The sequence below is a fragment of the Haliaeetus leucocephalus genome, unplaced genomic scaffold (genome assembly GCF_000737465.1).
Source record: "Haliaeetus leucocephalus isolate CR32 unplaced genomic scaffold, Haliaeetus_leucocephalus-4.0 Scaffold849, whole genome shotgun sequence".
Classification (NCBI taxonomy): domain Eukaryota; kingdom Metazoa; phylum Chordata; class Aves; order Accipitriformes; family Accipitridae; genus Haliaeetus; species Haliaeetus leucocephalus.
In genome coordinates, this window is record NW_010973285.1 from 3549399 (window position 1) to 3621487 (window position 72089).

The 72089-nt window shown below is 37.6% G+C and overlaps 1 protein-coding gene across 1 annotated transcript; it reads right to left on the minus strand.

The window, feature by feature from the left end:
* Nucleotides 1-1192: 1192 nt before the first annotated feature.
* On the minus strand, nucleotides 1193-26057 carry POC5 (POC5 centriolar protein). The gene is made up of 12 exons (XM_010582836.1): nucleotides 25974-26057; nucleotides 22944-22985; nucleotides 20870-21017; nucleotides 14392-14588; nucleotides 13838-14014; nucleotides 11002-11106; nucleotides 9523-9702; nucleotides 8469-8631; nucleotides 4973-5091; nucleotides 4088-4201; nucleotides 3018-3194; nucleotides 1193-1359 (listed from the first exon to the last, which is right to left on the minus strand). Exons 1-12 carry the CDS (start codon nucleotides 26055-26057, stop codon nucleotides 1210-1212), a joined length of 1656 nt encoding a protein of 551 aa, XP_010581138.1. The 3' UTR covers nucleotides 1193-1209.
* Nucleotides 26058-72089: the final 46032 nt, after the last annotated feature.

Consider the following 72089-nt stretch of genomic DNA (forward strand, 5'->3'; position numbering starts at 1 on the left):
AAGTCTTGCTAGGATTATAGTGTTCCTATCTGAAGAGGGTTTTTCTCTTGTTTAATTAGTAGTAGGATTAGCATAAGTCTTTCTTCTTCAGCATTTGATTTATGTAGTGAAAATACACAAAAATGTTATGTCTAAAACCTTGTGTGGCTGCAGAATTTTCTTCCATGGCACAACCTTGCATACATATTCAAAAAGAACATTTGATATTTAATGCTTAACACATCTAGCAATTATTTACCTATTTCTTGTTCATGTCTGGAATTAATATTTAGTAGTGTCTTGCTGAACATGTTGAAAGGTTTTCTCATTATTGAATATATTTCATAACTGAAAAATTATGTAAAATGTTTACCTTTGTAGTCTTCTGTATAACAAAATAGCAATAGTTTTCTCATGTAATGGAAGAATTGAACTGCCTTGTCTGTCTATATGTAGCTAGCATTATTTTGTACTGAATCTTACTGTATGTACTAAAAAGATGACGATCTGTATCTTAGCCTGAAGTCTTACACCTAACTGCCCTCTTGCGTGTAGCCTGTTTTGATACGGCTGCAGAGCACCATAAAAATATGAATAACAGACTGGTAAATCCCCAGGTTTTGCAATCAGGGATCTAAGATAACAAATTCTTAGATACTGACAGGTATGCATCAAGTTCTGCAACGTTAGCTTGGAAAATGAGAATGTTTAACAATTTGATGGACTCGGTACCTCACCTGGCCCTAGTCTCACCCTGGGTGTGAAAGACACCACCCCGTAATTCTTCATATAAGTATGCTGTTGTAGGATATAATTAAAATGCATGTCAACTACACTTGGTTGCCTAAGCAACTAAAAGCATATATAACAAAAATTAAATTTAATTTTCAGTTTAAAGTAGATGTTAGTAACATTGGGACTAAGCAGATTCAGACAAAAATCACATTCTATCCTTTATTTAAAAGTGTGCAAAAGATTCCTTAAATAAAAAGTGTTTATCTTAATAAAATAAGTTCTCAAATAATTTGAAGGTAGAACAACATTTCAGGTTCTTTTTTTCCCCTCCAGATGTTTAGTATAAAAGCATTTTTACTTAAAAAAAAATCTGGTTTAGAAAAGGGTAAAAACATGATACATACTTTAGGCCTTACTACATCAAATCTAAAAAGACTGGGAAGAGGTTTATATTGTACCTTGATAAAAACCCCCTCTGGTGAGAAAGATATTCACTCAGTCAACAACTTTTATTGACTGAACACTGGCATGAGTTTGGCCCTGAAGCATTCGCCCAGCTTGTCCTGCAGGTCTCACAGTAGTAGAACCAGAAGAATGGAGCACAGTTCGAGGATATTTAGCAGCAGTGGCTTGGGATATGGTTTGCTGAAAAGTAATCAGATACATCAAAACACTTAATGGTAGAAAAAAATTCCCATTAAAATAGCTGTAAGTGAGCTGTAGTTTAAACAGAAAGATTTGCAATCCAGCAAACTGAAATACACTTCTCAAAAAAAAAAAAAAAGTACTTTAACAGAATGAGTAATTTTTTTCCTTCCTTATCTGTAGTATACTTTTCAGAACATAAAGTGCTAAACTTCCAGTTAGCTAGATACCCTAAGATTTTATCACCTCAATTTTATTTGAAGGTTAGTTTGTTTGGTTTTTTTACCAAATTGTTCAGAATTTTTCCCCTGTAGTGCTAATTTAATCATGCCAACTTTCCTTTTGAAGTTCAGTATTTGCTATGAGGAAGTCTCTGAAAGGTCTCTCGTCTCTGAAAGAAAAGGTTTGCATTTATTTAACAACAATGAATTTTCTCCCCCCAAACTAGCCACCTTACTGCAATAAACAGTAGTCATTCTGCTTTTAATCAAGGTAAAGTCTCTCCCTTGTCAGATTAATTAAAGAGAAATACTTCAGTTTGATAGACTTCCACTTAGGCATTTATTTGCAGAAAGAATACATGTAATATATCTCTGGGACTATCACATTTATTACATTTTTAGAAGTCAGGTTTTGGTACAGTAGTTCAGGTACTTGTCACAAAATCTGAATCCAGAAATTGTTGAAAGAAGTCTCACACTAAACCTCTAACACCCTAAGGACATACAATTTAAATATTAATTTCTGCTTAGGAGCCCAAATTGTCAAAAGCTATGTGCAGCCTGCCACAGGGCTCTGATTCACCACACAAAATGACTGAAAGCAGAACATCCCTCACACAGACAGTTACCAGTAACTCCAGCTCACATTAAGGGACCTGATGTAGCTCTGCTTGTTCTAGCAATATCACTGAAGAGAAACTGGACTTTCGGATAGCACAGAGAAAATTCAGATCCTACTTTACATGTTAAGATATATTTAAAAAAAATCTTCAACTGTTTCATACACTTCCAGTTAAAACAATTTTTTGCTCAGATTGGTCTCAGAGTGTAGTGATTGCCTAGGCTGTTTAGGCCACTGTTTACAGCCTTCTTGTATGTTGCTTTCATACGCTATTAATGCACTTATTTCAGTGTTTTCTTCAGGATAGATGGGGGAGTAGGACTCAAAATACAACAAGCAGCAGGCTTAACAAATTTGATTGCCTCTGGACAGGGGTTTTACTTTTTTCCCCAATAATTTGCTACACTCAGCCTGTCAGGCTAATCTATATCTCTACCACCTCTGCTATCTACCACTACCACCTCTACCACTCTTCCTGCTATACACCATGAAGCTTATCCTTAAACTGTGGTTCAGCTGACCACTTCTGCGAAGTGGAAGACTCATGGAAGAGCTGTCCAAGAAAGAGACAGCCATGACTAAGATACCTGTGAAATAATTACTACAGAAACAAGACAAATAGATTTAAGTGGTAGTACTTACTTCGTCTCCTCACCAGTACCTTCTACCCAGCCCAAAGACAGTACTGTTTGTTACTCTACACAGGTCTCAAGTCTTAGCCTTGTCTAATACCTTTTCACGATAGCCATTTTTCTTTAAACTACTACCAGATGTGTTGTAATAAGAATACTGTTAAAAGCACAATTCTGACTTACCTGAGTGACTGGATGATGTTTTTCAACAATGATTGAACTCATGGGTGGAGCAACTCCCATCACTGCTAAACTACCATAAATTCTGTCTTTTTGTCCCATATCAGCTCGGCCCATGATTCGAGCAGTGATTGTTCTTCCTGCTTTCTGTTGAGCAGATGTTATTACTTTTGCCACGGGCTACAAATAAATTAAGTATTAGCTGGTAAAAAATTCTAAACATAATATTTACAGTGCTCTAGTATGTCTGCTTAGTTTTATCAGCCATGTGCCTAAACGGAACATGGGATGTTGCAGGTAATCCAGTTATGTTATATGGGACTGAATTTGGTCCACCTAGTAGCAACCTGTTTTGTTATATCTTTTTGCACTCTTAAGTATGAGACAGCATTTCGAGCAAATGACTTCTATCCTGAGGGGACTAAGGCTAATTTGGCAAAAATGAAGCAGCATGGATAGTTTAGCTTTGCTTGCTGGCTGCATACTTGAGTGACAGCTACAGGCACTTCCATCACCCTGGAAAGTCTTTCTAGCAGTGACATAGCAGATACAAAAAAAGCTTCCATGCAGTAAAATGCTGCATCTTTCTCTGACAGCTGGTAGCAAACTGTATCATATGGGAGAAAGAAAGGAGAGCAATACAGAAGACAGTGAAGAAAAGTAAAAAGGACAGTTTAGCAACAAATACAGAAGGGGGAATGAGAAAGACATTTCAAACAACAGGATGCTAAAGCAAAGCATATTCTTTCCATAACAGAATGGTATCATGTGAAACACCAGTTGTTCCTGTTGTGCTATACGTAAGCGTATGTGCACTCTTCTATTCTTCATTTTGCCACATTTCCCCCTGTCCCCTCCAAAAATAATTTAAAATTGCTTCTAACGTAAATGGGTTTCTGTAACGTTAATAAGCATTTGCAAGCTAGTGTCTTCACTCAGCTATGTAACATCTATGGCAGTTTCCTCAACTACATACTTGTGTTGCTCTGAAAAATGCGGAAATAACAATACCCAAACTGATATTTGTTATAATTATGCCTTAAAAAATAAAAAAGTTAATTTTAACACGTTACCAGTTTTTGAGTTGACGCCACACCAGATCCTGCAGCTGTGCTAGTGACGATTACTGGAGAATCAGAATCTAGCCTGGTCTGAGAAGTGCTTGCATGACCCAGGTGGGCAGAAAACTGAATGAAACCAGAGTTTACAGAGAATGAGTATAACTTTCTAGAAAATATAGTTTTACTCTTCAGATAGTCAGTTTTTTCACTATTCTAATTACACTTCTAAATTTAACTTCTTTGCAGATATTTTATCTCTAGTTTTACTGGTTTATGGCTAATTTAAAAATACTCATCTAAAAATTGTAGAAAGAGTGTGAATAACATTTGGTACTATTAGAATGAAAAATCAGGAGAGGGGCATACACATCTTCTCACAGTGGCAACGTCTTCAAGATGAATCCAGGCAGGTCCACAATGTCCAAGCTACTGGATAATGATCTGGCTAAGCTGACATGACAGGACAATAAGCTGAGTTCCCTCTGTGTCTATATATGTTACACTTTTTTAAAAGAAGCTTCAAGTCAAGCCAGATTTTCTTCTTTTCAGATTATATTAAGCTCAGGTTTTTTGAAAAACACTCATTAACAGCTTTTTTTCCAGAAAGAATCTTATAGAGCAACTTCTGCTTATTATAGTGACCTTATCTTCATTAGTTTAACACATTTTCACTAAAATAAAAAACAGAGCTTAATGGAAGTACAGCAAGTCACAGCAGCTGTGCCCCAGTCACTTACACCATGCAGTCTGAGCATAACCATAGCTTGCTTTCTACACTTAGACTGTCTTCAAATTCCTTCAATTCATGAGCTATGGCATTTGTTTTTAAAAACCTCCAACCAAAGAAGTTCATTGTTGTCAGCAGCAAATGCAGTTCTGTTCCAGCTACACACTTACCATGTCTTCCAGCTGAAGAGTAGTTGCTGGTGGAGGTGGTGGTGAGGGTGGATTATATTGTGAAGGAGGTAGCCTTCCTGCAACAGTGGTACCATTATCATTTCTCCTGCTTCCTATATCTATTATTGGAAACATAAAGTAATGGGATCAGCACATAATCTAGCAAACCCTAAGGGGAAAAGAAAGAGATAAATGACAGTAAAAATTGACTATTATTTTGAGATTTCTGTATAATATAATTAAAAGGATCAGCCTGTTTCTTTATAGGTGTGTGTATATATACATATCTGTACAAACATTCCTGTATTTGATGCTTCTTTTCAGATGCTTCAAAATAATATTTTTTGAGGGGCTTGTTTCTGTGTTATGCCTCAACATCTCTGTGGCACTTGTCACATACTTGTAGGGCAAAGAACTGAGGTTCTCTGTACTGCTGGCCAATACTAAATCCAGTGTGCCAAAGCTGCTCTTATGCTAAGGGCCAAAATCCAGTTCAGGTAGAGAGCAGCAAAACACAGAAAGGCCATCCTGGACTTCTGCGAGGCCATAAGATCTTTAAGGGGAGTCACTGTCAAGTAAAATAAAATGTTATTTTAACTTTCCTGAGAACATACTGCAACTTCAAGGAGCCATAGATCACGCTCAGCAGCATCTCATGTCCATGTACAATGGCTGGACACTGGCCACATCCTGGCTGGAGGGCTGGGACGATCTGTGGGTGCTCTATAGCCCTCATCTCTCCCCACCAGCTGGGTAAGCCTGAGCTTGCGGAAAATCCATCCAGGATTCTTTTGTTTTGAATTGCAGACATCCTGAGGAGACTGTGAGATGTTATGAAGCTTGATGAGGACCACACTGACCACCAGAAATTAAGCATCAGATCTGCAGACCTAAGCCCATATCTTTTTCAAGCAGTTTCAGCCTTTTCCTTTAGAATACAGACTTCCTTAAAGGAAGCAGAGAGGTATTCTTATTTACTCTCCTATTTCTGAAGCAGATGATGCTAGCAGCAGATCCAGGACAAGGGAACTTCGCTCATTCCAGGGACAAGAGTGACACCATCTGGTAGTTGTGGTTTTGGTTTTTTTTTCCTCTTGAAGCGAGCAGGAAAAATACAAGGAAGGCAGTTCAAATCAGTGCAATACTGAAAGATTTCAAGTGTAAAAGTATGCTGGAATATGCATTTTATACATATCTATGTATGTACACACATTAAACTTAAGCATAGACAGGACCAACACATAGTTACAGACCTATCAAATCTGATCTGTTACTTAAAAAAGCAATGTTACTTTTTTTAAAGTAAAAAGTAATGAATTCTTGTGGCTTCAATGTTCTTTAAATACATAAAGAGGTTAAAAATAATTTTAATAATAATTTAAAAAAAACCCCATCTGTCAGTAAATGAGCCAGAGATATTTTAGACCATCAACATTAACTTCAAATGTTATGGACCCATTAAGGTTGTGATACTTGCACACTATCAATAACCTAGATTATAATATATAGTATATGTATGTTGTTTGCATATTGTATGTATATTAAATGTACATTATAATAACCTAATAATAATAAATCTGTAAAGGGATCAAATTCTGCTTTTATTTCCAATGACAGTAGGTGGCACTGCAATGTTCATATAAACATAAAATCACTGACTGACTCTGGCACATGGAAGTTTTAATGTCCACAGATTACAAGACTAGAACAAATCACAATAATCATCTAATCTGATGTTGAAGTCCCCTGATGTCCAGATCACTGTTCTGTTACACCTGAGGAAGAATGCAAATAAATGGCTGTACAACCATATTAAATAACTATGTAGCTAATTTCATTAAAAGCACCATCTGGCTGTAGCAAGAAAGAGATAGTGTGCCTGGGCAGGGGAGAAGGTGGTACTAGAGGCAGTAGAAGACGATGGCAGGCATAGGACCAAGGACAACAGAGACTGTGAGATGTTATGAAGCTTGATGAGGACCACACTGACCACCAGAAATTAAGCATGATGCTAGACACCCAGAAAGTTGGGTACAGGCATGCTGGCGTTGTCCAGCACAGCAAAATCTCTAGATACTGTGCCTGTGTAGTGTACCAGTTCCTGCTTCATAGTAAAAATCAAGCACAATGTTTGGTCCGTGAACCCCAGGGGTTGGTCATGGCAGCTCTAGAGCTCAGTTATCTTCATTTCCTTCCTACTTACCCTCTTTACAGGTTTACAGAAACAATACTTTCCTATTTCACACCACTTGGTTAGCCATCATTATTAGGGAGACCCATTGTCTGTTGCATGTTTTTGGAAAACAATAAACAAACAAATAGAAGATAAAGCTTCAAGAGAGAGTAGTTCTGAATTTATAGCACGATAAAAAATAAAGTAGTTGGGCAATGCCCTGTAACTTTATTTCCAAACACACTATCTTCAAGAAATCATTCATTCCTGACCCTCCCCAAATACTGATCCTATGTTTTTTACAAGCACACAGCTACTGCACTTAGCCAAAGTCCTATTCTAGTTTCCTAAGCAACTGCACAAATTCTGCATATGTTTAACAGGCTCAGACAGCTGCTCAGGTAAGTATCCTCTTACAACTTCATCAGGTTTTTATTTCCTCTTTATATCTGCATTTTTTGAGAGGAATTTCTCTGAAGCAGTTCAGAAACTTCTGGTATAAGATTGTTAAGTTTAGCATCTGAAGTTAGTTGTCTAAGGCCACTGGCAACTGCTGCCAGTACAGCTGGTTGTTAAGCCACACGTACAGCTGTGACACTCCTGCTGGCACAGCTATTTTCTCTTTAATGTAGACTGCTGCACTAGCATGATTATGTTCCTACTGCTATAGATCGTCTCACTCTGAGGGGGTGATTTCATTACATCAGTAAGGGCGTGCAGCTCTTTCCTGTGTAGCTGCACAAGTTTTATGAGTGTGCTGCTGATATAATTAGACTGGTGTTTCCTGTTCTGGCACAGAACTCTAACTAAATATAGAACCTAGGAGACTTACTTGCCCTTTTTGCATTAAAAGGCAAGATTAAGAAAAGAGAGAGCTGTCTGGGAAAAGCAGATTCATTGCACACTGAGATTCCGGAGAACAGAGAAGAGTTTTCCAGGATTTCCCCCTCACCCCCTGCATAACCTGGGTGCTGACAGAATTCTGGGTAATCTTCCAGAGTATTTTAAGAAGTCTGCCATCCTTCGCTTCTTGTTCTGCCTTCAGTTGCAGGTTACCGCCCTCCCAGCAAGGCGGGATGAAAAGAAAATGTTCCACCTTTCAACTACAGCAGTACAAAGTTTAGCATCAGAATATTTCTCAACATATTCAACAGGACATTTTAAAGGAATAAGAGTTTGACAAACGCTGTATTTCCACAAGACCTCATATTAAATTACAAAGGGTAAAGGGAGAATCCTTTAGAACAAAGAAAAAACCCAAACCCAACATGCCCCGCCCCCCCGCCCTGCTCCCACCAGATTAGAGCTGCTTTTCATACTGACCAGGATCTGTCCTACTGTCCTTGCCCTGAAACATGGTCATTGCTTCCAGATTCAATGCACATACACCACGCATAAAAGCTTTCTTCATGGTGTCTTCATACTGTTCTCTTTCACCATGCAGTCGCAGAATCTCAGCTTTTGTCTGTTCCAAAGTAGCAGTTAGCTATGAAACAGAATAAGGAAACAGTTGTCTTGTACTTCTGAACGCAAACTATGAACGTATTCCTTGATTAGCTTTCAAGTCACTTACTATGTTTACAAAGATACACATTTTCACTTCAAAATCTCTGGTTCACCAGAGATGAACAGCTACGTGTCCTTTCTTTGTACTACAGCACATTATTTGTACTAGAGCATACCAAGGACAAGAGTTCATTTGAAAGGACTGTCAGACCCTACCTAACCAGCTAAGCAGAAATTTATCTTGCAAGTTTTTGTCTTTTAGAAGTTAGGCATCTGGCACAAGCTAGATTTCTGCAGGAACATGGATTCACTCAACAGAAGAATAAGTGTTCCCAGAAAACTCTTTAAGCATAGGGTGAATTGTCATCAGCAATCACTCTTTTCTAGCTACTGTAAAAAACCTAAAAATGCTGAGAAAAGACAGATAAAGTTATTTTTATAACTCAGTACTTACTGGTTTTGTGCTGGTAAACCATATTTGGTAAGCCTGTTCTTAAAATTCTAGGTTTAATTTCTTATAAAACCCCAAAGCTTTAAAAATACGTATTTTAAAACTTTATCTACTTACTGTGCACCAATGCACATATTGGTTAACTTAACTTCACCTTAATCTCATTTCAGGAAGAGTCCCATTTACTTCACCTGTATGCGCAGATCAGCAACATTTTACATCAGATGCAGGGGAAAAAAAAAAATCTAGAAACCACAGTTGAGATCTTAGATCCCCTCAGATCTTCTTGTGTACTTTGGAACTCTGTTCTGCTGGAAAGTCCTCATGTTTTTGAACTTTGCTGAGAAAGAGATACTTTGGAGGGATGGGGGGTGGGGGAATGAAGGAGAAAAAGAATGAAAAAAAGAAACCCTACTTTACCTCTGCAATTTTGGCTTCATAATCATTGGTGAGCTGAACACAGACATCTTCTGCCCTTAACTGACAGGCTTTTGCCACTTTCTCTTTCCATTTTTCTTCACTAAGAGAGCGCCATGCTGCCCATACTTTCTTCATCAAAGCTGTCTGGAATTGTCTGTCTGCTATTCTATTTGCATATTCCTTAGGAAACAAATAAAACCACATAATATGCAAGTTCAGGTTTCCTAAAAATTTAAGTACTCAAGAGGGTGTGGATGATTGTTTTACAACTTATTACACAGACCACAGTAGAAACACTAAACTGCGTTACACATGCCACAGTGAAGTGGTACACAAACACAGCATCAGCAATTCAATATTTCTTCCTGCTCACGTGTCACAGAGTGTTACTGTCCCCAGTACAAGAACCATATTTGTGAACTCCTAAGTTACACAAAACAGTGGTTTTACTCTTAGCTTAATGACACTTAAACAACAGCCTCACATATATGGTGTAACCATGCACGTGTGAAGCCATTTAGTGGATATGTGGCACATTTTGATTCACTGCAGGAACTATATAAAACCACAGTAACAAAGACTGCAGATGATTAGTATAAAACACCTGCCTTTTAAGTAAATGTAGACTTCAGGATACTTTAAAAAGTCCTTTAAGACAATTCTATTATTCTACTCTATTTCAAAATAGTCACCAGACAATTTCAGCATTAAATTATTTTTTCAGGTATTAGAAAAAATAAGAAGACCTGAGTAAAAACCAGACTCCAAATTATTAGTAAATTCTAAGATGGGAGGGAAGGAAAGAAAAGGCTATCCATCTCTGCAAATCAGCAGAGTTTTGGATAGCATCAAAGAACTTGAGTCTATTCAGGAATCTGTACCAATGAACAAAGGTCCCAAACACAGCTTCTCCTTTTTAACAGCATGCAATGGAAGAGGTTTGTAGTCTTGCAATGGGCTCCTTCTTTTCTGTCATATTTCACTTAGTAGACTGTTTACTGCTAGATGCCTGATGCAGTGCCCAACATGTTGTGTGTGACCAGCTCTTAGCTACAACTTTTGGCAACGTGAGAAAAGAAGGCAGCTGGTATTTTAATTGTGAAAAAGTGGCTTCCCCCAAAAATGTGATACTGTATCACATCACTGTTCAAACATAATGTGTTTGAAATTTAGACAGAGATTCCCTTGGCACCTACTTCAAAATGTAGATCCTGTAATTTATGGGGATTTGCTGTGAGTTGATCACAGTAATTGGAGCAATATAAGACAAGTATGGGTTTAATTTTTTCCCCCATCCCAGAGAGTATTCCGACAGCAGCATTCTTTTTAGAATTGATGTTTTCAAACTGTTATTTGACATTGTCAAACACATCAAAATAGAAACACTGTCATTTCTTCAAACTGTAACAGGAACTGCAGCAACTCTGACCCTTTTGAGTTCAATTCCATTTTCATCACATTTTTATTTTGCCCACATACCTCTTGTTTGGCTTTAACGTGCTGAATCCGCCACAGTGTAAACTTTCTCATCAACTCTATTCTCTCCTTTTGCCTCTCTAATGCTTGGGTCAAGTTAGTAATCACCTGCAGAAATATTAACACTATTTCAATAGCTATGTTCTTTGTAAGGTCAAATGCAATGTACTTTATGCATCAGTTATTTTTCACTTAAAGCATTTGCTTTTAACAGATGCTTTCTACTGAATCTTCCCCTTACTCTAATCAAGCAGGAAAAAATAATCAGAGTTCAAATCAGAACTAAAATTTCTGTGGCTTCAACGCTGAGACTGTGGCACTTAAACACTTTCACTGTGTAGTTTTAGGAAAGGTTCAACTGAATTCTTATTTCATGCTACATCTGCAGGCTTCTGTGCTACTTCCTTATAATTAAATGTTACTGTAGCATAAAGTCAGAAGAATCACTTATTTCAAAGACAATTTTGATAAGTCAGGAGCATTTATATTAAAAGTTTTAGTGCATTATTAATTAACTGAAGTGTAAAGAAACAATTTAGCTGCAGAAAGGTTATCCAATTGTTTGAACAGAATAAACAAGCTAAGGAGTTGCTAAGATCTAGAAAAATCTGATTAAGAATAGTTATTCTCTTTAAAAGTTCCCATGAAAGATATCATATAGGCCTATAGCTATCAAAACATTTCAGAGGCAAGATGGTCTACTAGACAGAGAATGCAGCTAGGGACTTTTACCACCAATCTCTAAACACGTTTTAATTACTATACAGAAACAGCTGAGGTCTCCTGATTAAAAGTTAGGCCAGGCATGATGCAAATTGGGTACACCAAATCACTGAGTATTTGCCTATATTTTTGCCTAACTTCTTAAGCTAGATTCTGCCATCAGTGACATCTGAGCAACTCCAATGGGCAATAGTGACCAGTCTTGGGACTCTTGGGGAGTAGCGTAAAGTTATGTTAACTACTGCATAGAGATTGTGAAGAACAATATTCTATGATACTATATGCTAACATATCTTAATATGTTATATTGCCTATGTTACATGCAATAATTATTGAACATACATCAATGAAATGAATGATACTTAAAATAAAATTTACCCTTAAATCAAATTCACCCAGCAAATAGTACAAAAATCCTATTTTGTTTCAGTACAGAATTTCATACAAACAGTTTCAGTCAATCTTCAGAATGTTTAACAAAATATTACTGGGCAAAAGCTTGGTTTCTTTAAAGTGTTCAAAATATCAAAGTCAGAAACAAATAAAGGTTAATTTGATACATTTAAAGTAATTTAAAGCTGATCCATCTCTAGAATTTTAAGAATGAGTCCTTCATAATACTGTATGTTAATAAATCTAGCATAAGCTACTTTTCTCTGCTTAAATATGACTAATTTGAACTTTTCACAGTTTCAGAATAACTGAAAGAGTCTCAGCTATATAAGTAACAATGGATTTATCTAAAATTAGAAGTAAATTTGCATAAACTATCAAGAAAATAGAAAGCAAAGGAAATGAATTAATGAATAAATTAACTACTTTTATTGAAAAGGTGTCATATACGAACATAAAACATCAACTTTTGATGCTGCATACCTGTTGATACACACTAGAAGTCTTAGCCTAAATCCGTGTTTGTTAATTAGTACATTTTTGCCACTAAAAAGCATTTGCGAGATTTACAATGGGACAACAAGAATCTACAGTATTCATAATATTTGTGAGGCTGAGGGACTTTGGGTCATGCCCATGTCAGAATACAGCAGTTTTGGTAAGTCTGGTGTGATACATGGAAGCACTGCCACCTACCGTTAAGGTGGTGGCAATAATACTTTTCTATTGAAAACAATTTTTTTTTAGAAACAGAACTATAAAACTGGTTGAAGAAATTATTTCTTTGGTAACAGAAAAAAAATACTGCTTTCAAAGTATCATTGAGAATTATGGCGCATTAAACATGAGTGACATACAATGATATCCAAAAGAATTAGATACGTTTGAATGGTATACACTGCAATAACTATGGCTCTGCACGTATGTACTAGTTAAATGGTATTATACTAATCTTGTTCTTGTAATGTTATAACATTTATATTTGCTTTGTCTGCCAGATTAGACTGTTTTCCAAATGGACACAGAAAGAACGTCATCTTCTTCCATATTTTAACTCCTTCCTCCAATGGATGTTTTTAAAAAAAATGTAAATAGGAATTAAAAACCCAAACTCCATTAAGTGTTCTCCAGTACTAGATTAAAAATTCAGGATAGCAATAAGAGGATTTGTTATGTGATTGCAGGGCTGCCAAAATTTTATATCCATTTCCACAATTCTAGTTAATTTTGAAGTTGTTGATAGCAGAGAAGCATAACTCAGAGACCCCAAATGTACAATCCTAAGAATTCGTACAAATGTACAATTCCTAAGAATCCTAAAATAGAAACTCTTTAACATTTCAGAGACTGCTGCCGATTTAAAATTCCAGAAAATCGATCAAATAATTGAAAAATTGAAGGCTTTTAAAGTGTAAGAGCTAATAGACTCATCTAAGCCAGTGTGATCTTCACCAAATAAGTAAGGATCAACAATAGCCCCTAGATTTAAGAAGCAAACAATGCCAAATATGTACATACAACAGGTTAAGTTTCCACTGTTAGTATGGACAACATTATTAGCAACAATGATTCTTTTTCTACTATAGAGTCTAAACATATTATTTACTTCTCTGTGCTACTTCCTGCAAGAAGAAGAATTTTGTTCAAGGAGATAGCCCTAAAAATTCAATGTGGATATTTTTAAAAAGAGAGAAACTGTTGAATTATGAAACTGAATTACTACCTCATCTTTCCTGCCAATAGAGATTTCATAAGTATGTAGCAACTCCTTCAGGTTTTCCATCTCATTGCCTAATTGTCTCACATGTGCAGCATGTTTCTCTTTTTCTTGTCTCATTTGAAGCTTGTGATGTTCTATCAAACTAAGCTTCCATTTTTTCAATTCAGTCAGAACATTTGTCTGAAAAGTTAAAGGATGACAGTAGTGCAATCAGTAAAATTATTCCCTCCTCCCTAATCTTTTAAAACACTTAGCAATTAAGGAGACATGAATATTTACAGTCACGCTTTCATTACACAGGCTGTTTATATCTATAAATATTACCAGACATAACAAACTGTTGAATGATAATAACTGAACATCCCTTATGGAGAAAGTTATTCCAAAGCTCTTGAAAGAAGATATTCTAGTGTTTATATGCAATACACAACAACAATCAAAAAGAAAACCACCATTTCCCAGTCCAATCACACTGCAACTCTTCCTGCACTCTCACTTATTATACAACACACTGACATCTGTATACAACTTTTAAGGATTCCATACAAAATAAATACCTTAAGACTTCCACTCCAGAGATCAAGTATGTTTTCTATTTGAGTTACTTTTTCATCGGATAAAGTTAATTCAGTCACTATGGTTTCATTGATTTCTTTTGGACCGCATGTGGACCCTTGTGAAGAAGTCTCTTCTGAAAGAACAGGGCAAAGTCGTTCCATATTGGCTTCAGAAGGCTCCTTCACAGATATTAAGACTAAAAATGAAACAGAGAATAAGGATTGATACTCTGGAAAGGCTAACTGATCTGCAGTCTGGATGGAAGTCAGAAGCTAGGCATTTAAAATAATCCCAAGCCCCCAAAGATTTATGCCATCAGAAACCTCCTTTCCCCATGTAAAACAAACTACCCAATTCAAATATATGCTTCCAAGATACAAGTATATTTAAACCAACAGTCCTATTGTATGGTTAGTCAAATCAAAACTACCTCTCCCTTAAAAAGCAGAATCTTTTAACGTCATTTCATTTTAAAGCGGATGATCACATCAAGTACCAAAAAAATAGCGTTGCCAGAAACAAAAAGCATCTCTCTCAGTAAAGACTTCTTGTCAATTAACATCTCAGGTAAAAAAATCTAAAAACTTTTGCTGTTTTCCTTAATGAGACTGTAAATTCCTGAGGCCAGGGGCCTGCCTTGGTGCATTCACAATGCAACCTGTGGGTATATTTCAATGTTGGTATGTACCTGCATCCATTTTCCTTACAGCCATGAATTTGCTCATCTAATTAGATTTTAAACTCTTTTGCAAAAGGAAATATCTACTATGAATTTATATAATGCCTGACACAACAAGGCCTCACTTCCAGGTGCTGTGGCTAACTACCACTGCAATAAAAATTAATCCACACCCAGAAGCGAATGGGCATGTGTTTGAGTTCCAACCAATGGGAAGAAAAAAATGAGCTAAGAATAAAGAAGTTAAATATTTAAGTAAACAAAGGAAATTAAATATTGTTTCATATTTAGTTAGTCCTTACAGAAAATTTATTATTCAAGTTGACAGCTGAATAAAAAAAAATGGAAAGAAGAGGGATTAGCAGATTTCTGGTATTAATAACAACTGGGACACCTTCAAAAGAATACTATCCTTCTTTCATAAACGGAGTGAGGAAACCTCTAACATTCTAGTCATCACTTCTGAAAACAAATATTGTCTGTATAATTGGTTTCATAGTGGATGGGTACTATTTTTTGGTACAAGCATGCAGAGACAAGCTTAACTGTTTGTCACAAAGCAGTATTTTCAGTGGACGCTGGAAATGTATGTTTCTAATTATTCAAGGCTGAGCATGATGGTTGACACTCTTTCACACAGTTATTGTCACTGTTAGGTCTCCTGTCCAAAAGAGATGAGAAGAACTGTCTGGCTAATACTCCTCCCAGTCAAGTAGGTTGAATTGCAACTACTACACTCATGCTCCAAACCAAGAAGAAAATAAGGAAGAACTGTGATGCAGAGGCAGTTACAACGGCTTTTTGGTGCTTCTCCCAAGGTCATACACAACTACACATCATAAAATTAAAATCAGTTTGAGCTAAAGAAGCCCCATCTAACACACCATTTCTCTAAACTAAATTCCCTACCCCATTACATAAGCAGAAGACCATAAACAGGTTATTCCCAATCACACCAGTATATTAAGATCAGGCTCTAGCTTTTTGTCAATGTTTCTCCTACAAATGAGAGAAGTATTGGCTAGCTAATGGAAGAATTTGAATATTTCTTGCTTGTAAAGATCTCAAAAAAATATGACATGCTAGACAGATGACCCAGTCTACTTGAAAAACATCTAATTTCAGTGATGAAGAATCTGGCTGGCCTTTCATAATGTAAAATATTTGGCAGCATTACTATTGTCAAGTATTCCCAGTTCTGTCCTTCACCACTTGTTCCCTTTCCTGCATGTCACTGTGTTCTTCCTTCAGTTGTGACGCTGCTGTAAAATGCATGAAGGTTTGTTTTTATTTTTAAACTTTTATTATTTGCTTGGATTACAAAGATAGCCAACTTACACAGCACAGTTTGCAAGTTATTTACAAAGAAAAAACCAGAACAAAATGTAACCAATAAAACCAGGATATTAAAATAGACTGACAACTGCCATAGTCTGAGAACATAGTATTACAAATTTATCACTCCCCTCCCCTTAATCCTCTCACACAGATTTTGGTCAGATCCTTTTTAAAAGTTGAAATAACCTTTTTACAACTAGATTGTTTCAAGCTGTGTCTCAAGGAGACATTAGACATCTCCTTCCTAAACTGACAGGACATAGTGATATTTTGAACAGCAAACCTATGTTTTGATAAACCAGCAAAGCACCAGAAATTTATTTATAATGTGTAGTTAAAAGCAGCATGATGGGGCTGTGTAAATATTCTTCTTGCGTCAGTCTCAAGAAGATCCAGAGCATGTTCTTTACTGGTTTTAACCATTTTTTTCATTTTGAAAATAAAAGACAAATTGTTTTTTGCAAGGTGCTGCCCTTTGCAAAGATAATAAACATCTGAGTGTCTATAACTGAGGGGAATACATGGCTCATTGTAATAAGTGATACATAAAACTGCAATGCAAAATTTTGATCACCATCAAGTATAACAGTGTTTCTTCCCCCTGTCTCATAACAATTAACTGCAGCTTGCAAATTACTATTCTTATTTGGTAATACTAAGCATATTAAAAGATAACTCTATTCAAATATTTCAAGAGAAGCAATCCAGGGAATGGAAATTTGTCCTCTCACTTCTATTGCACACCTTTAGGCAGCAAAAAGGAACAAAGACTTCACAGGCTATACATTTAGCCCCGGGGGAAAAAAAAAGTAAGAGCATTACCCCTTTCACAGAGTTAAAGGCAAACAGCAGACAGTGCTGGCTAAGGTCTTCTCTTCAGACAAGTATGATCGGAAATAGAGTATACAGTCATCTACCAAAGCACAAGTCTAGTGTTTTGATTCTGATCACCTTTCTTATAAGCAGCAGTATCACACATCACAAATATTCTCTTACAAAAAACAATGTTCCTCTCAAACTGGGAAACAAAACTCTAAACAGAGAGAACACTGGGGACAAGACTTGAACAAGAATTTGCTCCATAACAGAATTCCACATTGCTGGGTTTGAAATTTTCTACTCCCCTTTTAAGAACAACTCCAGCTGACAAATGCTTCCAGCAGCTGACCTGAACTGATCCACAGTTCAAGAATTTTGCAAGTGTTTTTGAATCCTGGCAATCTGCTGTGTGACTATCAACAGCCTGCTATAACGGAAGAAGACTCAACATGAGCAGTATGATCATGAAGCTCAGGGAAGAATACAGGGAGTGACCACAGCTGTTGTAAAGAAAGCTGAATTTATCTCAACACAGGAAGGGGCAGAGGGTGGCCTTTGTTTTTGGTAAATGGCTGTACCAGTTGAGTGGATCAACTGGTTGTGTAAGTGGCCTTAGTTAATCAAGAAGTGTGAATGCATTCCTGTGCTAGCCAGCGGAGCATGCAGGAAGCATTGGCTCAACCCAACACAGTACAAAAACTGAGCAACCAGCAAAATGACCTTTCAACAGAGCAATGAGCTTGAGCTGGCTTTAACCCACATAGTCCCTCCTGGCAACTGGTGATGGCCTGTGTCATGATGGTTACTGTATAGACACCAGTAACAGGAATCACATTTGTACTGTGATCTAACTGTATATTACAATTCCTCTATCATGCTGTGACTGTTCACTCAAGTCCTGTGCAGATTTTGGCTAATACACAGTTCATGTAAGGTCTGGTGTATCCTGAGAGTAGTGCCATTAGGTCAAGGCAAGAATAGCTGTAGGCAGGACATGATGGACAGAAGGTCTAAAGGTCATTACACAGCCGTTATCATCTGTCTCCTGCAGCCATAATCCTTGCACATTGATTGTCTGGCAGTTCCTTCAGAATCCACTAACTTATAGAGATAGTATAGACCAAGCTTCCAAGCTGGAAGGTATAAATATGTCACCTTACCCAAAAAGGTTTTGAAACATATCCAACAGCAGCCAGACTGCTCAGGCTTTTGTGCTTCCCAGTGTGATACAGGGGAGTCCTGCACTGTGATGGAGGAAGGATGAGCACTCTCTCCATCAGTTAGGCAACTATTTTCTTCACAGGGGTGTGACCTACAAGTTGTGAGTTATGAATTGGAGAACTTGTGAGTTAGAAACCTCATGAATTAAGGGAAGAATTTGTGAATTCACATGTTAGACTAGTCTGTACAAAGGAGATGGAGCCCTTTTTTGATGTGTTTGTTCTCTTTCCTATTGAGATGGGAAAATAAAGTTTAATTTACAGAATATGCTGACCTGTAAATTTGAGAGATGCAAATGGTCCATGACATGCTTACACTGAGATTTCAGTATATTGCTGTGTCACTCTGCTAAACCAAGATCCCATGTAACAGCAAATATCTTCAGACAAGTAAACTGGTTCTAGAAGACTAAACCCTCTTTGCATTTTGTATCTAAAGGAACACGGTCAGAGCATATTGGACTCTTGACAGTAGCAACAAAATGTTCTTTGGCTGTGGAAATCACAGATGGTCTAAACGTTCCCTTTAGTTGAATCTATCAGACTGCAATTTTTGGTACCTCAACCTGATATAACAGATTAGGATGTTTCCCCCCCCCCCAATCCAAACATTTTATATCATAATTTTTTAAACCCCAAGCAACTGCTCTCATTCTAGGAGCTGCAGGAATATCTCTTACTACAGTGGAATTTTTTCAACAATGTTTGACTGTTCAAGAATAATTGCCATAGTACAAAATACCAGCAGCTTTATTGATCAGACTTCATATGCAACTTAGTACAATTCCCACACAGGACATAACTACACTGGATCAAGTTAATAGACTTCAGTATGTAAAAATCAAAATGTAAAGGCTGCACTTGAAACTCTTCTGTTGGCAGAAGTTTTTCTAACATTATTCACACTCTAATTCCAGATCTACTTCCATTACAGAACATTCTCTCTCTCCAAACCTCCATTCTTATGCTTTCAGTGAACTCAAAATCACGCCTTCTGTATTTCCTATGGTAGTCTGATATTCAGAAGAACAACCGCACTAATTCTGCATGCCAAGAAGTTATCGATATGATGTCCTTAAGGACTACGATTCTCTGTTAGTTTATAAGAATGATAAAACATTTCTCCTTATGGCACACTGGAAAGAGAGGCATTGGCTTGGATGTCTGAATGCACCTAAACTGCGCTGCACTCACTGTAGAAGGAAACAGACCATAACCAATACTACCCCACTCACTTTAATCACATTCCTTATTTTAAGAACCTGTTTCTAGATAATTTTTTATTATATTGTATTAACATGAGTTAACTAAATGGTAATTGACAGCTTACTAAGACTGCTTTATATTCCAGTGAAAACAACACACAATTTAAGAATATAGATTTATCTTTACTTACCGTTCTTTTTCTAGTAAGAAATAAAGAACTTTCAGTGTCTGTATTGTTCTTTGCAATTGCACTGGTAAATTCCTGCCAGTGGAGAATTATTTAGCTCTGATCAGCACAGTCAAGAGTTCTTGCATACAATAGCCACGAACAACATTTATGCCAACACAATGATTAGCATGAGATTTACACAGCACTTCAAGGCTCCTTAGTCTCTAGTAGTAAAATCATCTACACATTTTACACCCCATGCTCTTCTAAACAGCAGAGAGAAACCCATCCTCAAGGGTCATAAAGAGTAAAGGGGAAAGTGTAGGTAAATACTTTTATCATGAAATAGCATGATAAAGAATAGAACTTAGTTTAAGTTCTTCCTGATGAAGTTAAACTCGCTTGTAAAGAAATAATCCAGCTATGACTGTTACTATTCTGAAGCAAAATTAACAGAGCTTCCTCAATCTAAATGCTAGTGACAAAAGCAAACAACATATAACCATAAATACCAGTGTTACTAATGAATCACAAGACACTAAGTTAATACAGTCCTAAATACCAAGCAATAAAGTAAAAGTAGAATAGAGTGGTTGAACTAAAAGAGCAAGAATGACATTCATGTAATGACATGATCAGTCACTACACAAAGCCCTTCTAACGTAACTCTCACTTCTGAATAATCATATTTTAAATACTCATTTATCTATCAGGGCAGCACGGATATGAGCAAAAACAGTTGTGACCTGTCAAATTTCGATGAAGTATACTGTAAGCACACCCCTTTTTGCATTATTACACCAACTACTTTAAACATCTGCATCACAAAACAGAGCACTGTCAGCACATCAGTACTATCATCTGCAAGTGATGTCAGAGAGAGAAGCCTTCAGTGAATATGCCTTCTTAAATTTCTTGTCGTGCAAAATGCAAATGTACTATATATGAGCTACGTATATTTTTCAAACAGTAGCTATTAGAAACTTAAGTCAAAAAAGTTATACCATCGCTCTTGTAAGCTCAACACACAGCTTTGCACATACTACCTGGACTCTTACGGTGAATGGCATCATCTGTTACACTTGAAAATCTGCCACCTGCTCTTAGTTCTGAAGCAGGTTCTGACCACTTTGAGACACACTGTTCAAACTTTGGAGTTACTGCAGCATAATGAAGCAGCTCTTCATATTCATCCTGTCACAAAGTGATAATGAATAATTATAAAACTACAATTACATTTCTAAAAACTAGGTATATGTAGGAAGGAGTAGAAATGGGTTTTGATAATTTTTGAAAGGTTTATTATTACTATTATTATTATGGTGAAAACTAAGAGGATTTCCCTTAAAGTTGCAAAAGCAAGCTGTTTTCCTACCATGATGATGATAATTTACCTTTCTCTTGTTTCATGTTCATGTTCATTCTGATTAAACTAGATGCACTGTAATAGTTACACAGAAAGACTTTGCTAGATGCCAGAAATGGATACCGTAATAGGCATCTTAAACAAAAACATGAAAAATTCCAGATCGTGTAAGCTGTTAATCACCTAATACTATTTCTAAGCATTACTATTAGTGCAAAGAAAAATATGTATTTTTATATCCACGACGAAGATGCTACTGAACACAAGACACACTTCACATTCCGTAACATTGCAATTTCTGTGGTGGGAGTTCTAAAGCCAATCATCAGAAGACATTTGATTATTGAGTATTTTCTTTAGATTAGATATTATTATTCTCACCTTATATTATGCATTTTTTAAATTATATAAATATAGGGAATGTGTATATATAGCTAAAATAAAAGCTTTTCCTGTTAAAAAGTTATAAACCAATCTAAGTGGTGCATGGCCTTATACTATGTACCAAAGTAAGCCAATTAATATATTTTTTGAAATCTCCTAATTAAACAGATTTTCGGAATGCAAGTATTTAGAGTTCAATGTGAAACTGAACAATCTGTATTATATCTTAAACATACAATCCAGTAATTCATTAAAAAAGTTCCAGTAGCAGTTAAATGCTGAAAACGATCAAAGCCACTAATGAAACATTTGGGAAAAAACACCAGTTGTAAAGTACTAAACCAGGCTACTAGCAGTCATTTTTTCTTATTTAATACTATCGCACTAATTCTGTTTAGTATCCTAACAAGGTCAAACCTCAAAAACCAATTATGAATTGAAAAATTATTTTTCTCTTCAAGCTGAGGAGTTAGAGTGGAAACAATCAGTCAAAGGTACCAATTACATGTAATATGTTTTTGAATCTACCAGCTGAAAAGGATAATATTTTAAAACTTTCAGTGTAACCCTTACATTTAAGGGGATTCCAACTAATTAAAGAATTTAAGAAGCTAGGTTTTGTACATTTTAGCTGAATTCTAATTTCCTGTCAAATTTCCATTTCCCATCTTCTAACCTACTAGGTTAAAATTAAAAGACTAAATGTATATGAAGCTATATAATTACAAACAAATGAACAGTGTATCTTTTTGACAAGCAAAAGGAAGTATCACATTCCACATAAAAGGTATAGTTAGTTGTGAATCAACAAGTTATCAATTTTTCCATATCCATACCTTTCTAAAGAAATACAGTTTAGATTTTATCAGATGTCAAAAGAAGAAAACAGGTGTCTTCAGATGAGTTATTCAACCAGGAACTACATGGAACTGTACAAAATTCCCTGCAGCAAAATTTCAGCTGAGTAAAAAAGCCAATACATTAGCTTTTACCTTAAGTCATCTAAATTAAATGATTTTGCAGAAGACATTAGATCACTTCTCTGTCTTCTTCAAAGAGATCATGTGACCAAATAACAACTTAAAACTAACTCTCCCTCCCAAACAAGTTAGTTTTCAGTCAGAGCTGATGCAGTTGCTTTCATGATTACCTAATTCAAGGGACATAGGAGGTAAGATGTCAGGGGCAAGTTGGCGGCTCACTTTGAGACACCCAATTTAATCACTAGCACACCATGTGCCTCATTATAGACATCCTGAGCACTCAAAATATACATACCAAGTTATGGCAGGAAATTTATCTAGTCTTTCAAGATGTAACACTTATTAAAATGCAAAGAATCCATTATGTGCAAGAATACACATTCTTACGCACCAACAGAAAGTGTCAGTAGACAGCATCCAGCAAAAAATCTGGAAATAAATGCTTATAAATTATAATATTACAATACTGTTGGAATGAGGTTGAAAGCAAATATCAAAGAAAACACAGTATCCCGATTGTAACCAGAAACTTAAGGCACACACAAAAAAATAATCCCGGAGACTGCAACAAGAATATGTAAGACAGAGAAACGGAAACACTGAGTGATGAGGTGTAGTATCTCAATCTTAAATACTGCGTAACAAGGATGCATTGCAAGGAATGCAATATTGACCAAAAATTTTCAAATAAAAACATAATAAAATAAAATTAACAATATAACTTTGGTTTTCTTACTCTCTCTGTTCTGCTTGAAACAAAACTTTCAAGCTGTTATGTCAACTACAAATAGTCTATCAGAGCATAAAACTACAGTCCTAAGGCCTGAAGGTCAGAGGAGTTTTGATCATTTGATACATACTACCTTGGTTTTGTAGAAGTAAATAAATCAGTGTTGCAATGACCAAAGGGCACAAGAGCATTCAGAGGTGGGGTTTTTTTTCTTCCTTCCTAAAGTATTGTAGAAATCTACAGATGCTGCATAGAGTTTGTCCTTAGGATTGCAGTCAAGGTTACTAAACAACACAAAAAGATTGGATTCAATGGATAAAGTCTTGCACAACTCAATAACAAGTAACTGGAAATTCTCTAAGAGCCAGTGGAATCTTTTTGTAAGGAAAAGGTAATAATCTGGCCTCTATTTAAAAGCACCAAATTATCAAAAAGGCCCAAATAAAACAAACCAAAAAAGGCCCTTCAAAATTATCTAAAAGAAGTAGAGTACTTCCCTGTCAACATTCCTATTGCTCAGCTGTGACCCCAGTGTTGTTCTTTTTCAACAGTAATAGACTCCTGTGAGGACTGGCTAAGGACTTTGGGTTTGCCTAGTTTGGAGAAAAGGAGGCTGAGGGACGACGTCATTGCTCTCTACAGCTTCCTGAGGAGGGGAAGTGGAGATGGAGGTGCTTATCTCTTCTCCCTGGGATCCCGTTACAGGACGTGTGGGAATGGTTCAAAGCTGCACCAGGGGAGGTTTAGACTGGATGTTGGGAAGCATTTCTTTACCGAGAGGGTGGTCAAACACGGGAGCAGGCTTCCTGGAGAGGTGGTCGATGCCCCAGGCATGTCAGAGTTTAAGAGGCATTTGGACAATGCCCTTAATGATGTGCTTTAACTTTTGGTCAGCCCGGAATTGGTCAGGCAGTTGGACTCGACGACTGTTTTAGGTCCCTTCCAACTGAAATATTCTATTCTATTCTGTATGTGGTCTCACTTGCAAAGCAGTCATTCATTAACATTAGTTACTTTATCATTCCCTACAAGGCGGCCTTAGAATCTCCTTCATAATCAATCAGATCATAAAAGAAAATTCTGGTCTTTCAAGGTTTGTTACACAATGCCTTCATCCTGTTTTCCAACTACAAAAGGCACTGGAAACACAGATCAATTACTGTTGCTGAACAAAGAAAACTTACCCATGAGATATGACCACAAATAGGAAAGCATACAAACTGCAGAAATGACTTGCCCATAAACAGGTAGTTTAAAAGGGACAAATTCAATCCACATGAAGAAAAAAAAAATCCCTTAATTTAGCAGTGCTTCTGCTGTACATGCCCATTCCACCAGATGACAGAAGTGGAGATGTGTTTCTACAGGACAACTAGCAAAACTTATTTGTCATGTCATGGTTTAACCCCAGCCAGCAACTAAGCACCACACAGCTGCTCACTCACTTCCCCCCCACCCAGTGGGATGGGGGAGAGAATCAGGAAAAAAAAAGTACAACTTGTGGGTTAAGAACAGTTTAATAGGACAGAAAGGAAGAAAACAGTAATGACAATAATAAAATGACAATAATAATAACAATAATAAAGTAATTAGAATATACAAAACAAGTGATGCACAATGCAATTGCTCACCACTCACTGACCGATGCCCATTTAGTTCCCATGCAGCGATCGCCCCCAGGCCAACTCCCCCCAGTTTATACACTGAGCATGGCATCACATGGTATGGAATATCCCTTTGGCCAGTTAGGGTCAACTGTTCTGGCTGTGTCCTCTCAACTTCTTGTGCCCCCACCAGCCTTCTTGCAGGCTGGGCATGAGAAGCTGGAAAATCCTTGACTTAGTATAAAAACTGAAAACATCAATGTGTTACCAACTTTATTCTAATACTAAATCCAAAACATAACACTACATCAGCTACTAGAAAGAAAATTAACTATCCCAGCTGAAACCAGGACATGTCAGAACTAGCCTGTTTTGGATAGAATCCTATCAAAGGAAAAAACGCCACCCACTGCTCAAATAGGAATAACCAATTATTAAAGGATGAAAATCTGCTGCTTTCAAATGAACAGGACAAAGACTTTATCCAGTATCTTTGCATCGTTTCAAAAGAATGCTGAGCACAGAAAAGGCAAAAGTGCCTTCATTATAGTTCTAGCATATCTTGTTGTATTTGATGCAGGAAGGAAAAAAAAAAAAAAAAGGATTTAGTTTCTGAGATTAACTTGGCCACAATCCTACTACAAGGGAAATAAATCCATTAAAAAATTCAGCTCTTACAACATCATGTAAGAAGCCTAACACATAGTTACACTTCATCCCTCAGAAATAATGGGTTTCTATCCTACTGTGTCAAATTTATGCTTCCTGATAAGACCTAACACATAAAAATAACACCAGGAAAAAAAAAGGTAATAAAATTGTACTCTTTTACTTGTAGCTGTCATTGATCAATTTCTTAAGTTTAGATAAGAACTTTCACGTAAATTAAAATTTCTTGTGAAATGCACAAAAGGGAATCCAAGTGAAGGTATTTTAATCTCAGATTTTGTCTAATTTGCTTCTTTTCACTAATATTTTTATCTTCCTGTACACGTAAAACACAAAAAAAGATGCAAGTTTTGTTAGATTTCCTCATCATTATCCTTTGCCAAATAAAATGTTATGACAGTGAATCTTTCCTACCTGAATATCTGAAGAAACAGAACTGCCTCGAACAGAGTCTTTTGGCAAAACTGGACTTGTGCTTTTCTCCTCATCTGATGACATTCTGCACAAAGTTAGTCTATAAAACAGTAGAAGCTGAAATTAATTTTTCAGTTCCGACATGTTTACTGTATATTCACCAACATTTTCCCCAGAAAGAGAGATTCTGCTGTAGAAACTACATCAGTGCCCATTCTGTGGGCTGAACTGATTGTATAGTCTCATTATATAATGCTAGGTAGGAAACTGCCTGATCCAAACCATACTCAAAACCATGAAAAGACTTCCATTGACTTTAAAAGAAAACAATGGAAGACCCAAAAGCAACAATGTAAAAGCTTTCTTGTATTTTGCATTGACTAAGTTTAATACCTAATGCTTCATGATATACAATATAAAATTTTACATCAATGGTAACTAAAATAAACTGCTAGAGCAAAAAAAAAAGAAACAGATATATCAAGAATAACAGAAACCTTAATTTACAGATACATTCCTGTGTCAGTCCCTCCTTTGTATTAACACTGTATTGTTTTAGAGCTTATCAGCTCGTTTCAGTACAAAATTCCTACAAAGTGACACAGGAATGACTAAGCTATGCTGTGATTTTTTTTCCCTCTTAACTACCTCAACCACAGCCCAAGGTGAGATGATGTCCTGAACACTCCAGTTCAATACTCTGAAGCCTTCACTTCGTGGTTAACAACAGTCTCCCTCCACTTTTTCAACTCTTCTTGCCTTATAGACCCAGAAAGCCAGATATGGAAGGACAGGTAATGCCTTAGGTTCAGGTAATGTCAATCATTCCAGCAATTTCTAAGCAAGATAGAGAGGTATTCTTTGAACGTTTGGGAAGCAGGCAATGTTGTAGAACTGATAAGAAACTTGAAGACTTTCTGAAATATATATGTATCTTTTAATCTACTGCAGCATTCAGTAAGTCCTTCAGTGAAGAACTGAAGCTCTTGTGATAAAACTTGATAGGATATGGGGAAAAAAATCTCTAAAGGATATGGAGAGGAATGAAAGGACTTAGAGAATGAATGGGAACCGAGTATTAAGCAAGGTGAATTTGTTAATGAATGAATGGCAGAGTGATATAGTTAGTTGCCTGATACACATGAAAAAACAATCATCAGACACACTGAGCAGGGAGTTGTCAGCAGAGAGTAAGCATGGGAAGACCACCACCATAAATAACCAGAGGAACTAACTGCTTGCACAATGTAGCAAACAACCATGCAAGGGAAATTTATTTTTAGAGAGACCTTTTAAACTATCAAGTATAATACTTTCAGTTGTTTTTTAAACAGATGCATTTTCTGACAGAAATGTTATTTTTAAACTGCTAGTTGTACTGTCATTAAATTGGCAGGAATATCCTCCTTAAGCATCATCAGCTTTTTTTCAAAACATAAAAAACCCACAATAATCTCATAGCTCTCTATATAGGAATACAGATGAAAATTAATTGTCTTTTTGTTCTTTGAGTTCTTCTAGATGACGATTCTCCCTGCACCACAAAAGCTCCCTCTGCCATGGGTATCTACACCTGTCAGAATAGGAGGTTTGTTTCTGTGCTGAAGATGGAAATTTTAAAAATGGTATAAAGACAATTTTAAATGCTGAGATTTCCTATAGCCCAAGGTTCAAAAGACGATTACTGTCTCCCTACTTTCTGCTGATGCCTAACATACCAACCATGTTTTTTAAGTACAAAATATGGAGTCTTAGGGAGGTTTACTAAATACTTTGTTGCTGTAAACTGGTATGTAGATGAGGGAAGAAATAGTAGCTTCCCCATCTGTTCTGTTTTCATTGTCTCCTGCTCTGATAATTTTCTTCTTTCCTCTCTTCCCCCAAATTATTCCCTATCTGTTTCTTTGGTTTTGGCCTCTCTACCTTATCAAATAACTTTATACTAGCACTCCCCCTTTAGTTGATAAATTCTTTTAATAGCCAAAAAATACTTCTTCAGTAATCTTAAAAAATTAGCTTCAACTCCATATGCCTTTCCACTCATACAGTTTCTTAAATTATGGTCCTGACTACCCTCAAAGTCCTGGAGGTATTCAAACGCGTGTGCGTATCACAAAGGACCAACTATTTAGCACTTACAGGAATTAAAGATGTATTTGCAGCCAGAAATTACAAATACTGTTTTCTTCCCTTCTCAGTCCACTCAAAAAGAACGAAACTACCATCAATTCTTCTGTGAAAGAGGAGGGCAAGTGGAGTTTCATGTGAACACAGATGAGTCCAAGGAAGTGGAAGAGTAAAGTTTCTTCCAAAAAGTTTGACTTTTGAAAAGTTCTAAAACTCACTGTCACCTCAAGCTCAGTGTGTTTGCCTTTGTCCCATCCCTTTTCTTTACTTTATACCAGTAGACTAACCCTCCACTGTGTTTGTCCATCTGACTGCCTTTACTGACTTGAATGCCACTTCAGATTCCACTAACCACTTAAAGTTCGAGCTTTCCCCACATTTCTGTTTTTCCTATCTGTACCTCTGATGTTTGTGTCTAGAGTCTAACCTTGCATTTTGATTACTGCAACATTCCAGTGAAAATCCCAGTAAATCTAATAGAATCTGCTTATGTACAGAACAACAGATTGGATTAGTATGATACATTAAGGTAAATACACTTCTTTCAAGCTGATTTTTACAGACATCATTGCCACATCATCCTAAGAATAACTTGTCTGCTTTGATCTCAGTGAACAAGCACTAAGTTCAAGAAAAGACTGGATAAGTTTGTAAAAGAGAAATCAAGCGATACTAAGTCAGACACCATCTCTGGGTCAACACGTTGATTTGCTAAGCTGCAAATCATTACATGGTGAGAGAAGCATCTTTGGGCTTACCGTGTTCTTCTAATCTTCCCCAAGCATCTGCTAAACATATGCCTGGCTTCATTAAAGAAAGATACCTGGTAACAGCAGTAGTTTCTTCCAAACTGTAAGTGTATGACTACAATTCTAAGACGGCTATTTTTAGAAACAGGACGCAACTATAAAGATCTTTGGTCTGACTCACCGTGGCTGCTCTCATCCTTGGTTTTGAACTGCTTGAGCTGTGCTCAGGGTTTTCGGCTTGTTTTTGACTAAAAGCGATGCTTTCCAAATAATTTAACGCTGCATTCAGATCAGAGGACTCAACACCTAGGAAAGAGAACCACTCTATCTCCCGGTACACACAGGACATATTTTTAGCCCTTAACTGTACCCCCCTGCAAAGTAGCACTGCTCAAGTCCACGTTTTTAAGCTTCTCACTGCAGCACCTCTGCCAACTACTCCTGACGCCTGCAGAGCTGACATTACAGCGACCACCGCTGGCACGCCAGCTAGCGACAACGAGGACAAGCCGCAGGGTGTCCGACAGACACCTGGAAGGCACAGCCGGGTAGGCACACGGGTGGACAGGCAGGAAGGAGCACAATTCCGCACGTGAACAGGAGATTTTTTTAATTTTTTTTTTTTTAAAGACGACCTTTAAGGCAACCAGCCCAACCACCCGGGCGCAGGGGGTGCCCACAGGCCCCCTCAGAGGGCGGTGGGAAGCTCGGGGGGCGGGGTGGGGTGTGTGGGGACTGCGGGTAAGCCGCCGGGCAGGAACAGCGGGTTTATGGAGAAGGTACTGTGGAGGTCACGGCCCCTCGGGGCGCAGCACCCCCGGCCGCCCCCCGCCGCCCCCCTCTCACCTGCGGGCACCAGCCGCCCCCGGCCGCCGGGCGAGACGGTTTCAAACTATCCGAGCGGAAGAAGAAGCACCTCTCTGATACGCTCAAGGCGCGTTTACAAGGCATTCTCTGATTGGGCAGTTTGGCGGCAAAATGGCCAGTTAAATTGCTCAGCCGGGGGGTGGGCGTGTTAGCCCGTCCCCTCGCCGTCCCTCTTTCGCTTACGGCCGCTTCGCTCTCCCGCCGGCTTCTGCCGGTCAGCGGCTGCCGCGCGCTGATTGGCGGCGGCATTCCCGGGGCCGGCGCGCGGGTTGCGGCCGGCCGTTGGCGGGGGCGTGAGTGTGAGGGGCTGCGCGCGGGGCGGTCCTGTGGCACCGCTATGGGCGGGCGGTGGCTGGAGGGCGTTTGAGTTCGGCCCCCGCCAGGGCTGCGGTGTCTGCAGGATGCTGGCCTGCGCCCCTCGCCGAGCGGCAAAGCGGTGGCTAATGGCCCCGTCAGTGCGGGGAGGCGGCCGTAGGAGACCGTGCCAGCCTAAAAGCTTGGGCTAGGCAAGGTGGGGGAGCCTGGTGGTCTCCATGTTGGAGAAGAGATACTGAAGGGCATTCCTGTGGAGAATAAGGACTCAAAAAAAGAGGATTATTTAGTGGAACTACTTCATTCTTAAATGTTTCCACCTATGCTAATTATGAAGCTAGAAAACCTCCCAGAGCAGGTGCTTTAAATAATTTTTGCAGGGATGTTACAGAAGGAGCTCTGGGCCCGTGGTTTCCAGCATTCCTCTCCAATCCAGCCTTTCTAGAAAACCTTTCACAGGGCAGACATGCTAGATGAATTTAGGTCTTAAATTAGGTCTACCCTGTGGTAGAGCTATGTGTAGCACACCCTACCTGAGGCAAAGCTGCTGGGTCAGCGGCTGGAGCAGTAACTGCTCGGTGTGATCCCAGAGAGAACTGCTTTTATTGCTCTTATCTCAGGGCTATAATAAACAGAAATTCAACACTGAGTTTTAAAGATTTTCAATCAGGCGTCAAGGAGTTTGCTACTATCTTAATTGTTCTTTTTTGTAATGCATGCTCTTGACATAGAAAATCTTTTCAAAGTAATTTACAGCTCTGAAGTCTGGCTACAGCTGTATCATCTGGTGTGTCAGAGCCATAAATGTCCTGGTCAAGCTCCACAATATGTGAATATACCTTATATTGCACCAACATTTTGTCTGATAACATGACAAAGATAGCATAAAATATCCAAACATCCACAAAATTATAATTTGCCCTTTATAAATGTTTACACAATATATGTGTCTTGTTCTAGAATCATTTGCATCTGCGAAACACAGTTAAACAAGTAAGGAAATCATCACCCCTCTTAGAGGCATTAAGTTCTCCTAAAGTAAGCCCTTTTCCATAGTAAATGGCCTACTTCAATGTTTGGGGTTTTTTCCACCAAAACTCTTGCCTATTGCAGCATCCACTTGCCAATTTTACCTGATAAGAAACTTCACTACTGTGGAGTGCTTTTGCTTCTGCTGCTTCACACTCTTAGGTCTGGGCCATAAAGAACATGATCAAACCCAAGACTTCAGTTCCTCTTTTAGAGTACTTCTCAAACTGTCAGATATATTAATGCAAAAATGTCTACTTTCTAGGTCATCTCTAAAAAAAAGACCACCACAGCCTCTAGATCAATGAATAGTTTTAAATTATCCCAGGGTTGGTTTGGTAAAACTAGTAGGCTGGTAGAAATACGATCTTTGTGCCTTTTTTTTTTTTTTTTTCTTTTTAAAAGATTTTTTTTCAGGGATTTTCAGTTAAATCTTTTATCATGGTATATATCAGGTATATATTTTACTTATTCCTAACGTCCCTGTTTTTATATGTGTTACATTTGTATTTATAATGTGTTTATGTATTTTTGATGCAAAACTGATTGCCCAAATCTTACCTCAGGCTCAGCCCTAATCACAACCAGGTGTCTGATGTCTGTATAGGCATCAACATAAGATATTTCTTTGCCACAGTCACATGCTTTCATGCAGTAAACTAAATTCTTCATTCCTACTTTTCTGAAATCTTATCTTTAATCCTAGTCATAACTTCAGTCTATAGCAAGTGACCAACAAGTAACAGAATTAACAGAAAGCATTGCCCCTTTTCAGCCTCAATTCTCCATTCTAGCAGTCTACACAGTAACCATCTGTTAACTTGAGGTATTGTGGTTTTCTAAAGATTTAATCATAATTTCAGTTTAGCATTAGCTAAAGAGAGGTGCTGACTTGTTTAATATTAAATGCTTTAGCAGTTGGCGCTTAACCAACATTAGACTTTCCCAAGGAATAAAGCAAATTTCCCATATTTTGCTGTAAATTTGCAACCCTAACTACACCGAGAATCTTTCCTAAGTTGTAATAAAATAAGCATCTTTCAAAATTAAGTTTAAATCATTCCCTACCTAGTAATACTATTACGGGTTCAGCTGTGTAGTCTGTTGAAGATCCTGCAATGAGCCAAACCCTTCAGCTCTCGATTACCAAACAATAATCCTTGTCTAAGTCTTAACCAGTATATCCATATTTGTTCAAAACCCAAACATAATATGTTCGCCCTTGCCTGTGTTAGCTTCCATCTTAGCCAAGTACATATTCAGTCATTCCTTTTAAAAAACTTGGCCTTAAGAACGTCCTTGCTTTTAGTCTTGGCCATAGCCAAGTTAGCAAAGTCTGCTAGTCTGCACCAAAACCTAAACACAAACAATTGGTTATATTGTCATAAACTGCATTTATTGTCTGAGACCTAGGATGGGACCTTCTGTCAGCAGAAGTGACAAGCATGTGATTGGTTTTGCTGCACATGGGCTTTATTAGACTCTGGTTGTGACTGAAAATGGGAAAGAGCTTAGGTTCAATTTTCAACCCAGCAGAGTTTGAAGATGAGTTTCATTCCAGGATACTGTGAGGTCTCCAGGACGGGGATGGAGTTATTTAATCTATAGAAATGACTGGCTGCTCACTGTTTTTGTGATTTTGATGGAATTTGTTTAAGAATAGTTTGGAGACATAATTGGAGTTAGGATTTAGAGAAAGCAGCAACAGAGGGCTGTTTTTAACGGCAGCATCTGGTAAGGTCTGCATGATTTGATGAGCAAAAACTCCAACCTGAGTGACTCCTCATTGTCCTGCAGTCATTGTGTTTCATTAAGGCCTATGACAATACTTGTTGAGGTTAGTTCCCAGAAAAGCAGAATGGAAGGACTGCATTTGCTGATGGATTGTAGTAAGCATGAAGAAGTGGCTGGTTTCAGAGAAACATCTTTTTTTTTTTTAATTCATTTGTTTGTATGTATGAATGATAGGGTCTTCAGTTCCTGTTAGAGTTAAATTGGAGCTAAAGAGGAACTGCATTTTGCAAGGTCTGCATGAATAGGAAGAGCACTGGGCTCAGAGCTTGTCCTGGTACTATTCCTCTTTTTTGAATGCAAAATTGAACCTGACATCCAGCTGTAATCATATCTTGGTGACCAATGCCTACATGAAACCAAGGCATAATCTATTTTCCCTCGCCACAACTGGCTTTTCTGCAAGGTCGCAGCTGAGGGAGGATTTTGTAATAAACCAAAATATTCCTGGACAAAAGAGAGTAGGGTTGTTACTGTATCCTAACATGAATTTGTAGGATTGGACCATCCCTAAACTCTAGAATATGGGTAATGAGGAATAATACTGTTTGTCACTGCACTGAGTTGGCCTCCATATCAAAGGGCAGGAGGCACAGTGGCATTTGTAGTCATGAAGCTTGGCAGGATGTCTGGTCTTAGGACTTCCTCAACACGTATCTCTAGTATTTAAGAGGCAGTATAGTTAAGAGAGAGAGAACAGCTCCTCCAAAGAGCAATTTTAGATCACCGAATCCAGTCAACCTTTTCTGACCCCTCTAACTACTGAAAATCAGCCTCCAAATTTAGGTATTTGTTTGGTGTTTGAAATAAGCTCATGTGAACATAGAACTACTGCAGTGTTTTGAAATGCTTGTCCACATCTAACTTTTCAACAAGGCTTACGTTTGTCTGGTGCACGTTAGTGAACAGAGCACAAGTTCCTTGTCTCAGACCCAATAATGTAAGAGTATTATTCAAAATAGAGAGATGATGTACGCTTCTATCATGCTGTTCATGCTAATTTGTGTTGCACACCACTGGTGTAAAAAATATGATGAATCTTTTGGCATAAAATAGTTTTTTAAATACAAGACTGCCATTGACACATAAGACCTAGCCTTTAAATATGTGTTTAGTTTTCAGTCTTAAATCTTTGGGAAAATGCAGACATTCGAAAATTGAAGGAGATTGCAATGGGTACTCAAACCAGTCTTTGTGATGCAAACATCTACTGCTACTTCGTAATTAGATGGATAAAAAATAAAGGAGATCAAATGGTATAAAGCTGATTACTAGTATAAAGAGATAATTGTAGATAGTTAGAGACCAGTGAAATGACAATAATTACCCTATGCCTACACTGTGGATTTTATGGAGTATCTGATAAAACCTTCTCTTGAAACTTTCTGATTCTGAAATGCATATAAAAAATACCAGTCATCTTTAACGTTGGATACTATAGTACATTAGAACGTACAATTATTTTCAGAGGGAAGGAGATTTTTCCATGCTTTTATGACCATATATGTTCATATGCTGCTCTAGCCAACCAAATGGCACAGCGGTGATTGGAGCCAGGAAAGTACAGACTAGGAATTAGTTTTGGAACTGTTACTGTCCTGTGTTTTTTTGAAGGAAATAGGGAGAAAGGAGGCAGGAGGAAGGAAGTTGAACTGATTTAATAGCATTAGCATATCTAATGACAAAAGGTCATCTCTTTGTTCTTTGAAACAGTTTTTGTAGGATTCAAAGTGCAAAGCAAACATAGTCTAGTTTATATGAAATATTGGTGAATTTTTAGTCTTGTCCATAGTTCTATGGCTTGTTGAAACACCTTTTCAGTGTTTTTTTTCCTGTTTTTCCACCATACCTACTGTGATTACTGTGATGGAAAAGCAGATGCTTTGTAATAACTTAAGTGTGGATACTGGAGTGATTACTCTTTGACTCTACCAGATTAACTATTTAGCTGTTTACTTTGTGAACACAAGATCTGTCTCCTCTCATGCGCAGTATTAGATGCAGCTCTGGCCTCTAGGTAGATCTGTGCCTTGTGCAATATAGTCTCACAATCTCAGACAGAAGCGTTGAATGTCTGGAGGCGAAGAGCCAGGCAGAAGATGCCAAACAGCGTCTTTTGGAGCTTCGCATTCAAAGGACTGTCACATTATGGCTACTGCCTTGTGCAGTGGGGCCTTTGTAACTGTGTGGTCCAGGACCATTCCTTTCCTGTCATGTGAACTGAAATATTAAATATAGCTGACTGGCAGATCACCCATTTCAAGACTTAAATTTTTTTTCCCAACTGAAATAAAGAAACATTTTTCAAAATACCAGCATTTTGTACACAGTTGAAATCCCAATTTTAGACAAAAAATAATGGCTAAAGATAATGTATATGGGCACTGTGACAGTGCAGTTCCACATGTTTTGGAAGCTACTGTCATTCTTTTCTTTTGATAATGATGATAGTAATAACAATCATATCCTGTGAATATTGAACACCTCAATGTTAAAGGGCTCTATCTTCTACCTAATATCCCACTGTCCCCTTGTAGAAATGTTGTTCTGACTGTGATCTGTTATATAATGGTTAGTGCATATATCAAGTATATATCCTTCTCAGAAAAAATATGTGAATTGGAATTAGTACTGAGAGATTGAAAGTAGTCTGAAGCCTAGTATTTGCTATGTCTGAAATTATATTGTCCCATTTTTTTTACAGATGTATCAGCTTATAGCTTGACAGACACTTACAGGGCGGTGTTGATGAGCCTATATGTGCTATAGGGGCAGTGAATGTGTTCATGTATACTTAAAAGTTTCTCCTAGGGCATCTGATTTTTTTCACTCGAGTAAGCTTTTCTGCATCAGTCAGTCAGTCTTCTCCCCATCAGTAACAGAATGTATCACGACTACAGTTATGAATAGATTTTGCATTTATTGCAAGAAAGGTTTTTCTACTATAATGACTTATTGGCATGTTAGATAAAGATTTTCAGTTGCACAGAAAAAAGTGCTTCTCTTACAGTGCATTGAGTAACAATACATTCACCTGTTTTTCAAGCTTCTAACTTTTTTCCATTGTGATACCACACATGAAACTGGATCTGTAGGCTTTGGGTGAATGTTAAGAGAATGCTTTCCTCAAGATTATTTAATCTTCCTTTGGCAGATTTTTTTCCTTAAGCTAGAGAAATACCAGCAACTTCTGCTGTGTTTAGTCTTTAGTGGGAGAAATAGGAGACCAATTGATTAAAAGGAAGGCATTTCAATGATTGTTCTGTTCCAAATATTGAAAAGAATTGGAATGGAATATGCCTGAATATTCTTGCTTGCACTCTGTATTCTAAATTCTGTTCCTTGGCTATATATGTCTTAAGTAATCAGCTCTTCCTCTGTGGCAAGTAATGGTAGCACTACAGTGACTAGAATACACCATTTCAGTCAAATAATATTCTATGTAAAGTACTTAATAGCAATGCATTTTAAAATATTTTTTATAATTAATAATTTCTGTTGCAAACGTCTGAATTGAAAAAAAAAAAAAAGTAGCTTGATAAAATTTTACGATGCCATGAATACTCTGCGTAAACTAAAACAGCATTATAAGTCATGGGGTCACGGGCATGTTCCTGCTGTAAGAAACACTCTTGAATTGGTCCAAAAAAGATCTGTCAACAATTTTGCCAAAAAGCCCCTGGAATATTTTTGTGGTAATGCTACTTTTCTTCTTTTAAACTGTAGAGAACGGGTGATCGGTTAAATCTCTTCTCACAGGAAATCAAAAGATCAACATCCCTAGAGATCTTTCAGTGGCAGTGTGCCTATGTACAACGTATTTGTGATGACATATTCTGCTGCAGGGGCAGTAGAACACCACTGTGCTATAGAGTATTGAATGACCATAAAATGCACACCATCAGCTTCTTTCAAGACTAGCATTAAGGCTGCCCATAAATCTGCTATTGAAAATCTTATCTCAAGAATGAAAACTGGTTTTCGTTTTGTAATCGTTCCTCACAGCAGCGTATAGGGTTTTAAAGAAAGGTAAAACCATATTTCTTATAGGAGTCTATAGAAAGCAGTTGGCAGCAATTAAACTGTTTTCTTTGAAAATAAGTAAAAGGTTTTCCAAGCTTAATTATATTAACGATCTGTTCCTAAGGAAAACACAATCTTTATAAATAAAAATTTTGATATTTATTGCTGTCTTTAAAAAAAATCTGCGCACTGTACTTGCTTTACTGCTTTTAAGAGGTTCTTTGCGCAAAGGAATACTAGGCTGGTTATCTGAATGAGGTTTCCATTATAAAGCGCAGATCCATTTGGCAAATGACATGCAAGAAAAGCTTGAAATGATTAATGTGAAGCAGACTTCCGTCCGCCCTCTAAGAGCCGCCTATTTACATGAGTGATTGTGTAACAGTCATAATGTTTCAGCATCTCTCCAGCATCTTATGGCAAGATCAACATGTTGGCTGTTGACAGCCGTAAACATGTACACTTGCATTCCGGTTTGAACACTTCCAGCTCCTTTGCCTGCAGTCATCACTCCCTCTCTGCCCTTTCTCAGGCAAGTTCTGCAGTCCCTGTGCTTGCCTGCTCCGCATCATCGCAGGCTGAAGGACAGTTTCTTTCCTCAGAGCTGATTTCTTCCCAAGATGTGAGTCAGCAAGCAAGGGAGCTGACGACATTCCCAGAATGGGCCATGCAGCGACGTGCCTCTGCAGTGAAACAGCCTTTGCCCATGCAGGAGTCAGCAAGGATTTTTACATCACCTCTACACCAGGTGGCAGCATGTGATGCTGCTCTGCTCGTGAGCTGGATTTAGAGAGACAAGCACAATATGCAGCAGCCTGTAGAATTCAGTCATTACAAATAGGAAAAATCAGCTTTACGTGTTGAATCTTCATTTGTTCATATTCTGACCACTGCTTATCCCCCTGCGCCCTCGGCTCCTTTATTCGGCTTTAAAGGAGCTTTGGTATTTTAAAGGGCTCTGAAAACCATCCAATCAGCTTGAGGTGTTCCACAAGAGGTGTTGCAACATTCAGCTATAGGATAGCTCTCTAGACAAGTCCCAGCACTCAGTGTGTACTAGGATGAAAATATACTAGGCTGAAGCTTGACCTTGCATTGCTTAAGATATGTAGAAACACAAAGCTGTCTAAAAGCCACCATCTTGTTGTCCACTGTGCTCACCAGGATTAGAAAGTGATGAAGGCCACTTTAGTCAGTTTGGTCCCTCTCCCTTGGATCACCACATAAAATATGACCAGTGTTTTGGATACCGTTTAGAGCTGTAGAATTTTCTAGAAATTTGGGCTTAGTGGAAACTTATGCTCTTTTGACAGTTACAATATAAGACTCAATACTGACAGAAGCAACTCTTCTTGATTACACCTAGAATCCTGGCTCTGCTACCCCTCCCTTTTTTTTGGAAATCAGATTAGAGTGTTTCTGGAATTTATATTGTTATTTACATTATATTACATTATGTTACATTATATTATATTGTTGTGCTAGTTTTGGCTGGGCTAGAGTTAATATTCTTCATAGAAGCTAGTATGGGGCTATGTTTTGAATTTGTGCTGAAAACAGTGTTGATAATTCAGGGATGCTTTAGTTGCTGCTGAGCAGTGCTTACACAGAGTCAAGGCCTTTTCTGCTTCTCACCCCACCCCACCAGCGAGCAGGCTGGGGGGCCACAAGAAGTTGGGAGGGGACACAACCGGGACAGCTGACCCCAACTGACCAAAGAGATATTCCAGACCATATGACATCATGCTCAGCATATACAGCTGGGCTGGAAGAAGAAGGAAGGGGGGGACGTTTGGAGCAATGGTGTTTGTCTTCTCAAGTAATCGTTATGCGTGATGGAGCCGTGCTTTCCTGGAGATGGCCGAACACCTGCCTGCTGATGGGAAGTAGTGAATGAATTCCTTGTTTTGCTTTGCTTGCGTGTGTGGCTTTTGCTTTACCTATTAAACTGTCTTTATCTCAACCCATGAGTTTTCTCACTTTTACTCTTCTGATTCTCTCCCCCATCCCACTGAGGGGGAGTGAGCGAGTGGCTGTGTGGTGCTTAGTTGCCAGCTGGGGTTAAACTACAACAAGCATATCATATATCATATCATATCATATCATATCATATCGACAAAGACTGTTGGAATGCCATTAACTGAAAGGAAGGAAGTAATTTAATTAGATGGTCCAGATGGTGTAAGAGTGTACACCAAAGCTACCTTTTTATGTATTAGAGAGGATTGTTGGCATTCATTTTAAGATGCAAAGTGCTATATATTATGACAGTTTTTTCTTTCAAATTTTCTGGCACCTAGTTAATAAAAAAGTTCTCTGCTAATAAAGAAAGATTCCTTGTCTTTGAAGGACTAGCACCCCAATTCAGACTATAATATACACTTGGATTGCTGCTAAAATGCTTTTCAAACAAGTGTTCAGAAAGGCTGCCTACCTGTATATGTCTGTGGCATTCAGGCTGAAATGTTTTGCGTGGCATTTGTCCTGCTAACTTAAGGTGTTTTTATTGCAGACATCTTCTTCTGGGCTATTCATTCTGGATTCCCCTTATAGTTGCTTAAGGGACATCCAAGACAGCCTCATCTGAAAAGTCTTTTAGTCTTTATAGTCCTAGCAGAGAAACAAGTGCCTGCAGGGTTCAGTTGATCTCATACATTTCTAAAAGGTCAGATGAATCATACCACAGAAGTGCTTATCTCTGTTGTGACTATAAAGAGAGTCTAGACAACTAGTTCAGATATCTACGTCTTAGACATCTGCATTTGCCCGGATGATTCCTATCTTTCAAATTTACTTGTACTTCAAATGGAACTACAGACTCTCAGAAGATTTGATTATTAAACCCCGTAATTTGTCAGTTTGACACCCTAATTCTGCAAGCCTGGCTTAAATATTGATCTGAGTAATTCTAATCCATTTTTAGAGTAAGTAGACACAACTCCCACTGTATCAGGTGAGGGATGAATCTGCTAGGGCCAGTCTGACTGTTCCAGAGCACTGTGTTAACATAAAAACATAGTAAAAGCAATGTAAGGGAAGAGTCTTTGTTAAAGGTTTAAATGGCTTATTCTGTGAGGTTTGTACAACAAATATAAGAAGCAAAACATAGCTGTGGTTAAATAAAAGTTTGTGAAGCATTTAAAATGTAGAACGTAAACAGGTAAACTGACAAATGAGACATTTACGAAAGACAGTATTAAGAAAGAGAATGGGAAGATAAAGGGTATATGAAAGAAATGATATAGACAAAATCAAATCCATGAACATGAACTGAAATTAAGGGAATAAAAGTGCTTATGGAAATTTTTGCAGCCTTAAATGAAAGACGAAGGAGGAGAGGAAGAAGGGTAGATGTGTGTGCGTGTAGATAAGCGACAGCATTTTAGGCAGAATGTCAAAAGCTTTGACACTGGGGTGAAGCCAAACAGAATCAGTGGCAGAGTGGAATGTAAGCTTGTACAGGAATACTTTACAATGAATTCATTAATCAGCAAAGTCAGAGGCAACTGTTCTGGAAATCCTGCAAGAATAACCGCGTTTTAATTATTAATTTTTGGAGTCCATAATCTACCACTTAGCAAAGTGTTCTTTTTCAAGAAGACTAGCAGTCCAGGGTAAAATAAACACTACCTAGCACTCACAGACCGTCTCCGATTATCTTTACAAGAAAACTTTGGGACAGTGATTGGAGGCTGAGGTGGCAAATGTATCTAAATACAATTGTGTCTAAAATGTATTGTGACGTACATAAAAACACCCCCAACTTTACACATAATATGTTGGATTTTGAGCTGCCCATCTTCACTCAGGAACAAGGTCTTCGGTTTACAACAGATTTTATAAGAACATGAGTTTGGTGCTTAACAATTGTTATCCTTTCCTCTTAAAAAAGCCACAGTCGAACTGGAAAAAGTTCAAAGAAAGGTAGAAAGGATGGTCTAAAGTATGAAGTGGCTACAATAGGAAGAACAATTAGGCAAACCAGAGTCCTTCAGCCTAGAGAAAAGACTATTCTATGGAAATGTAATAGAGGGCTAAAAAAATCCAGGTGGTGTGAAGATGGTACATTACGGATTTCTTGTTTACTCTCGCTTCCAATAAAAGAGCACCAGTTGAAGCTAACAGAAGCCTCTTTCAACACAAACAAGAAGACTTCGTTCTTCATCTTGTTTTAGCATCTGTAGTATCTTTTGCAAGAAGCTCCACAAATTCACTATACAAAGTTTACATGCCTTCAGGAGAAGAGTGGACAAGTTCATGGAAGGAAAATCCACCAACACCTACTGAATACAGAGACATTATCTCTGACAGAGGTAGTCCCAATGTTACTTATTTTTGGAGGTTAGGTGATTATTTGGGAGAAGTCCCACTATGTGCCATATTGTTCTCTTTTTGCTTTGGGTACACTTTTGGAGACAGGATACTAAGCTTGATGAATCAAGCCTTTGCTGTGACCTCAAATCACAGTTATGTTAGAAACAGTGCTGATTTTAAATAATAATGGATTTAATTTATTGTGTTAAAATAGACTTACAATAAAAGTATGTAATTTATACTGAGATATTTTTCAGGTAAATATATGAAATTTATTGGATTTCATTTAAGGTAGACTGAATGCTTTTTATTCTATGTGTATTACAGTTGTCCTTACTGTCATTTCAGGAGCATGCTTAAAAAAAACAGCTGAGTTTTCAAATATGTCAGTCCTGTAGCAAAAACACTGAAGATGATAAATAGGAGAATTAATGGCAAAGGGAGATGTTACCTTTGACTCTGCTGTTTTCCAGTTTTCTTCCTCAAACATATACATTTTGCTTCTCTTTTTGGTTTAGTTCTCTAGGTTTTGTTTAATTTGCTGTCTCTCACATGCTTTAGATGAGCAGTAAGTGTAGTTGTCCCAAAACCAAGAACATTCACTTCCTATTTTCCATTTTTATGAGTGTGTTTCTTTTCCATTAATGGGAGAGCATATCTACTCAGTAGTACCAAATCTGTGGTAAGTGCTGCAATCATTCACATTTTCCTTCTTCCCTTCTTCAGGACTGCAGACTGTACACTTTCCAGCATGTTATGTGAATACAGATTGCTCTTCTGTTTGCAGGAAAGAACAGCACACTAATAAGAAATTTAACCTGGAAGAAGAAGGCAAAAGGAAACAAGCAACCATTTGCTTTGATGGTGTCATAGCAATGTATGGGAGACTTGAGAGGGCAAAGGCACCTCTTCAATGTAATTTTCATTCTAACATTTTTTGAATGTGTGAGCATAAAAGTAGTTAGCATTACCTTCCCTACAGTCTTGTATCTGGTATGATGCAGAAAGTCAGAAGTAACATATGGAAATTAGGATTTACTTCAAGGTGAACTGCTCATATGCAATTACATATATTTATTAATATGAAGACAATAATTTAGAACACCTTTAAAGATATTAAATTTCTCTACCATCAAGCTCATACTCACTAAAGCCTATTGTGATACTGCTATGTGGGAATTTCTCTTCACAGTATGTGGAAACATACCACCCATCTATAGGCAGGCATTAAAGTTCTCCCAGCTTTCTTTTCCATTACATAATTAATGGGTACTCAAAGTTATGTTGGAAAAGAGTTTTTCAGCAGGCAACCTGCAAAAAGCAGCATAGCAAGAGTCTTTGTCAAAGTGTGTGTAGTCATCAGTGACTGAAAGATTGTAGTAGGAAACAGACCTTTAAAGAAAGCCTCAAGTGGGTAAGCTCTTGTGTTAAGTAAGTCTTACTGGGTTGAAATAGAGAAATCAGTTCCCGCATCTGACCAGTGCAGTATTGGTATGTGTTAGTACCAGTCTCTTTTTGGGATATAAGTTGGCTTTGATAGATGGTAGCTAGGGGCAGGAGGAAAAAGTGGAGAAGGAGGGCAGCAGAGGACTAGAAAACCTTAAAAACTATAACTCTCTTAATCTGGACAAAGACAGAAGCCAATGCAAAAGTAACCTCTCCCTTAAAAAAAAAAAAGGGGGGGGGGGAGGGGGGGGTTCCCTGCTAATTTAGAAGACATTAAAAACATTTGGGATGAGATTCTGCTTGCGTAAATTTAGTTACACAACTTGGACTTACATCTGAGCTAGAATTCAAAACTCCCTTTCCCATCAAGTGGAGAGAAACATGCAGGTTTAACGTGTGATTTATTTCGTCCAGAAGTGGAAATCTAAAACCTATTACAGGACTCAGGTGATTGGTTCAGATGCAGACATCTAAAGCTAAGTGAGAAGTATTTCATTCCTTGTTGATGTAAGGATAAGGGTGCCCTGACTGTGCTGTTGTGCAGGAAGAGGAATATGAGTGGGGAGAAAAGAAGTTTCTTTTTCAGATTCGAGTTCAGGAGACACAATATTCCTGGTCTTGTTTCCATGGAATGAGTTTCTTTAGCTTAACAGAATCATAGTTGCAGGTATTGACTCCTGGAAGAAGGAGACAGCTGGAAAAGAAGTATAAAAGCAGCATGGAAATTTGTAATGAGGATGCAGAGATCTTGGACTGGAAACCACGGTACTCAGAATGTGGTTTGCCGGAGTGAGAAGTTGCTTTGCTGGCATCAAAATGTCTGCCTAAGCTAGAAGCATGTTGGATGCTGTGAGGTGTCTGCATTCAGCTAGTGAACTGTCAATATAGGCTGCAACAATACGTACCCACTCTTGGGATGTGCATATATGAAGTCATGGGGTGCTTTCACACTGGTGTGTGGTTTAGCAGGTTGTAAGGAGCTGCACAGATACACAGAAAGCTAGAGCACCCACACCTCTAGCAGTAGATGGGTGAGGAGGGTAACCAGCGCTCCCAGATGAGGGGTGTGTGCTTGTAACCACTCACAGGTCCTGTGAGAGAGACATGTACGTATCTACCTGTGTTCATGTGTATAGGACTAGAGCTTTTTGGGGATGGTTGTTGTAGGAGTTTGTTTTTGTATGTGTTTATTATAAAACATTTCATATGCATCTAATATTGTGGTTTATTAGCATTTTGTATGCCTTTAATATTGTGGTTTATTAGCATTTTGTATGCATCTAATATTGTGGTTTGCTTGTACTGATGAATCTTAAATATACAGCTCACTGACTGCTGGTTAATTACACGTTGTTAATAAATTGCTTCAGTTCTGATTTTGGTGTAAACTGGGCAGTTTTTTCCCTGCAATAATGGATTATGTTTAGCAGAAATCTGAAGCCAGTATACTGTTACTGCTGCTGTGCTGTAAGCACAGCTGTGGAGTACAGCACCACAGAAGAGGAAGGACAGTTTTTGCTGTAGAGTAATAGCAAAGTTAATAGCTAGGTGATAAGTTTTTGATTTATGGTGAGATCTTGCCAGTCTCTGAAATGCCTACCAATGAAACGTTAAAAATTTTGTCTATAGATACAATGAAAATATCAAATAAGGGTCTTCATTTTTTATCAGTTAACTTATAGTAGTTCTTGAGGGATAGAGGAGAATCCTTCTAAAACTAGGAGCTTGATTAAGAAACAATTCAGGAAAGAAAGGTTCATTCATTATAACTTGAGTAAAAAGGGAAGTAGAATAAGCATTACTGATGGTAATTAATAATGCACCAAGACCATTTCCTGTGAGACACTATGCGAAGTGCTGCTTTCTAGAGTTTTATAATTAACAGATTCTTCAAAGACAAAGTCTTGATTAAAACCTTGGAAGTAAAAGAAATAACTGAGTAATAGTTGGAATCAATTTTCCTTTAGTTAGATGCCATAGTTAAGATATGTTTCAGTATTTCTAACCATTTCTAGAGTTTGTATCAAGTTCATAGGCTTTAGTTTTTAAAATGTTATGACAATTTAAATTGTTTTAAAGCTTTAAAGTTCCCCATTTGAGATACTGTGTGTGAGTAGATTTTGATCTTAAAGAGCTTTGTTAAAAAGCCACAAAGTTATGTGTACAGTAAGCCAAGACTGTGATCTGTGTTGAGACTTTGAACATACTTTGAGGAAATAAAGCATTGTCTTAGCCGTAGTTGTGAAGTACCATTGTGCAATCCTTAAATAGTTAATTTTTAGTCAATAAGACATCAAGATTGCCTCTTGATTTTCTTCTTCATGTTGCCTTATGCTGCAGTTTTATAATTTCAGTTCTAGCTCTTACAAAGATACTGCTGTGTCTTGAAAAGAACATTTTTCTTTAATTCTAAAGGGAGCAATTGAAATGTGATACTAAGTAGTTTGCATAAAGACTCTAACTAGCTGGTGGCCTTGGCAACCCTTAAGAAAACTCACATTGTTATGCAAAAAGTAGTTTTTTCTTCTTTTTTTTTTCTGATCACTCAGATGTAGCATTGCATCAGTGCAGAACAGTTAAGTATTAGAATCACTGATATTATATGGCAAGAATATATCACTCCTAGACACTGTCAGAGTCCTGTCTGGATTTCTGTATACTGAATGCAGATGGGATATCACGTTGTCAGCTCTATAGCTCATTTTATTCCTTGTACCTAAGGGAAAATTTTAAATATAAAAGTGTTTATATGTTATTATATATTTAATCAGAGATGGGGGGTTTGGCCAGCCCTTCAGTGATATGGACTCTTCAATTTTCTCTATGTCATAATGACTACATCTGTTTCTAACATTAGGCAGGCATAGTTCTCTTTTTTTTGTGTACAGGAAATCAGGATTTCCTGAGATACTCCTGCCTATCCATGCTAATATTTGATAAAGAGAAGGATCTAATGTTCCTGACAGAGAAAATAATTGTCATTGAGGAGTTCTGGATTGTTGCTTGATATCCTAATATGTTTGTGAGGCACTTTGAAATCTTGCTAGAAAATACACTAGTATGTACAGCAAAGTATCCCTATTTGTTAGATAATCATTATTCATAATGAGTAATCACATCCAACATACTTTTTCATCTGTTGTCTTTCTATTTACTCCTTCTACATTCAGGTCATGAACACCATTCAATGAGACCAGCAGCTCAACAGAATGAGAAATGGTAAATTTGAAAGGACAGCTTAGGGAGACCAAGCAGATGCCTAACTCTGCCTATGGCTAGGAAAGCTACAAGGTATATGGATTCTTAATTAGTGACTTTGAGAGGCATTAACTGTTCTGTTCTTTTTTTAACCACACATAGAAGCCTACATTTCTGAAGCCTTAGAGTAGATCCAGGGTTATAATTTGTTTGACTGAGTGCATCTTCCAAAAGCTACATTTTTCCTTTTTTACTGATGTTTGGTGATAGCTTACCTCAACAGACCAGTGCTTATGCAGTTAATTTCACATTTAGGAAAGCCTTCTTCCAGACCGTCTCCAGAATATTCTGATACAGCTTCTCCTAGTAGACAGTACTAATGTGATGGTTATACTGTCAGGCTTATTACAATTCTTCTATTTTAATTTTTTTTTCTTGAGGTTACATGAATTTTAGCATTCATATGAAGTGAAAACTGTTTTTTATCCTTTTATCTGATCTCACTTATCTTCCCATTACACAATGTTTATTATTAAGATCTCTTCAAATTTGGTCATGGGTATTTCAGTTATGTTGTGTTGCAGATTTAGCACTTTTACACTGTGTCATGATCCTCCTGTCTGCATAAATTGATAGCACTGTGAGGTCTCCTTTGGATTTCATAATGTTCAGACAAATACAGATCCTCTCAGTGTTTGTGTAGTTTGCTTTGTATTGTCTCCTTTCCTGAAATAGCTAATATGGAAGCACCTGAAAACGTGGTACTGAGAGGAATAATGCTGAGAATTTTTAACTATTATTTGATAGCCTGTGTAATTATTTGTTTGTTTACCATTTCACATAATCTTGCATACCAACTCTTTAGGCTTTTGGGACCAGTTTTGTACCTAAAATTTCTAGGTTCTTTGGGGATATTTTTGGAGAAAGACAGCTTTTCTGAGGAAGGTATGTGAAATTTCAGGAAGAACTTTTCCAGCAAAAATGCTGTCCCACATTTTGAAAAAGGAGAAAAGTGAATGAAGAAAGGAAGTGTTGGTGTCCACAATAAATTATTCAGTGGAACAAATACAGGCATGGTCAAGAGGAAGTTTTGAGTTAGCCTTGTATTCCTGTAACTGACGGGTCTTAATCATGGTTTGGTATTCAAATACTATTTCATTATGAAGTAGCTAAATATCATTCATCATTACTGTTGCTGGGCTTTAAGAAACTAAGAAATTGAAATGTAGAGTATTGCAATCTTACAGTTTTCAAATCAATTGTTCATTTTGCATGTGCCCGTTTGAATGTGCTGACTATAAGATAAACAAGAACACATTTGATAGAAAGGTCCTCCACTGAGGATAGGATGCCATGCTGTTTTTCCTCCAATGTGCTGAGTACTTGGGTTCTTTCAAAAGCAGTAGAAGCTGCAAGCATTCACTACATGTGGAGCTGAACAGTACATGTGAACTTGCTTTTCAGCTAGTATTATTGGATACTTGGAAATGTTTACTAGTCACAAGCCATTCCTTTCCTTCACTCATGTGGAACAAGCACTCTTTATCTTAACAAATAGCTAGTCTTAAAGTCTTGTGTGAAGGAACTGTAACTTCCAGAGGTTGGCCAGTAAGGTTCTTAGGGATCCCAATGCTTTTTGGCAGGAGTAAGGTTAGCTAGCCCAGTGATGTTCAGCCTAATTGTTTTCTTAGTTCCTGTTAGCTTCTCTGATTGTGAGCCAGATCTCTGCTGATATAAATGCCTGTAGTGGAGCAACTGGCTGTGAGAACAGCCAGCAACATACTGGCTGTGACAATGTACAGCAACTGCCTGTGACAAGACTGAGACCTGGGATTCTGTTTTCCTCTAAATTGATGTCATTGCTGGATACTTTTTAATTGTTTCAGTCCAGTTCCTCAACAAAAGAATGGTGGAAAAATATGCTATGGTCTTCACATATTTTTTTTTCCAACAGAGCATTTTTACTCAACAGAGCATTTTATAGTTTTCGATTAACAGTAAATGAAAAAGTAATGTCAGCTATTTGGGCTTCCAAAAGAAATGCAGTTTTCTTATGTAAAAACATATTTTGCTGAAGAGATGTTTTTGATAGAAAACATGCCTGTTTTCTGTCAGGAACATCTGCCATTTGAAAGGTAGGAAGGAGGGAGGGACAAATGTGCTGTAAAAATCCATCCAATCTGAAAGGCAGTGATATAAGCTCTACAAAAAGGCAAATTTTAAAATACAATAAGTCCTGCAATGTCATGAGTAGATGCAAACTTCTAATCATTGCTGCAAGTAGTACACATGTCATACGAAACAGGAGGAAGATAGATAAAGATGTGATGATTCCTTACTGCTTGTTTCTTTACTTCTCCCATTAACCTCTCCAGCTCCCCCCTTGAACGTGGTTCTCTGGCATGACTGTTTGCAATAAGCTTTTTGCTGCCACTGCTTTTGTGACATTTGTTATATTCACCGATACTGGGTTCAGTCTAAAATGAACTCTCTTACCATTGCATTTGAATGTTTATTGAATATTATCATCACATTCATGCCTAATCCTGTGTGTCCTCCCTCCCTGAAGGCTGTAGGGAGCTTTTTTTTCTTGAAGTTGGATTTTAGAATACTCAGTACCCCTCATGAGCCACACAGGATCTCTCTGGATCTGTCTCATTAATAATGTTTTCAACAGCTGCCTAAATGATGTTGGCCAGCAAATGAACAATGTCAGTTGCTACCTCTACCTACCAATGTAAGAATCTCCTAGCTATCTAAATTAAGGCTATGTCTATACTAGTAAATTAAAACCTCTCCCAGGCACTGGGACTAACTGGCAGGTAATGCCATGCACACGTGTTAGTAAACTCTCTTATCCTTCAAAAACAGGGTGGCTGTGTACAAACTGCCTTTTAAGAATAGTTCCAGGAACACTGTGCCTCCCAAATAATGCTCATGAATTCTTTGGGAGAGGTACACGACAAAATTGTTTCTGGGAATATTTTAAGAATTTGCTTGTACAGACAAGTATGTTCTAGTGTTCAGGAATGTTTCTGGATATTGTTTAATTCAGTACTATAGACATAATCTTCAACAGAGTCTGAAAATCACTACATTTGGAAGAAATAAAAGGGTAACAAACAGTTCCCCTTGGGGACCTAGGGGGGTGACAGTGTGCCAGAAATCAGTAGAAAAATATTTCAGTATGCACATTTTTAATTCTGTACATGTTCTTTAACATTAGATAGATATTTGAGATGAGGGCTGATTCTTTGCAGCAGAACCTGAATTAATATCAAAATAGTGGGGCTTGTTGCAGGCCTTACAAAGTGCAGTTTTATAGCCAGTATACATATATATATAATGTGAGAATGAACAGTAGTGATAGCCCTCTCTGGCCCTAAAGCTTAAATGCAGATTACAAGTTAAGTGTTCTTTACTGAGGGAAACTCATAAAAGGCAAAGGGTGTATGAAACTCTGGAGCTGAACCCATGTAACTCCTAAGTGTTCTCTCAAGGTATGACTTGCAGACATTTGCATAGCCCTCCCTTCCTGTGGCTCCTGGGACAGTTATGACGAGAACAGATTCTTCTTCAGCAGTCAGTTTTGCACATACTCACCACCTTAGATACTAATAAGCTCCAGCTTCAGTAAAGGTGAACTGAGAGATATGCCCTCAATAACCTGAGGCAGAGAGAAATACAGTCAAACTTCTGTTTTCTACATTGCTGTATTGGGCTATAAAAGCAGAAGAGCATCCCTACAAGCTGCATATTTGCCTCTCTTTCTCAAACTGATGAATGAAACCACCTTGCAAACATGAGAAGTTGAAAGGACTAGGAGATGGTAACGACTAGTCAGCAAAGCACAGCTAAAGTAATACCTTCTGACCAATTGGTATAATGTGTAAGAGATGAGAAATTGGAATCAACTAAAATACATCTAAAATTTTGGAGGTCTGTAAGTGGAAGATGGAAATTGAATTAGAAGTTTTTCAAAGCCATGATACCATCAAGCTCAATAAGATACTAGCCTATTCCTTAACTTGAGAAAAGTCTTTCTAATCTGACTCTCTAAGACCCTGAAGCTTTTTCTCACTTAGTGGATTTAAGAGAAGGCTTAAAAGCAGATATAAATATGTGAAGTACTGTGGTGCTTTCAGTCTCCATCAACACTTCTGGCTGTTACCAAAGAACAATGTAATATTGTCTTGGACATAGGCCTGGACATAGCCTCCTGGAAGTGTAACCCTGGATGTTCTAAGTGTGTTTTAGCACATAGTGAAATTAGGAAATAGAACAGTTACATGGTTTCCTGTTATAGCACCTTTGTTTAATAATTGACATTACAGTGGAGTAAGGAAGTCTGTTGTGTTCTGGGACTGGCAATTATTCATCGCCTTGGAAGAACGTTTTATCCTTGGTTGATAGCATATTTTAGATAGTCCATTACTACATCTTAATGAAAAACAGGAGCATTTTGTTTTCAGGAGAGCAACTTTGTTCTTACAGTCACCTGATATTTGTATATGGATATTTTTAAGGTACATTTAGATAGATCTGCTTTCTTGCACTAACGGGACCAAATCCTACAGGCCCATATTGTGAGGCTCTTTCTGTAAGGAAAGAGCATTTCATGTTCCAAAGAACTTCTGGTCTAAGAAGACCCACCAAATAGACACTGAAAGGTTTTCTTCTTCAGTATCTCAATGAACACCACGGTACATTGTGTTTGATGTTACTTCTGGCATGCAGAATTAAACAAGTCATCCTCTTAGTGGTTGAAATTCATAATTTTACAGCCATTAAGTGTATATAGGACTTTAAGTATCCCTTAATTTAATCTTAAGTGGATTACTGGGCTCATATGCTTAGACTGAACCTTTTGCATAAAGGGGAGTTTTAGAGAGTATGAAGATCTGGTTCAAACAGTGAAATAATGTTTTCTCTTCAAGGCTTTTAAACAGAAAAGGTGATGTATGCTTGCCTTGTATAAGCTGTGTTTTTTCTCAATTTTAGTTCCAAAAATTTTTTGGAACTGTGGCTCAGTGAATTATATTTTTTCATAATTTCAATCATGTGCATTTTCAAACCCTTTCATTAATCACTAACTTCACAGCAGTTTTGCCTGTGAATTGAATCTACTGAGTGACAGTGTTTCTAATATATAGTTAATGTTTTTCCTATTGTAATTCTTCAAATTTCAACAGTCTTAATCTTGGTTTATTTTCTAAAGTAGAAATAAATCTTTCACCCATTTTTGTGTGTAGCTAATGGCATAGTGTTTTTCTCAATATAAACTATACTTAATCTGTTAAATAAAATCTTTAATGTGAACAGGTGGTTATAGTCTGATATAATGACACATGGAATTAAGATGACAAATTATGCAGCATGAATGTAGGTGACACCATTTTTGCAGAAATCTGAAATATTTGCACCCCAGAGCCAGGGAGCGCTCTTCAGTATTCCACCAGAAACCTCAACCCAGAAAATAGTTTCGAAGTTTTACATCTCTCCAGCTCTTTTTTGTGTGGCTTAAATGCTTAGCATAGTAGACAGTATTTCCATTTTTCCTAGTTATTTGGATGTCTTTCTAAAAGATTCAAACACAAGTTCTAGGCTCAACTCAAATGCCACGGGGGAGGCTCAGTGAACTGCCTTAAGCAAAAGTTCTGATGATAATGGTTCCCTTCAGCCATGAAACCTGTCTTCTGTTTAGTACAGAGAAAATAGTGACCTTGTTCTCTTGGTATTAGTTATTGTGAAATTCAGGGCCTGGACTCATAGAAGTATTGATTAGACTGCATATATGGATCATAAAAGTCTTGGCTTAATTTGTGCCTTCGGTCACTTTAATATCTTATAATTGGGATTATTTAGATTTAAATTAATTGGCTCTTTTTAATCAAAAAGCATACAAATAAAGATGTTTTTTCTGTGTGCATGTCTAGACTCTTTTCTCAGGGCAATTTCAGCATTGTCCTCAAGACTGTGCTCACAGGGTGTGCAGGAACCAGACTACAAATACTAGTTCAGTTGTGAAAGCCCAGTAGGATCTGTGTATCCAGGCAACCCAGTGGTTTAACATACTGCCAGTCCAGGTCTGCATTTCCTTACCACCGTTGATGTTTCTCTGTCCAAGCAAGCCTCTGAGAGCCTCACTGAAAGCAGGCTAATGCTGCACAGGTTGTAGTGTGCTCTCAGTCAAGGTCTGCAGGAGAAAAGGCCAAATCATGTCTGTGCTCCCCAAGCCGCTTTCTGCCCTGCTGGAAGTCCATACAATAAAGCTGGCACTTGGATGTTCCAGAGATTGCCTGGCAGAAGGTGAAAGACAGAAAAAAGAACAAATGAAGTTAGGATACCTGTACACTGACTGCAATCCCTTCCAATAGCCTTTTTCTTTCTTCCATTATCCATAGGAAGAAAATGACTTGGAGGTTATTGATAAAACATATGGGGCCTCTGAGCCATTATCAGTCTCTCTGGGAAGATCCCAAAGCTCTTTTCTCTTGTCTTGTAAAGAAGTGCAGCATAGTAGCTAGATAGGAAACCAAATCCAGTAGGCAGTCATCCCTGATGGGACAGAAAGCAGCTGAAGAGATTATTAAACAAAAGTAGGCATAGCTGCAGACTGCTGAGATAATTTATCCTGCATATTCAGTTTTTTCCACCTTTGGAAGTAAGAAAATGCTGACATTTAAATTGTTGACGTTAAATAAGTGTTGAAGTAAAGCTGGCACAGAAATGTGTTCATGTCTTTTTGTCCTGTGGAGCGAGCTGAAATCTTTCAGGGAAGCCCTTCCTGAGAGTCCAGCCCTAGGGATGTCAGATGTTGGCATTTTGTTCACAGCCAAAGGTAATGAACTGAAACCACAAATAAATAATATTTTTGGGGAAAACTATGCAGCTGTGATACCCCTGAGACACTGCCTCAGGGAATGTAATCCTCTTTTGAAAAGTTAGGGAGTACTGCAGTACTTTCAGGTCTTTTAAACAAATGCAGTTGACCATAAGATGGTGCAATACAGGATATCTCAAAGATTTTTGATTGTGTGCAGAGATTTTAAATGTTGGACTTCTTCCTAAAAGTGAAGGAACTGGACTTGGTGACTTTACTGAGGTTAATTGCCCTTCATGGTGGATTGTTAAAATTTGATCTACAAAAACTATTTATTCTTCTAAAAATACATGAAAATCAGAAGCATTATGCAAATAATGGAATAAAAGGAGACCTCTACAGAAATGTAAGAAAGAAGCAGGTTAAATAGGCATTGGTCTTAGAAGCATCAATACATGCAAGAAAAAGCTAGACAAATCAAACCAGAAAGTAAATAACAGAGGATTAGGGAGGAAAAAAACGAACATGATATGGAAATGCAGTACTTTTATTGTTTTGTGCTACTAAGATAGCTTTTAATTTTCTTTTCTACTGAAAGTGCTGTATGTCGATAGCATTTTCATAAAGGGATTGTTCCTTTTTGTTTTTATGGAGAAATAGAGTAGGATTTTCTGTGATTAAAAGCAGCTGCCACAGATCTGTGCTTAAGAGATAGGAGTGGGGTTCTGAGCAATACATGATGATGAGTGGGAGCGTAGCACTCGTCAGCAGAACTCAGTAGAAGCTTTGGCTGGGGTAAGACTTGCCTTCAGTGTGTGTGTCTTATATCGATTTTGACATCACCCCTCTAGAAAACACATCTGACCCAGTTTTGGGAGTGTGTTGAGCCTTACACAGCTGCGATGACCTGTCGGAGTCCACGTTCTGGTGTAATGCTGTCTGTAAGTTGTGTACTTCACAGGAAAGATTCTTGTGACATCACTGCGGTGGTAGGGGTCTGCCAGTGCCTTTCCCCAGCTCTCTCCAAGGGCTGTGCCCCAGCTGTGTACCTGTGGCTGAGGGCAGAAGCTGTTAGGAGCCTCATAGTACGTGTGTGGCTTTGCTGTGAAGACCTGGCACCTGGGCTTTGTTTAATAAGTAGCAATCTTACTGGTTTTTTTGGAGGACTTGGGAGGACAGCTCTGCTGACCCTCTAAAAGCAGTAAGCATTCCGTTAGCTTTGAGACTGACTGTGCGAAAGGGCTGTATGCATAAGCATTCTCCGTTTTGGCGGACCTTGAGTCCACAACTCATCGTGCCTGGCCTTCATGTTGGATACTTGGAAGAAGTCATTTTGTGCCTCCTAAGTGATGTGCTGCCCCCCCACAGGTAGGCACCAGTCTGGCTTGCAGGGACAAAAGGATGAGTGTGGGAATGGAGTTCTTAATGTCTTCATGTCTTTTGCTAATGCATCTAGCTTTATATCAATACCCAGTTATGACTGATTAGGGCTTAATATTTTCAACAAAAGACATTGACTAATATTTGTGGAGTTCATTAGAAGCATGATTGTATATTCACACACATACCCTATTTAGGCATGCAATAATGTGTAATGCAATTAGCTGTGGGGCAGTGATGATTAAGCAGCATAGGATCTTTCTTCCAAATTGTATGCTGCTGTTTATTATTTCTGGGACTGCAGTTCTCTTTCCTCAGTCTGATTCATTCTGAGTCATACAAAACACGTCCTCATTGAAATGGGGTGCACAGCAGCAACGGCTGTCATGCTAGTTCTGCACCATTAGGTAATTGTTTGAGTCTTTTCTAGTGGAGATGTCTGTTACACAGGCAGTACAAAAAGACTAGGAGAATGTGGGCGTCTGGTGGGAGGATTCAAAGTTAGAGGAAAAATACCCATTAGAAAAACTTCAGCTAGAGCTTGCTTATTACAAACTCACCAATATTTCCATTTTAAAATATTTGTACAGTGTAATTTGAGGTATGGAAATGATTGTTCATATGCAGAACTGATCCTCTTTAATACAGTGAAAAGAGACCATGAAGATTCATCTATTTAGGGTTAGATTTGGGGCCCAGTTTTGATATTGGATCAGTTCTTATGACAGACATTAGTGAAATGGTAATTGAAAACGTGTCTCAGAAACCAGAAAGTGGGATGTTTGGTGATTTTTGTGGGTTAACTCATCAGTCCTACTGATAACAGCACAGCAACTTCTATTCATTGTTTTAATCCTTCAGCTTCATTTGGTAAGAAGTTAAATAGGGCATATTCTGATTTACAACTGGGGTTACCCTCCTTATGTGAAAGGTAGAATTTGAAGCAGATAGCACTACAGTAAATATATTTTAAATTTATTTTCTCATCTACTGACTAAAATTCAAAAGCTGTTTACTCAAAAACAGGCAGCGTACTCCTTCACTGCTTGGAGACATATCAGATTGAAGAAAACAGCACCAAGGATAGCACATCAGAAATGATGTCTATAGTCACAAAAGGAGATATTTATGCAGGGATGAGGCACTTCCCTCCCCCATGCTGTGAGCAAGTCAAGAAGCATCATTATGGATAGCTGAAAAATCACCTTTTCCCTCATGTCACTGATGGGAGAAGAAAATGTCTGGACAGTTGATTTGGAGTAAAAAGTAGAGGAAAACAGAATGGCTGACATGAAATATGCTTTATTTTTAAAGTGTTGGTTGAAGTACAGTTGATTTTGTTTGCTTTCGTAGCAGCAGGGACTTATGTTGTATAGAAACATGAACAGAACTGTCTGAACAGCAAGAAGGGGACAGTTACTTTGTTAGTGCAAAGAAGCCAGAACACAACACTATTAATGCAAATTTTAAAAATAAAAGTAAATATTATTGATTTTCCTTTCTTGGAAGTAGAGTCCTATATAAAGATAAAATGTCCAAGTCTGTAGTTTTACACATAATACATCTCTTTATTTTAAATCCCTTTTTGCTTTGAGATACCTTCCATGGCTATGAATTATAATAGTGTCTTTTTTAACTGTGTAGCTTTCAGTAAAATCCATTATCAGTTCTTTGTTTGAATTCAGTTCACATCGTCTTCTCATAGGCTATAAAGAGGCTCAATCTGTTCCAGAACAGTAATCACAGTCCATTAAACTGTTCCCTGTAGTCTTTGTTCCCAGTTACATGTGATACTGTAATTGTGTGTGTGTGAGAGGGAAAAAACCTTTAAGCAGCCTTGCAAAATTGTCACGAAGATTTACCAGTCCAGGCAAAACATATGCTTGCCTTCCCTTTAGAGGGACAGTATTTCGCCGGAAAATTTGGAAGTGTTGCACTTGCCCAATTAAAAAAACAGAAAAGCAACCCCAGCTCCCCCGCCCAAACCAACCCCACCCTGGTGGGGTAGATTTTCACAAAACTGTATCTGAAGGAAGTATTCCTGTATTAACTCATTAGTGTTCTTGATCACCAGCTTAATCTGCATGCCATGAAGAGAAGGCAGGAAAAGAACCAATAGCCTTTCATGTTAACTTCAGAGAGAACGGAGTTCAGGATCTAAAAGGTTGTCTCTGTAGATTGAAGGCCTGATATTTTTCTGCCACATCAAACCTGTTTTGAACTGCTTCAACTCCACTGATTTCAGCAAGGCAGATTATAAATCTGGTGTAAGATCATAATCTTATTGACAGATTTAAGTTAAATAATAAATACAGTAATAAAGGATGTTAGATTAAAGCTGCAGCCCTATGTGGTTTTCAATGTGTTGTCAGTGTAGAGGGATGAACTGTCTCGAAAATGAATGTCAGCTGAGCAGCCTGTCTGATCACAGCAGCTGCCAGAGCTGCGGAAGGGGTATATTTCTAATGTTTTTCTATGCTCTATCTACTGTTAGCAATATTCTCAGAGTAGTGGAGTATACTGTGGAAAGCTTCAGAGAAGCTAGGGTATTTTGCTTTTTATTTAGCTATGTAAGATAAATCTGTTTAAATGAAGAATACTGAAAGAATGAGTTTCATCAGAAATGTTGATCTGATTAGCATTTTAGCCCCAGCTCATTTCATATATTTGACTTGAAACAAGCAAGTTACTTTGGTTTCAGTGGGCTACACACACACAGTTCAAATCTTTAGTTGTTTTGCTGTAATAATACCAATGTGTTCTGCAGTTAATGGGCTCAAGCCTAACAGTCTCAGCTCCAAACCTTGCACAGTATGGCTTGAGGTCTTCGGTCTTTTGTGTAGGCTGCCTTTTCCACAGCCAGCTGGACAGTAAATTCACACAGTGTTGTTACGACCAGCTTTAATTTCTTCTCTTAACCTTAAAGAGAAAATACTTATGTTTTAACGGAAAAACAATTGCAGCAAGTTTCAGGAGAGAGCTCTGATGCTGAATGGTAAGATGCTGGTCAAGAGACCATGTCCTTTTCCTGTATTATTCTGCTAGGATTCATAGAAGTGTAACCCGTTCCTTTCAAGGCACCAGGGAGTCCCTGGAATTAGTATTGCAGTCCGTCTTGAGGAGTATTGGCTATTACAGAATGGAAAGGAGCTTCTGAAGATAATATATGGGGAGTTGCCATAGGTATTTCTCTTTTTATAAAAGCAAGCACAATCAAACTGCAGTATTTACCTATTCTTTTCTTCCCAAAATAAATGCCTTACTGGTGTTTTCTAAAAAGAATGGATACCTGCCAGCAAGCTATTATTCCTGAGGAACCATACAGAAACATGTAGTGTGTATGCATGGAGAAAAGACAGAGATTTGGTGAACAAATAGATTTTCATTATTCAATTCTTTATTCTATAACAAAAGAGAAAAGTCTATTTTACGAAAATATTTTGACAGTATCCTTTTAAATATAAGCTTTGATTTCAAGGCATTTAATCTGCAGCATGATTTGACTGTGAAACAGACATAGTAATTATCTGGCCTGTTCTTCCTATTTTGTGTAACAAATTTGTTTAATTGGAAATTGGATAGCAACTTGAAACCAACTATACTTGATGTGTGTTTGGGTGAAATGGAAAGGATCTAGAGTGAAAAAATGTGTGTTACACAGTGGACAGGTGTACTGTGTTCTGAGGGCTTCATTTATTGGTGCTGGGGTAGTAGTTTATGAAAGCGACGAAACATGTGGGTTTATACCCTGTTAGAAAATATGATTCAGATAGACATATATTAGGGTAAAGAATAGGGGTTTGGACATGGTCAGTGACCAAAAGATCAGCTTATAGTACTTTTGTGAGCCATCTGAGCATGGTCTTAGTTTACTATAGATGTGAAATATTTCATATTACTTTCTTGTACAATTACAAGAAAATTTTCTTTGTCCTGGACGAAGAGAAAATATGTTACGTGGATCAACCATGTTGTCTGTGGAAAAGTTTAATATATGTAATATATTTGTAATACAGCATCCATATGTATACTGTATGTAACAAAACACTGGCAACTGAAGGTTAAAATTCATTCTCACATAATTGCCATTGAGATGAGCTTCTGATTTTAGTTTAGTTTGGATATGAGCCTTTGATAACTATATATGTATTAAAGTTTTAGTTTTGTAGTTTGCAATTTCAGAGAAGAAATAAGGCTGCATATGTATTCACTGTATATTCAAGACTGCTGTCTGAAATTTAATATAAGAACTACTCCTTTGTCAAATTGCAAGAGAGCCTTCCTAATGTGTAGTTCCATAAATACCAGGACAAATACAAAGTTTACATTCCTATTTGTTTCTGTTCTAGAGGTAAATAACACTGGCATCTTGGGGACCAAAACTCCTTTTTAAAAAATTGTTTCCTTTTATGCTTTAATGCACATAACGCATAACAAAAATGCATAATTTGAGAGAAAAATGTCATTAAAGGAGTATTAATTTTGAAATGTAAAGCTCTGAAAAGCACCTCAATTAAGGTTCATTATTTATGTAGTATGTATGTACTAATACTATAGCTGTAGTACAATAAAATCTTGAACTATAAGTCCTGTTTATTAAAACACTACAGTAGAGCAGCATAGCATTTTGTTCAACCGAGTTACACAGCTGTATCAACTTGTAACACCGTGTGCCATTTTGTGTGCACCAAGTAAACTGACTGTGATAGGCATGTAGTAAAATGTTCCATGTATGAAGAACTAAGTCTAACCCTGGGTCTTCAATGTCGTATTTGGGAGTGGTACCGTTACCTTTTACTAAAATTGCCCAACATTTCCTATGATGATTATAATTGCCTCAAATTCCAATTGTTTGGTCTGAAGTTTTTTTGGAGGTGGTTTATTTCAATATTATATTTGTTTTCAGCCATTATTAGGAATAAAGATAGAGAAAAAGTGCCTTTTGCTAGTGCTTAAAATAAGGATAAATAAAAGTTCTTTAATCCAACATTCTTATGATTTTGGGAGGCTATTGGAACAGCCTTTCCATCAAGTACACGCTTATTTTGTTCTTACAACATTCCGTTTGTATAAATCCATGAAGGATTCTGATTTGCATATGCACAAACCTTTTAGTATTAATCAACTCAAATTGCAAATCCTGGTCTGTCAGGGCGTGCTTCAGTGTCACACAACTCCTAGTGCTGACAAGGCCATGCATGAGACTTTTAGGCAGAGTATTTAAATCTGCTGCAACAGCTCTGTGATGCTCTTGCCTGCCCTGCAGCAGGTTGAGGCTGGGCATTGGAACTGGTGTTCCTCACCTCTTCCTTACCTAGGTATTGGCATCTGTGCAATATAAAGGAAAGTGTTGGTCTGACAGGTTCCTAAGGGACAAGAAGCCAAGGGCAATATCGTGGATGGCAGGGCAGTGCCTCCCCAGCTGGGGCTCCATCCCACTGCCCCCAGTGAGGTGAGCAGGAAAGGCCTGGAGATGATAGCCAGTTTCAACCAAGAGTCCAGATCATCAGACAAGTGCATGGTGACAAGGCAGGTCCAAGGTCAAGTCAGCGAGCAGATCAGGATCAGGTCCAGTAATGGTAACCAGGCTCTGACACAGTCCAGTGATCACCAGGAAGGTTTGTAATGATGAGGCAAGTTCTAGGTCAAGCCGGGAAGTCAGTCTGCAGGTCAGGGTCTGCATCAACGTAGTGAGAGAGGATGGAAAGAATTAGATTTAATTAATTAGGATGACTGAGGGCAAGGAAAAGAAGCAACTAGAAATGGCATTGCACTCTGGGACTTGGGTCAAGTTGAAGAAAATCTGGCTGGTTAAGAAGACTTGGACTGGGAGGAGGACCCTGAGTACCAGGCACATTAAGAAAGAAAATAAGAACCAAACCAGATATCATGAACTGGGACTGGGACAAGGACTTGTTGAAGAGAACAATGCAAAAGGTCCAAATTTAGGGGAATGGGTTGAAAAATATACATCCATCGAAGAAAACATCACTAAAATAGTGTATGGGGGATTTTGGATTTTCAGTTTTCTTTCATTAAAACTCAGTTTGTGTATGTATTTTCTTTATTAAAATCTCACAAAGGTACCAAATATGAGATCTCAAAAAAAAAAAAAAGAAAAAAGAGGGAGACCACTAGAAGAAAATCTGTATTGCAGTCTTTAATTACAGGCTTGCCTTCTGTTTCTTCCAGATAATGCATGATATTGTGTTATAGATGGAGACCTAGGGTTTGTGGGATTCTTCTTCATTTATTGCATGAGTTTAATACTTCACAGTGAATGTGGTGAAGGATTGTAGAAACAGGGTGAGCTATCAGGAAAATAAACTTTACAGAATTTAGGTCTGTTGCATGAACACAAGCATTTTTGATACTGTAAACTATTGCAGCTTGGCCAGTTCTGAAGGACATCAGCCTTTTGTAGATCCTGTGTCATATGACAGCCTTGTGCAGGTATCTTGCATGTTCTATAGCATAGCAGTAAACATCTGGTTTTAGGCACCTGAACTGAGACCCTAATTTGTGCAAAGCACTTATATATTAAAGTAATGACTATACTGAAAAAATATCAACGGATAATTAATACTGGATGGGAACTCAGAGGAAGGCTGGAGTTGAATTGTGTAAATTAGATTTAGGGTCTTGCACCAGACAATGTAGATAAAGCCAAATAGATGATTGCTAAATGAGTATAAACCATTTAGTGTGGAATGGGGTAGGTACTCCATATGAGAAACAGGAGAATGGGAATGTAATTGATTATTTTCATACAAATGCTAAGATCAAGTTTGCATAAGCACCACAGACCTCCATTCTTGGTTCTTTGCTTTAGAGGCTTTTACTCTTTTAACAGTTTTTGTGTAGAAGCATGCAACAGAAAAAAGAAAATTTCAATTTTTCTCTATCCACAATGAAATTAAAACCAGAATTAAGTACCTCACTGATGGAAAGTGATGCTGCTGGCGAAGTCTGTGCAGTGAAGAAAACCTCTAAATATAACCTTCAAAAAAGTACATATCTAAATGTCTCAATCATGAACCCTCTGACAATTACTGTTAAGTCTGAAACAATGTAAACAAATAACAAAATAACAAAATGGAGCCTTTTAAGATTATGAAATACTGCAAGTGTATAATAGTTGAGCTATGCTGCACTGTCAAGAAATTCCAGCATACACCTATACAAGGTTAAGCTTTTATTTTACAAACACTGACCAGGTAGTGAGCCATCGTGTTTTTATTCTGAGCACCTGGTGAAAGGTGACTTTGTGTGACATGTATTCTTTCTGTCTCAACTCTCAGGCCACCCAATTCCCCATTTACCTTGTGGTCCATCTGAGGAAGTACTGGGCCATTCCAAATTTTGTCCATCTGCGACAACTGCTGGGAATCTGCTGTTGACAGCTGGAAAATACTGTGGTACTGAGGGACATGAGCTTTCTACCCGTATGCTTTTGACATCCAGACTGCCAAATGCCCTCTTACGTTCCCCTACATTGAAGGAAAAGCCGTAAGAAAAATTATGCTAACTTTACAGTAAGTAAGGATTCCCCTTAAGCTATGAAATCTCCAAATAGCTGCTCGTTAAGCATTCAGGACAGTCTTTGCTTCTCTAGTGGTGTAATACCTAAAGTCTGATCCATAGAATGTGTCAGAAACAGCAGTTTTGTTTTTCATTGTCAATATACCACCATTATTTTGGAATTGTAAAGATGATTGAGTATAAATTGCAAATAAAAAGTTAATTTGGGCCTCCAATCTTTCCTTTCTGTCTCTCTCGGTTCCCCGCATCGTTTCTCACTTATTTTTGGTTGGAAATCAAAAAAAGAGACCAGAATGCTAAAAGCTTTGCTCCCAGCAGTGTGTGTATATACTTGTGTGTGTTATGAAAGCCTGCACTGATTTGCAGCAGCAGGAGCCAGCTTCAGGGAACAAAAGCTGTTTTCTCTCCCTGCCATTTCCTGTTCAGAAATTAATCTTGCATGTGTGCGTGTGCATGCATACATACACATACACACATGCACGCACACCTTGAAACATAATAGGGGCTGGAATTCACTTTATCAATGTGTTCCCCATAGCTCTGTGTGAGCTAATCTCAGTTGTAATACACAATCTTTTTTGCTTCTGCAACTTTTATTTTTAATACTCTGTTGATTTTGTGTTTCAGTAAACTTAAATTTTTTTTTTTTACATAGGACATAATTTGTTCTAATACAGCAAATCAATCATCCTTTCCAGAGAGAAGCAGCTGCATATGTTCTTTCTTTTTTAATAAAAGGTGCGTGAGATGGCGTGTTCTGTTTGACAGCCCAGAATGAAAAAGTTGAGATAGCAGTGCCAGGAGTCAGCTCATCAGTGATCAGGGGACAACTCCAGATGAACATCAAAATGAGACTTTAGAGATGTGAATTATATCACTTGTGGCAGTGTCCAAATCAAGTGACAATGTCAAAAATTCCATCCAGAAAGGTTGTGTATAAAAAAATTGCAGGCACGCCAATTACACCATGAAACTACAGCCACGTTGACGTTTTTAGCCACTTTTAAACCTGTGCTTCTTATGTTAATGTAACAATGGAAAATGTTATGTCAGTAGAAGACATCAACATTTATGGACATTAAGATAAGGACCTGAATGCCCATTTCATAGGTGTGCATATTCAAAATGCTTTTTTGTTTGAAGACTTGTTCCATACTCAGGGTGGAAGGCTACATTTTCAACCTATACTGGAGAAGAGTACCAATGAATTCAGAAGCTTCTTCCTTCATGGGTGCGGGATTGGTTAAAATACAAAAATGATAGGCTGGATTTGAGAAAAATACCCAGTAGTAACTGAAGGACCTTGTCATCCAAATTCTTGGCAGGATAATAGTATATTGGTTTAGTTTTTCCTTCTCAATACTGACATAAGCGAACCTTTTATGGAAATCTTAGCCAGTATTTCTACTTCCAAAGACATCTGAGAGATATTTCTTAAATGCCTGAACTGTAATAGCTAGTACTTCTTAGGGTTTCTTTTGTGACTGAAACTCTGACATTCCTGATGTGGAGGAAGAAGTGAGAATGAAAAAAAGTAGCAGGTGCACCAAAAGATTCTTCTTTCTGTAAATGACAGAAGAAAAGGTGTGGTGAAATTACAGTATCCCAGGTGCTGCTGCTTTCTTTCAGCATTTCATGGGGTATTACTGGTGTTTGAAATCCATTCACAAACTGATTTTTACTGTGTGAAATGCAGTCCTGCCATGCAGCTTTTTTTCTTTTTCTAACAGAAGGGAAATGGTAACAGAATGTTAACTAAAGAAAACCCTAATATTAGTGTTGAGAAATGAAGCTTTGCAGTAAGGTTGTGTAGGAATTAGTTAGCTTCCAGTTGGTTTTTGGATGAACTTGTCAGCCACTCTTCAGTCAAATCAACATTACAACCCAGTGTCTAATTCCTGTCCCATAAACAGCTGTTGGAAACAGCATTTCTTCTTGAGGCTCGGTTGTCTTCTCTAAATTACCTTTGTCAGCTTCTGCGTTGTATGAAGTCAACTAAGTGATGATTTCTTGGCTGAAGCATTTAAATGAAATGTAAAATGAATGCTCAGGAAGGTTTTTGTTTATTTTCTAGCATGCTCACATATGTCTGTGACCAGTCTTCCATCTGATAAGAATTTGAATGCATGAATGAGAAAAATTTAAAAAAAAACACACTGAGGTTCTGTGATATACACACTTATACTGTGTGTATCAATTTAATCTCTGCCTCCCTTTTTATCACCTGCCTTAAATGAGAATTTGCAGAAGTGATAATAATGCAAATTATGTATATCACTAAATTTGGAAGGAATTTGAACAAATTCTTATGTCATGCTGGGGACAGTTTAACTTAAACATGTGCTTAAAGGACTTTGCTGATAGGGATCACATTTATTCGTGTACTTAAAGGTGTTCCTTGACTGGAATATTTGTTAGATTTTTGACACATTTACCTTTTTCAATAGCTCATTCATTTAGTTTTGACTTGTATTTAAAGCAAAGCAGTCCAGGTTAAAAGTCCTTGACAGGTTAAAAGTCCTTGTGCTTCTATAATTAATATGCTGGGTCATAACTGGGGAATTTTGAAATGACCTGTGAAAGGCAGTATGAAACTTTAGGAATAAAGATGCAGAAAGAGAAAATAAAACATAATACCATCTGACACTAGAATTTTGGGAATATGGACATAACTGAAGTGTTACTGGATTGGAAGTGGGATGAAGATATGTTTGAATTCCTAGAGTTGAGAGCCACACTAAATTTTGCAGCTTCCAGCATTTCTTGAAGAGAATTATTTTTCCTTGGTATTTTAAGATGCAATATTAAAAATGTTGGTAGCCCTCTACAATTATAACTCTAGCAGAAAAAAATGTGTAAGTATTATTTTCTCTTTGTTCGGGAGCATGTGGATGTCTGTGAGGGAAATACTTCCTCAAGAGAGATAGAGTAATTTCTTTTCAGTAATGATGTTTTCTAGAATGTACAGTGTTCAGGCCAACAATATTCAGGCCAGTGAAGTAATGAGAACTCATCTCTGTAAGCAGAAAGTCATTGGGCATTAGTCTCAGAAGTGTATCTGTGCAAAGCTGTGATTCAATGTCAAACATTGCAGAAGTCTTCTGGCAGTGCCAAAGCTGGAGTAACTTTCTTTTCTGATACAGAAGATAGATAATGTTCTGGTAATGGCAACAATGGAGGTTATTTTCCAGCATTTATTTGTTATCAAACCTGTCTATACTAGGTAGAACCTTGTCCTTACTGAAGATACAGAGATATGCCCAGGACTTACCTGGGGCTAGGATTTCATCCACTGTACTTACAGGCTGCAGTCTGAATGTCATGTGAGCATGTAGTGACATCTGCTTACTGGTTTTTGTTTTATTAATAAACAATAAAAAAATCCTTATTTACTTTTAACTCTGTATTATCAAACTATATTTTATAATATAATTTATATTTTTACAAATATGTATACTATAAAGTATACAATTATTATAATTAATGTGCTTAAAATTAAGTATGAGCTTTGGAACTTTGCTAGCTTCTGGTGTATATCAAAATGCATTTTAAAAACTTGCAAATATGTATGTGTCAGGAAGCGGACGAGTGTATTTTAAGTTTTTTCATCTTACCCATTTAAAAAATCCCTCATTTCTAGAGATGAACTGCTGGTAGGACTTGAAGCTAATGTGATTTGGTTTGCCTACTTCTTTAGTTCTGCAAGACATTGATTTGTTTGGAAGCCGTATTTTAGTCCACTCTTTTTAATTAGTTGTTTTGGATTTTCAAATCCTTTTGGGTACTAAGCTGCACGTGTTCCATTAACTAATATGAAGGATAGCAGGAGATACCTCTTACTTAGCAAGTCATCTCTAGCTCAGATAGTCAATGAAGATAATTCAGATTATTGGAAATGTGCAATAATTTCACTTAAATATTACATTGGTATTCAGTAAGGTGGCCCTAAAAATGAGATTTTAATGAGCATGTTTGACTATGCTGAAGAGTTTTTCCAGGTTTATATTTTTCCACTGTAGTTTTAGTTTAGAAATATCTGGCACAAAACTTTTTAGTAGCATACCTGGAATGCAATTTTGCCATCCAGATGGTGGAAGACTGAAACCAAATTAGGATTCAACTGTTGCTGGCATATTTAGTGAAAGAGAAGGGTCAGAGCTGGGCTGCAGATCAAAGAAGGAATCCTGGAGAGTCAAGCCTGCTATTCCTCAAGAGAAAGGAAGACTCACAAGTGGTATTTATGGCTACTGGGAAGGATCATTTTCCTTCCTGTCTTTCTCCTAGTGGTAGTTGCTGATTCATGTCTCAGTCATGGCAGCAGTAGTAAATATCTTTTTAGGGCTCTGATAGAGGTAGTCAACTATGACAATTTTACTGCCTCTTTTGAACTTGTCAACTCCAAACTTTGTTTAGGACTAGCACAAGGTCTGCATTTAGGCCTAGCACCTTAATTGGTTAATTTAGGTTTGATATTATATGTGTTTTGAATGGCTTTTACTTCATTTTTAACTGAATTGTTTGTTGCAGATTGTGCAGTATAGATATATGGACACATACAAAACATGTCTTACTTGGAAAGTGCTGTTACCTGTTTGGCTAATCTTTTTGAGGCTGTAGCACTCAGAGGGCTTATTTTGCCCTGAGGTCCCCTTTGAAGAAAAAGTAACGCGTGCAGGGCCAAAAAATATCCATGTAATGATGTACCTAATAGCAAAAAGAATATGTTTTTGTGAAAGTACTTCTATTGTCATCTGGTCCTCTGCTGCTATCTGATCCTAATTCTGACCTGTTCAAACATGTCTCTTTTTCATGATTGGACATCAGTTGTCCAATTCCCGGGCTTCTTTGTGTCTCCTGTCAAGGTGCATTAGTAATAGACTGATCAGATCCATTTCTATGTATTAGTTTTCAGAAATACTTCATCTGTAGCTTTGGTAGAATTAGGCTCAGAGTTCAGTGTTTGGATTGAGAATGCTTTGGCATGTCCAAATTTTAAAAAACAGACTCTTCGGGTTTTTTTTTTCTGTTTTCTAAATTTTTATGAATTATTTTTCAGACATGCTGGATAAGCTCATTTGTCAGGATATATCTAAAACAAAAATTGCTTTACACAGTCTCAGAATTTTAAATATTCAGAACGAGTATGGCTTTCCATGGAAATTTGACTATTACAATATCTTACTGACAAGGACCAACATATTCACCTCCTGCATACTTAAATTTATATATGTATATTTTTTTTTTTTTCCCTTGGGGAACTGTCTTGCAGGGTAACAGGAAAAAGAACATCACTGTAAATTATATTACTTCCTTGAAGGTAAAAAAATGTATTGTAACTATAATATATTTTTACTGTTCCTTGTAGTGAGTCATGAGAGAAGATTCCTCTAGAAGATGAGAAAAGTACTTTATTTCATATTGGTGGATATTACTTGCTCTTCCCATCATATAACTCATAGTGGTGACTAGCTTAGCTGCTGATATCAAGCTTTGTGTTACATACCAGTTGCACTTGATTTGCCTGGCATATTCTGGTTTTAACAGGTCCACATTTTTTGTTTGCTCTAGAATTCTTCTCCTGATGTTTTTTGTTCATATTTACATATTTAGTTCACATTACATATTTAGTCTAGAGTAAAAGTTGAGCTGCATTTTTTTGCCTAGCTGTTCCTTTCTAACCTCAATAGTAATAAAATATTGTGTTTAGGATCTAATTTTTCTGGATTGCTGTGAAAACATAGGTCCTTACCAATTGGGTAAAGCTGCTAAATACTTGTAAATCTACTGAAAAAAATTCCCAAAACCTGTTGGCAAATCTAACAGGAAAAAACCCCATGTGCCATATAAAGTCCCATAAAGTTTTCCAGTTCTAGTAGTATGTATTTCTCCTGTCTGTCATATGTCCCTCTACACAATGCCTAGATGTAAATTTTTTTTCCAGTTTATAAACAGTATCACAAATAGAATTTTGCTTTTCCTTCTACCAAGCAAATATATTGTTTGCCTGACTTAGTCATGTTACTTGTGTCGATTTTAAGTGTGTTTTTATGGTGTATAGAGTAAAACTAGATTAACCTGAGTCAATATGAGGCTCAGGCATTCAGGGAGAAACAAACTGAGAAACTGCATTTTGAAATTCTGAGTGAAATATGTCACTCAGAAAATAGAGTGCAGGAAACAAAATTCATCCTTCCTATGACCTAACTGAAGTAAAGGAAGTTCTGCCACAAAAGAAATCAACCTGTCACAAAGGTCACAAGACTGCTCCCCACACACGCTAAGTTCTGAAATGTTCATATGTAACAAGAACGATGAAATGTTGGAGAAAATAAGCGTTTAATTTAGTCTATATCAATGCTGGAAATTTAAGGTAGAGCAATAAAAATGCACTTATCCCCTCCATCATGTTTTTCAAGTTATTACCTGTTCACAAAATGTCTAGAGGAAAGTTAACTTTGATCAAAAAGGTGGATTTCTTCAACATTTATGTTTTTGGAGTATTCTTTGGAGAGAAGTATTCTCAAACTGTGCATTCGAAGATGATGCTGTGTTCTATACCTGGCATTCTAGCACCCTGACCTGTGCCTGAATTCTCCTGTTACCGTGTAATGGCAGAGATCCTGATTTCCTGCTCACAGGATAGTGTATGGCCCAGTTCTCTTCCAGCCAGCCCTTGCATGCAGGCCTCCTTTCATCCCTTCCCATGCCTGGGAAGGAAGGGATTGGGACAGGAAGGATCTGATAGGTGGTGCATGCCTGAATCTTGCCCCACTGTGGTATGAGGTCGCAAATCTCTACAGCAGCAGCAGTAGATGAGCAGCACTTGGGAATGCTCACATGTCCTGCATCTTTGGTATAGCCCACTGTGCGATAAAAGATAATGCTTTTGCATTATTCCTAGTCTCATCCAATATGTGCTTGCTATTTCAGTTTTTGTTACCATAGTTCCATATTTTATTATTCATTATTTTGAAAGTACTCTCCTTTTGCACGGTGCTGAGCAAATGAATAATATCCTAATATTAAATTGGCTAGAGAAATGTTTTGTATTCTAAAAAATGCCAGTCCTTGCATTTAATTTCTATAAACAAAGGAGCATATGCCTTGCAAACAGGCACTTCACAGTCTAGTGCCTGTGTATCATGTTGCATTTTAGATGACTGGTTGACCTTTAAGAAGTGTGACGTTAATAAAGCTGGAGAAGGGAAGAGGTATATCAGGAAATGCAGGAGTACTCATAAAAGGATTAATGTGCAGCTAGTAGAGAGAAACTGTATATTAACCAGTTGTAAGGAGTGTTTTTCTTTTTTCTTCCAGCTGATTCCATTCTTACCATTTAAATTCCAGTCCTGCAAGTTATTTGAAAAACTGTTGTAAAAGCAAAATTTAATACCGAAAGATCTTGTGTAGGCCTAGTTTTATGCTTCCAGTTCTGATGTTGTAGTAAACTTGGCTGGAGTCTGGCTTGGATGCAGAGGGGAATGAAGGCCACCTGAAGAAAGGCATGTATCTTTAGAGACGAAGTGGACCACAGACCTGATAATGCATTCACTTCCATATGAACTGGAACAAACCCAGTCCATATTAGAGGAGAAATCAAACTGGGGAAATGTTTATTGGATTTAATATTTGTAACAGTCTTGTAAATAAAACTCACCACTCCTCTAGTTTGCATGACTGTGAGAGGGTCACCATAATTTTCACTCAGAAGCTTGGTTTTGGTAAAATTTAACTGCTACTATTTTTACTGACCTTTCTCTGAAGCCTTTTTCAGGTAGTGAAGACAGTCAAAATCTTTCAGGTTTTGGAGAGTTTAATATTCTAGTGGGATTTATACTAAGACAGTATTTGCTTAGTAATGAAAGAAGTATGTTGATTTTTGTAGCCCATCAAATTGTTAGAATGCCTTTCACATTTAAAGCATTGCTGCCATGATACTAAAAATAAAACTGTTAGGAAGCTGACATATTAAAACATAATCTTTCTGTGAAACTGTGAGCTTTTAAGTATATAATTTGTTCCTTTCTCTGCATGTGTGGTGTTCCTCAATCTTAGATGAATCCAGTCATACAGCCTGTTTTCAAGTTCTACTTCTGCAGCGTTCTCCAGGGTTTCAAGCTTTGCAGAACAAGCCAGAGAAGGGAAATGAGAGGGAAATTTATTCTATGAAAGCAACAATTTCTTCCAATTTTCTAAAGATTTCCACAAGCTACCATGCCAGCTAGTGTTTACCACTTTTTAGGATGCTGTTTGGCATAATCAACTGTGGCACAGAGCGCAAGTTGTTTCTAGTGACATTGGCAGCCTAAGTCACTAAGTGATGACAGGCAGTGCTACCAAAGGGAGGAAGATACACTAACAAGCAGTTAAAAAAAGCTTAAAAAAAATTTGCTGCATTTTAAACATTCTTGCTTTGGATGGGAAATAGTCACCTTAATTTACCTGTTTGTGAAGATGTTTCTCCAGAAAAATCAAACTTAATAGCCAATAAAAGTGAACAAATTTGCATGTTTTTCATATTGCCTAAATTAAAAAATAAGTCCAGGTCAAGCCCAGCCTTTTGAGACATTTTGAGATATTTCTTAAGAGCATGTGATCTCCCTCAGATAAATGTATCTGATCAAAATAGTGCAAAAGGGAGCACTTAAATATTTCAGTTCAGTAAGTAATTTTCCTTTTGGCAGTTCCATTTCTGCTACCCAATATGTTTGGGCTCTATATCTGTTGTTAACCATTCCAATTTTGTGTCTGTCATTGCTGGCTGTGTATCTTTTCTGTTTCTGTGTCATATATCCTTCTATACATTCCCGTTGTTCATCTGAGCTTTGTGTTTTCACTTGAGTGAAACATGTAAATACTAGTTTCACAGAAGCTTAAAATGAAGTTGTGGATTATAACCAGGTTTCTGTCTTACTGTCTGATGATAATTGTTTTTCTAGTTCTTTCCTTTTTATTTAATGAATTAGATATTTGTGGACAGCAGCTTCCTCAAGAACTGACAAACCCATTAATCTTTCTTTCTATGAATACAGTGGGCGACATTTTGTTAGAAGAGGGTACGGATCATCTAAAGGACTTTTTAAAAATTCCCCTAAACGTACTAAATTATTTTTATTGCCTGTTTATCAGGAGGAGACTTTACAAGATGAAGTGTTCTGAGGAGGACAAAGAGTGAAATCTGCCTGTGTGATGGATGAATAGCATGCCAAAAAGTAGCCCTTATTACCTGGTGGGCTTTTGACTTACAACCATGAAAAGACTGTACGTGATCTAGAGTCCTACAGGCAAGGATTTTCCAGATCTTGTTTTTACAAGGGGAGGGCATCTCTCTTGTACTTTAGGAAACCAACAGGAGAGATACACAGTATTTTCACAATATGGGTCACTGGAGTGGCAAGGAAATTTTAAATTTAACATCCAGGTGATGCTAAGAAGTCAGCTGCAGCCTATGCTATTGTGGCTTTCAATCCTCGTGTCTTGTAGTAATATTACAAGTTTGGGAAATGAGTTGAGCATCAGACCATCATACAAACAAAAAGTATGACAATAGAACTTAGGAAGAAAAAAACAGCAGTGCTCTTCCAGGCTTCATCTATTTATGAGATCAGAAGAAAGCAGCATATGGAGTGAACTGTACAAACTTTCACTGTATATTACCTCACTTTCTCTTGTAGGAACAGGGGTGTTGCTTTTGTGGATCAGTCAAAGACCTCTCCGGGCTAGTACCTTGTGTCCAACTGCAGACTGGGCAAGGAACAACAAATATAAAATTCCAAATATAAAATTCCTGCAACAGGAGGATTTCAGAGGCCTGCCCATGCCACTTGAGATCACCGGAAGAATTGAAATAAGAGCTGTGAAAAACTGATTTCAGAAAAATCCCAGCAGCTGATCCTGCAACACTAGATGGCAGTCACTAGGCCAATGATACTGACTTTTTCCACCTGATGATAGTGATTTACCTGCATAAAAATTGTATCCATTATTTCGGTACAAATTGTTTTAATTGGAAGCACATCATTTTTGAGACTGAGTGAGATTAAAGTCTCAGCCAAGCTCACGTGAGATGTGTGTATTTGACACTTAAATGTCAAATTCTTGTGGTGCATATTTTTTGCATGTACTGTATAGATTTCTTGTCAAATTCAAGTTCTGTGACATCACATCATTGCTTTTTTGCTCACCAGTATTCATTCCTGAATAGCAGCAAGAACCTAGAAGACATGGTGCAAACCATGATTGAACACTCTCTGAAAGAGGGGAACTAGTTTAGTTCTCAAACCCTTTAATCAACAGTAGTTTATTTTTTCCTCAAAAAGACATTATGTTGATATTACAAATTTCATAACAACTGCTAAAGCTGCTAGTCTGTCTTTTTGGAAATGGTGGTTAAAAGTGGTGAAAAGCAGTGGTAAGCCAAATTCAGCATAAAGTGGTTTTCAAAGATGTACAACAAAAATTAGCACATGCATAATAACACGGGTACTTCAAGTCTTATCTTCCCATTCTGAACCT

Excerpts from the sequence above, each read along its gene's own strand:
- POC5 (XM_010582836.1), bottom strand. The coding sequence starts at position 26,057 with ATGTCATCAGATGAGGAGAAAAGCACAAGTCCAGTTTTGCCAAAAGAC. Across the intron at positions 22,986-25,973 it reads CTGTTTCTTCAGATATTCAG|ATTTTTTGCTGGATGCTGTC; the intron begins GTAGGAAAGATT and ends ATTTATTTCCAG. Across the intron at positions 14,015-14,391 it reads TCTGGAGTGGAAGTCTTAAG|ACAAATGTTCTGACTGAATT; the intron begins GTATTTATTTTG and ends TTAACTTTTCAG.